General features: G+C 39.9%; 2 protein-coding genes across 4 annotated transcripts; both read right to left on the minus strand.

Annotated features, from left to right (window-relative positions):
* Positions 1-8,269: 8,269 nt before the first annotated feature.
* Positions 8,270-37,623, minus strand: LOC108673864. The gene is made up of 3 exons (XM_018161743.1): positions 36,726-37,623; positions 15,882-18,275; positions 8,270-8,759 (listed from the first exon to the last, which is right to left on the minus strand). Exons 2-3 carry the CDS (start codon positions 18,255-18,257, stop codon positions 8,712-8,714), a joined length of 2,424 nt encoding a protein of 807 aa, XP_018017232.1. The 5' UTR covers positions 18,258-18,275; positions 36,726-37,623; the 3' UTR covers positions 8,270-8,711.
* A 2,632-nt stretch (positions 37,624-40,255) lies between these two features.
* On the minus strand, positions 40,256-54,405 carry LOC108673865 (solute carrier family 15 member 2). 3 transcript variants are annotated; one of them, XM_018161747.2, is made up of 15 exons: positions 54,101-54,405; positions 50,554-50,627; positions 50,130-50,208; positions 49,373-49,514; positions 48,983-49,078; positions 48,035-48,178; positions 47,495-47,622; positions 44,721-44,803; positions 44,191-44,367; positions 43,712-43,789; positions 43,066-43,236; positions 42,443-42,562; positions 41,947-42,054; positions 41,411-41,578; positions 40,256-41,149 (listed from the first exon to the last, which is right to left on the minus strand). In XM_018161747.2, exons 1-15 carry the CDS (start codon positions 54,144-54,146, stop codon positions 41,000-41,002), a joined length of 1,764 nt encoding a protein of 587 aa, XP_018017236.1. In that variant the 5' UTR covers positions 54,147-54,405; the 3' UTR covers positions 40,256-40,999. The 3 variants fall into 3 exon arrangements, with proteins under 3 accessions (XP_018017236.1, XP_018017235.1, XP_018017234.1); XM_018161746.2 differs by lacking the exon at positions 54,101-54,405 and adding an exon at positions 51,845-52,189 and having other exon boundaries at positions 50,130-50,205; XM_018161745.2 differs by lacking the exon at positions 54,101-54,405 and adding an exon at positions 51,845-52,188.
* Between the last annotated feature and the right edge of the window lie 17,684 nt (positions 54,406-72,089).

Genomic DNA, 72,089 nt, shown 5'->3' on the forward strand with positions numbered 1-72,089 from the left:
GACACACAAGTTGGGTTATGCGCGCTGTTGGGCCGCTTCAACAGAAAAGCCGGTTTCCTTATAAATGTTGTCGTCCACTATAAATAACATTAATTAGTTAATTAATAACAAAAACAATCAACGTCACATATTTTATATCAAGGTCTCGATATGCATGCCCAAAGCCGTTTTTTTATTCAGGATATTTGGATTTTATTTAATCAAGTCGAAAATCTAACAACAAGAAAACTCTCTTTAGGTTGAAGTTATTCTCTTCTTACTTGACTCAACAACTCAACTTTTCGTTGTATAAACAACAGAAACGATTATTGTGAGGTAAATTTTGATTTATAATGGTAATAGTCTGTGAGGCTGTTTCTGTTGACTAAATATTTATTTTTCTGTGCTAAGTATTATTATTAACCAGATGCGTTTGTTGATATATGAGAATGTATGGATGTGTTCCTGAGCTCAGTGTTCTACTCATCTCAATCAGGTCTGACACCGCTAATCACTTCAATTGCATGATTAGGATTTATACAAATAATAATGTGTTCCTTAATTGAAAATGTGTTCCTTAATTGGCAATGTGTTCCTTAATTGGTAATGTGTTCCTTCCTCAATTGACCATGTGTTCTTTAAATTACTTGATATTTAAATGTATGCACGTTACACTAACACATACTCCCATTGTGTGTTCCAAACTCCGATGTGTTGCTGTATGCGTGCGATTGACGCCGAAGTCTCAGAACTAAAAATTAAACTGTTCACCTCGGTCAGCGCTTGAATTTCTTCAGGAACCGATTTAACGATGCCGTTGATGAATACGATTATGTTTTTACAATAAATTCAATTAACTTTGTACATTGGATGCAATTTTATGACAAAAATTTTATATCAGGCATACAATTTATTAAACATACATATTATTAACGACGAGCGTTTGTAGCAACTTGTTAAACCAAAAAATTATATTGGTTTCAATCACTTCTGATATATTATTACAAAATATTCTGGCAAGACGTACAGCCGTGGCTCATGTCATGAGAAGTTATGTGGCGCTGTTGCCAAATGAACGTGAACGGCCGACTAAACCCGGCTCAAACTCCCCATAACACTCACAATGTGGCACCGCAAACCTCATATATATTTTCTGAACCACTTCTCCGTAAATAGTGAACGGAATAATATCAAAATAATCATAGTTCGCGATAATGAATGAGTGTGAGGCAGAAATGTATATGTGTAGATATTAACAATTAATTATTTTGGGAAGATTGCATGTAAAATAGTGAATGTGTTGTTGTATGGTGATTAACAATAGATTAAATTTAAATGAGACAGGAGAAAATAAAATTATAATGGTGACTGAATGAAATGTACGAAATACCGAAAAAATGTAACTCAGTACTCACTGCAGTGAGTGACAGAGAGCGCATTTTCTCGTCGACGAAAACATGAAGTCGCGGACGGACAGACAAACGGACAGACGGACGGACAGACGGACATGGCGAGCACAATCGTGAATTTTTTATGAATGAGAAAATGCGCTAAAAACTGTTCATTGAATAATTAAAAATGCTAAAGAGCTAATGACCTACCGTACAAACCACCATTGCACCTGGGATCGGACGATGTTGGGATCGGTGATAATTTTGTGAAGAAAACAGGAAGTTTGCTTGTATACACAGGCTGTGCGACGTTTATTTGTATACACAGGCTGTGTGACGTATTTTTTTCTTGTTAATGAAGTCGCCGGAAGAGATTTTTGCTAGCGAATTTATCCGATGATTTACTAATGAAATCGTTCCTCATGATATTCGAAATCATTGATGTTAAAATATTTTTCTTCCAGTAACATTGAACGTCAGTACCAGGTACAGCATTTTGCATTAAATTACTTTTATGTAACTTTCAGCTTATGAACGAGTCTATCAAAACCACGTTCTTTATAATACTTGCAATCGTTCCCAAAATAATTAATTGTTAATATTTACACATAAATTCTTGCCTCATACTCATTTATTACCACGAACTATAATTACTACGATAATATCCCGTTTACTAATTACGAAGAAGAAATATATGGCGGATCATGGGAAAAGCCCGGCAACGACGTGCAAATAAATGTGTGGGTGGCTGGTGGGTGCCAGGTTTAGTCCGCCGTTCTGCCCGTTCACGTTCATTTAGCAACAGCGCTACATAACTTTCCTGGTACCAGGTTTAGTCGGCCGTTCAGAAAGTTCACGTTCACTTGACAACAGCGCTACATAACTTCCCTGGGACCAGGTTTAGTCGGCCGTTCAGAAAGTTCACGTTCACTTGACAACAGCGCCACATAACTTCCCTGGTACCTGGAGTCGGCCGTTCAGAAAGTTCACGTTCATTTAGCAACAGCGCTACATAACTTCCCTGGTACCAGGTTTAGTCGGCCGTTCAGAACGTTCACGTTCACTTGACAACAGCGCCACATAACTTCCCCTGACATGAGCCATGACCGTACATCTTGCCCTAATATTTTGTAATTTCTCAGAAATATTGATTTAAATTAATATATTTTCTTGGTTTAATGAGTTGCTATGAACAGTCTACGTTAATAATATGTATGTTTAATCAATTGTATCTCTATCGTTGACGTGTATACCACGAATCGTTGACGCTCCGCGTATGAACGCCTTCAAAAACAGACTAGAGTCACTAGACGAAGCCATGCAAGGAGCAAATGTTTAGTCTTGAAATGCCTAGCACCTTACGCAGGGCAATAAGTCCAGCAGTTATCTCAATCAATCGTCAGTTAAAACATAACATAGTGATGTCGGCGCTGAAGTGTAGGCCTGATGTGGCCTGTCGCCAATTCTTTTCCTTTTCGTGACTTGTTCATAGAAGATCTAAAATCGTGTCATTTGACCGGATCTTTTCAGGACTGGCGATAGTTTGAAATAGCTACTAGACTTCAACCGGGTTCGATATGGTGCTAGGCATTTTAAGTCTGAACATATATTTTTCCATAGATGTATCTAGTCCGCTCTTGAAGGCGTTCATACTCGGAGAGCCAACGATGTAATCGGGAAGGCTGTTCCACATGTCGGTGATTCGAAGCGAGAAGAAATGTCGCATGGAGAAGTAGCGGCGCCGTTTTTTAGCTTATAGCCGTGGCCCCTGGTGCTGGTTCTTGTTTCAAATTCTAGTAATCCTTCGGGGACCTTTTATAAACCATGAGTATACTTGTATACTTCATTGAGGTACATGGAAAGATCGGGTTCAGAAGGCCGGATCACTTGTGGAATCAAGTCACGAAAAATAAAAAAAATCAGGCAATGGGTCTATTTCTTCAGTGCCAACACTTCTATTCAGTTCAATTCTATTCTATCTCTGGTATAAAGTTTTTGCCATAAACGTGCAACCAATGTACAAAATTAGTTGAATATTGTAAAAAACATTTTCGTATTTATCAACAACGCTAAATCGGTTGACGAAATTCAAGAGCTGACCGAGGCGAACAATTTAACTTTTAGTCCTGAAACTTCGGCGTCAAGCTCACGTATATACATACATACAGCAACGCATCGGAGTAATTAAGGAACATATGGTCAATTAAGGAACGCATTGCCAATTAAGGAACACATTGCCAATTAAGGAACACATTGCCAATTAAGGAACGCATTGCCAATTAAGGAACACATTGCCAATTAAGGAAAGCATTGCCAACTAAGGAACACCTTATTATTTGTATAAATTCTGATCATACAATTGAATAGATTAGCGGTGTCAGACCTGATTGAGATGAGTAGAACACTGAGCTCAGGAACACATCCATACATTCTCAGATATCAACAAAACGCATCTGGTTAATAATAATATTTCGCATAGTTAATAAATATTTAGTCAATAGAAACAGCCTTACAGACTATACCCATTATAAATGGGTACCTCACTTACCTCACTATAATCGTTGCTGTTGGTGATACAACGAAAAGCTTCGTTGTTATTGAGTCAAGTAAGAAGGGATCGCGCGATACACATTGCACAAATACAGGATCGTTGCATAAAGAAGGGATCAATACATTACACAAAGACAAGATGGACGCATAAAGAAGGGATCGATACATAAAGAAGGGATCTATACATTACACACAAAAAAGACAACATCGATGCATGAAGAAGGGAATACATTAATTAGTAGAATCAGAACATATGAGTTTGCAGAGCAGGCAGCGTGTGGCTGGAACACCTAAAGTAAACAAACCTCCCGTTATTATGACACAGAAATGGCTTCAAGGGATCGATTTTATGGCAAAAAAACTTTTACATTTTTAATAATGTCTATTTAAAAAAATTTCACATTATAAAATTTAATTGTCAACAAAATATATAATGTTTCTATTTTAATAATAATGATTGACAACAATATTAATATAATCTTTCTCTGTTAACAGCTGATCCTGCAAAAACGGAGGATATAGAAACTATTTATAATCTTCGTATAATATAATGTGTCGTGAATTAAAACGAAAATACTGAAAAAGATAAAATTTCATCATTAAATAGTTGTTTGTTAGACTTGAAAAAGGAATATTGTTGATGAATTCGTCGAAACGTCGTCGTCGTCGTCGTTCGGAGGAGTAAAAAAAATATTTTGGAAGCTTGAGAGGAAAGCATCAGTCAGAACAGAGCTCGCAGTGTCAACAGCGCCTCATAACTTCGGTCCACCGATAGCGCAAGACCGACTTTCCAGTCTCAGACGATGGATGATTCTTTAAAATTCATTTCATTGGTTCTCTAAGATAAATATTCAAACTCCAATGGTATAATGACAATTCATCACAATCTGCTGCTACTTTCGAGCAATTAATTTAATTTGTTTTGTTAATTTAACTCTAATTAAGTGGAAATTAGAAACCATTCAGAGTTTCAAGCCAACAATTTTTTTGTGTTGTGTTGCATCATGACAGAAATAAAATTAGTGCAAAGTCGTGTACGTATCTAATTTTTCAGAAAAATGGGTTTTTTATACAATAAAATAACTATGTATTCATGCCATGAGGTGAAAAACCAGCCGTTATTGCAAGCACTCATCATTAGAAAATACAGTAGTTATCCCATTTATATTTCTTCCATTCAACACAAAAAACTATTCCAGGGAAAGCTCAGCTATACGAGTGATTGGTGTTTGATAAAATCATAGAAGCATCAACTTTCCAAGTACCGAATGTTAGATCAATTTAGAACACAGATCTTGAATAAAATTTGAAATATATGATATATTGATAATTAAGCAATATAGTGGTATTATTGCAGATTAACTACATCCAAAAAAAAAGGGTGTTTTTTTTTTAATTATATGTTTTTTGGGGTGTAGATTACGAATCTGAAATCCATTTTTGGCGGTCGGCATCGGAAAACCGATTTTTTTCGCGACTTACTAACATGGGGGTTACGTAACTTACGTTACCCACTCACCTTTATTTACTAACATGGGGGTTACGTAACTTACGTTACCCACTCACCTTTATATAAAGGGTCGGATTGTTCATCGAAATTTTACAAAAAGCTCTTAGGTTGGGTTAAGTCAGCCAAGTTCCTTTTTTTAGATAGCATTTTGATCTAAAAGGAACCTGGGCGAACCAACCCAACCTGCGAGTTGGCGTTAGGTTGTGATCTCTCGATGTGGCAATGTATCTCCAGATTTATGGACAAAGAAGACGAAAATGTTACCCGTTGCAGTGCAACGGGTAAGTTTCATTCAAGATGTCGTGCGCTACGTGTGATCGGTATTATTGCAAAAAATCGGTTTTCCGATGCCGTCCGCCAAAAATGGATATCAGATTCGTAATCTACACCTCAAAAAACATATAATTAAAAAAAAAACACCCTTTTTTTTGGATGTAGTTAATCTGCAATAATACCAATATAGTTTGATGAAAATCTATAGAATATGGTAAAGGAGTATTGTTGGGTAAATAATACAACGCAAAGAGCTAGTGCGTTGTGCCTAGAGGACCGAACGGAACGGCAACAAATGATAACCTAGCATCAAGTTTATCTAAAACCGTAAGCCTCAATTAATAAATAAATTTAGGGTTCATATGATAAACTCAACGACAAAAATTGTTCGGTCATGATTGAATCGATATAATTTGTAATCAACCGCTAAAAAGACTTGTATTTAAGGAGGTATTCATTGCTGCCAATCGTTGTTGGTTGGTCGCAGGTATGAAGTGCTGTTGCCAGTGGTGTTTTATGTGACATCGATCTCTTGTCAATTTATGCTAAATTACTTTTTTATTAGAGCAATCGATAATTTTCTGTTGATTATAATAAACTTTGTACTTATATTTTTGCTCTATAAAGCTTTACAAGATTCTTTTGTTGTGCTGTAAATGAACGATAATGTTCGATTTCGAAACAATGTTCCTCCTTGACAAAAAGAACTGCTGACCACTGCTGGAAAACAGGATCGGTCGTGTGTTTATGTCGCTGTGTCTTCCTGTAATGGTGTGAATATAAATCAAAAATCATGTGGTGGGTGAAATGAAAATCATGTGATGTGTGAAAAATCATGATTTTCATCAAAATCATGTGTGGTGAGAAATCAAAATCATTTTGTGATGTGCATCTAGATTTTCATGAATAAGTTGATGCGTTGGTAGGTTAAAAATTATTTCAATAATAACAAGAACATAAAATCTAAAACCTCAATCGGTATTGAAGAAAAGAAATTTTCAAATATATACAAAACGGCAAGCAATAGATACTTTTCTGTACAAAGGATTTAGTGAAATCTTATTTGAAATTGAAAGACGTTAAGAACTTTATTTTGAACGTTGACAATATGATAGTGCAGAAGTGCTCATGCTGGTCCGTTTGGACCGCGGCCGTAGTTGTCTCCGACTCCGACATGCAGGCGTCCGTTTGGCCATGAGTTACTAAATCGCTTTAGCAGGAATAATTTGCTGTTATTTTTCCCTGTTAAGAATAAAAACAATGTGTAGAATCTTTGTTAATTTTCCATTTTTCAACAACGGAGCATATAATTGAGGCCTAGATATATAGCTTTTAATTAATTAAAAGGCCTTAGGATGTAAGGGGTAGCAGTTATGTGCTTGTAGGTTCATATCATTGATTATTTCAAGTGGGTCTTCATGGATCTCGCATTTTCATGGATGCAAGAATTGGAGAAACGCAGAATGATGTTCATTGTGCCGAAATGGATAGCATGAAACTGCATTGCTGTCGTACAATATCTCAGAACGTCACCAGGTCAAGTAAACTCACCAAATATATATAGAAAATATATTCATTCCTGAAACATGTGCTAAGAGCTCATAATTGTGAGATTTGTTGACGATTAATATACACGAATTGACACTCAGAGAAATGCATGGAGAGAGATTTGTTGCATAAAATGAAGTATTAAGGCATAAGTGCAGGCACTAATGATAACGTCATCTATCCATCACACTTAGAAGTTATTGTGTGTAGGACTGGGGTAAGCGGAGCGAGCTATTGCTCAAGGTGCAATAAGATTGTAATGAGGAAGGTCATGCAACAGAAAAATTAATAATTCTTTATTATGACAAATTATTTTTTGTGAGGTTTTGCTCTTAATATATAAAAATATCCTTGGTAACAGCGTAAAATCGTAATGTTTGTAATGTGAAGGAAGTACTAAAATGTCAAGATTCTCTGGCTGGGTTCGACTGATCGGAGATTATTTTGTAAAATAATACTCTCATGTGAAAAATCAAAAGTTTTCTGAAATTACTATTTTGTTTTCTTGTTTGTTTGACAAGAAAAATGCGTTTACTACAGCAAAGTATTCGCACAACAAACAGTGATGTTTTACGTCGCGTTTTTACACTTGATACCATAAAAAAAATTCAAGAACCGCTCAAAGCGCCAGCTTTTGCAAAATGACCGTCACATCAGAGAGCGACAACCTCAGTAGGACGTCATTGCCGAGGATTCAGAATTTCAAGCGTAACTGGAAATCACATAACATACCGTAATCATAACAAGAAAATTACGATCACAATCGAGAGTAATTATCGCCGTAATTACCATCATAATTATAGCCGTAATTAACGCCAATTATCACACTTGTGATAAGAAGTCAAAAAGAAGTACTTAGATGGTTTGAGTGAGTGTTTATCCTTTTTAATATAACTAGCTATACGTTGATTATAATTAATCATCGTATTGCTATTTTATATATTTTTTATAATAGTCGATTATTTTACATTAAATTCATTCAGAATTGGAAATTTGTTTGAATTTTTTGAAGTATCTTGAATTGAGGAAAATTTGAAAGCTCACGACTCAGTATATTTTGATATTACGAATTGTGGTTTCACATCAACGGTTTACAGTAGATCCATTTCTTGCTATCTTCGCCTTCGCCAAAGATCAAAATTATTCAAAGATGTAAAGGTCTCTTTTTTGACAGAAATTAATAGCTCATCATGCATCAGATACTTGGCATAGCGTCCTATGGGAGGGCATCAATGCGACTTTTCCTCGAGTCGCAAAAGGTGGAACTCGAACTTTGGTTAAGTTTTGAGCCTCACGGATGAGGTGAGGCATCTCAAATGGATGTAGAAGAACATGATGGGCTGGTCGGCCGACGACTAGCCATCGATGTGTCACCGAAGCATAGCCATCGATGTGCCACTGACGATTAGCCATCGATATGTGCCACCTACAATTACATAGAGAGAAGCGAGGCCGCACCCTCAGAAATAACGTAGTCCTTGAGTGTCACACTTCACCACCACGCGTTCCTGAAAAGTACGATTATTTTAGAACAAAAGAAAATGTAATTTATAAAAAAGAACAGGCATTTTAGAACATGGGGGTTACAGCATAGTCGATTTAGCAGCCCTCGGATGTCATTAATACGACGATTAATGAAAACTGAATGAAAAGGCAATTGATACTTTGGTTAAAGCAAATTGAAACAAAAAATTTACTATAAACGTGAAAGTTTATTTTTTAAATAAGCCAGTTAACGAAGAGAATTTAAGGTGCCCGGAAAAGGAGATCAGCCCACAAAGTTTATCAATAATTACTCTGCATCAGTCAGCTATATGATACTGTACAGATTAACGTTCATAAAATGCATAAGGTAAGGTTAATAATAATAAGGTTAAGTAAAGAAAGGTTTAATAATAATTATGCTGAGGCTAGTCGGGAAATGCCTGGAGAAAACTCATTGACATGAAAAAAGTTTCCGGCTTACGGGTGCAACTGAGTGCTCTTTAGAAGCAAGGCTGCCTGGCAGGAACGAGGAACGAATAACAGGATGCCTTATGTTGTACTTTGTTAACGGCGCAGTGATGCATGCTAGCGGCAGAGTTACAGTGATGCTGTATTAACGGTGCAGTGGTGCATGCTAGCGGCAGGGTTACATGCAGTGTTGCTGTATTAACGGTGCAGTGGTGCATGCTAGCGGCAGGGCTACGATGTTACATTGTGGTGACGGTGCAGTGGTGAATGCTAGCTGCAGAGTTACAGTGTTACATTGTGTTAACGGTGCACTGGTGCATGCTAGCGGCAAGGTTACAGTGTTGCCGTATTAACGGTGCAGTGGTGCATGCTAGCGGCAGGGTTACATGCAGTGTTGCTGTATTAACGGTGCAGTGGTGCATGCTAGCGGCAGGGTTACAGTGTCGCTGTATTAACGGTGCAGTGGTGCATGCTAGCATACAGTGTTGCTGTGTTAACGGTGCAGTGGTGCATGCTAGCAGCAGAGTTACAGTGTTGCTGTGTTAACGGTGCAGTGGTGCATGCTAGCAGCAGGGCTACGATGTTACATTGTGGTAACGGTGCAGTGATGCATGCTAACAGCAGGGTTACAGTGTTGCTGTATTAACGGTGCAGTGGTGAATGCTAGCTGCAGAGTTACAGTGTTGCTGTGTTAACGATGCAGTCTAACAGCAGTGCTGGTGCTGTAGTGCAATCCGTGCAGTGGTGCATGCAAGCAGCTGAGCTAGCGTTGATGTGCAAACGCGCAACGTTGAAGAGTAAGCAAGATGTATGGCTACACGGAGCGTTTCTTCGACACGTCCGCATCAATCAGGCTTGTAAAAAGCAGTCCGTCAAGTAGGGGGCTTTGAATTCCTGCTTCAATTGTTTGAGATTGCTTTGTTTTACAGTAGAAACAACATAAAATGTATTTGTATAGTTCTGTAATTAAATGTACGAGGTTTACTGGCTTCATTGATGGCGTAGAGTATCGCAATGGCGGTTTACGTTTCTAATAGCTTGTTCTGTCATAAATTTAAGGTGTAAATGATCTTTCGATTACCGGATAACTCAAGCGAGTATATGCGCATTCATGAGTATTTTAATGAAATAAACAGCATGTTGCCGTAAATAGCTTCAGAGGAGAAATGAAGACATTTTGATAAGGAGAAATGTCACGAACAGTGTATTCAAAATACAAAAAAAACTTTCACTGCAAAAACTGGACTCGATCGCTTAATTAATTGCGTCGCCACGGCAGGGCCAAGAACAATGTTGACATTCATGTTTTCGCCTGAATAATGATGCTTTTGAACTCAAAATAGCCTGAGCGGATGCCTTGGTGTGAAAATTTGAGTTGTCATGCACACATTCGCTCGTGTCTTTAATGTTGCAAGTTATGCATACATGTGCGACACGCGCGCCCCCTCCTGACCTTTGCCGTTATACAGGCTCTGCCACCGAGCAAGGTGACAGATAAGAGGCAGGATGCTGTAAAATCCGAGCGTTGTCATAGGTCTAAAGTTATATCGTACGTTTTTAATTTAGACAAACCACGAAAATAGAGTGCATGGAACAAAAATGATTGTATTACAATTTACGACCGTTATATAGTTTCATTCTCCAAAATCTTCATGAAAAATGCACAGTGCGAGTGACAAATTATAATGTATCACAGAATAGTAAATTCTGTGATATTCGGCAGAATAGTAAATTCATTCTCGACAAAGTAAGACCTAGCTAACTAGTTTCCCGAGAGGAACGTAAATTTATGATCATATTCAAGTCCTTACAAGAATCAAGCTTTTCGATTGTTCAATTCTTTATAGAACCATTTGAGTCCTAATATTCTTCTAAGCAATTTCGACTAACCAAGTTCTTGACACCATATAATTTCTTTCTGTTATTCGAGAAATAAGGACTTTTAAGTTTTTATCGCCAAACAATTATATACGACTACTTCAGTCGTAAAAATTCATGGAAAATCCGGCACCAGAACTGGTCACGCTTTATGCTTCAGAATGTGCATATTTGCATATCACCATTTATGCTTCAGAATTTACAGAATTTATCCCGAATTTTCAGCTATACGACGGAGTTAGACGGTCGTACGAATTTTAGGAAAGCCAGTCCGAAGAAACCTAAATAAATTAAGCGTCAAGCGAAGTATTATAGTACTTTTTGTAGGAAGAATTCATGCATGCTCCTTGTGTAGCGTAAATGTGAGTTCCAAAATAAATATTTCAGCGAGACATGGGGTGGTCATACATACCAAGATCACAATCAGGCATGAGGAGAACATCGTGTGCCATTTGATGTAAGTTGTGCGACATGAAACCTACATAGTGTGACGAATCACAGGCATAGTAAACCATATTCTATATAATACGCCCGCATTTGATGTGACGCATAACAAGCCATCTGACAAACATTGCATGCCATTTGATGTATAGCGCATGTCAGTTAAAGTTCATTAGACCCTGTAATTTAACGTACAACACATGGCATGTGGCGTAGACCGCATATGCCATGTGGCATGAAAGCGGCTCGTGGCTACGCGAAAGTTTCGCAGCGGTAATCGCTTCCTGGCGGAGAAAGAAGTTATTTTCTTTGCGGTTGAAGATGGCGCAGAGGGAGCATGAACCTCTGAGGCTGGCAATGAAAACTTAGGTCTCTACATTAATTTTTTTTTCGTTCTTTTAGTGGAATAAATAAACGAACATAAAAGGCAAGATCTTGAATTGATTAAATTTTAATTAAAAATCAATATAATATGTTCCGGTTAGTACATATATGCAGCAGTATTAGTTGAGCAGCCTTTATTTGATTGTTAAACTAAATTTTTTTAATAATTCAGTTCGCAGAACGGAAAAAGAATAGAGTTACTTTAATTACAGTGAAATCTTTTCATTTTCTTATATTTATATTTCCAGTTCGGAACCGCGTAATCATTGCAAGATATGACTTATGACGTAATAATTACTCAGAGGTTATCATGATCCAAGAGATTCAGTGGTATAAAAAGAGCGCAATTCAGGGACAAAATGTGGACGTGAGGATAATAGGCATTACAAATAAGCTTTATCACAACTGCCTTGCCTTGGCAGAACTGCTGTTGGCCCTGAATAAGATTTTAAAGCTCAAGAACAGATTGTCTGCTGCTTCCATAGCCACGTACGTGATATTCTCCAAAGTACTAAACAAAGTTACTTATTGGATGATTGTGTGACTAGGAAACTATTTGTTCAATGAAATAAACTAGCACAAATGTTCCATGGATCTGCTGGGTGAATTTATTACAGTAGTGTAAAATTCGGGGGGAAAATAAAATGATATCTTCTATTAAAATGTAAATGGAAGACACTTGGTGCCAGTCTTCAAATTAAAAAGTCTTCAAATTGAAAATTAATTATTATGACCTTATTTTCTATGTCCTCCAAGTAAGACTTTGTGCGACAAAGCCTGCGCAGTTAGTGTGGCATTCATTTTAGCTCAGCTTACTTAAAACTTTATGTACTTTATTATTAAAGGAATTGTCTACAACTGTTGTGATTATTTACTGTTAAAGCTAATATTTAAGAGCAATGGTGGGTCACAGTTATTCCAATATAAAAATGAATACAAAGCCTCAAATTGTTTCAAGGAAACCGACTTGTATGAGAGCCTGAAGGGTGACAGCAGTACATATATAACCTCCTAGTTAGTATGATACGATGCTTCGCTTTTTTCGTTTAGACTGTGCTGAGGATGAAAATTGAGCACTAGAGTTCAAACATTGTAAAACTTTACAAGGTTTCAGAGTACTCGTCAGCTGGGCTATATGGGCCTAATATTGTTGAAGTGTATTATAAGTAGTTATTACAATACAAGTTCAGAGTGTACATGTATAGGAAGGAATCGTAGGTTGAGCTAGATAAAATTGTGAAATTATTTCTAAATTATTATTTTCAAACTAAAATTATGGAATAATTTTAGAAGGATCAATTTTAAGTTCTAATTTACTTGTCGGCGATGCTCTTTAAGACCCGAGTGTAATTGTAGGTTTTGCATGCATAAAGTATTAATGTGTTTGTAGGCAGTGTAATATTATTTAGCTGCGCATTTTCAAGTCAGTGCAGCATACGGTAATTATGTGCAATAGATTACTTGTATATGAAGCAATGATTCACTGTACTAAAATGTATGCTGTGTTGTGTACAATATAAAAGCGTGCATTTAGATGAAAATATTAAAAAGGAAATAGCTAACTTGCATGCAATGCAATATGATGTTACTTTCACGTTATCATAGTCTGGGCTTACACTTCCTTGTCACGCGCACGGGAGAGTGACAAGAAGCGCTGCCGCAGAACACGCGAACTTCCCTCTAGTAATGACGCCATTTAATCCTGAGCTTCATGCGTGGCTGAGATTGACGCCTATCCAGTGAATATATTCTATTATTACTAAAGTTATTCGTACTTCCATGGATCTGTGCTCTCAATCAAAGATCCGATGATTGTAAGTATTACATATGCTTAGTCTATATGCTCGATCAGTATAGACGTTAATGACTTAATACAAATTTAGCTGACTAAACCTTATTCGTATTGCTTGATGTGGCATAGATCGAATTCAATGAAGATTTGTTTTGGGCTAAACGTAATTCACGGTGAATATTGGTGATTTTTAAACGTTTACTGGAGATTTCCCCGGATTCGCTAAGGTATTAAGGTGATAGACAGATGTTCTACGATTTTCTTTACTATTATGAGGAATATGACATCAGATTTTCGACGAGTTGTCACATTGCATTAATTATCTGAATCCTGCGCCAATGTAGGACGAGTTATGCGCATTATTGCGTGGGGCTAATGCTTCGAGCGAAGTGCGTGTAAACATCAATTTCGCAAGAGCCAGTTACGTCTTGTCGCTGCACTCAACTCGCCCGCCTTTAATAAAAACTAATTGAAAAACTGTAAATAATAGGAAATTAAGACATTTTTTTAATTAAGATTCTCGTTTATATTCACTCTCCTCATAACAAGATTCTCGTTTATTTCGGAGGTTGGCGACATAGAATACGGTGGTGACTCATGAGTCATTGTTGGGAGCTACAACCGATGTAAGAAGACATCATTCTGTGAATTAATCCATGGAACTGATAACATTTTGTCTGCAATATATTGCAGAAAAGACAACAATGTATGATATGGTGCTATTATTGTAATTTAACTGCACGGACCATCGAATAAGAAATCCAAAAATAAATGAGATGTCTATATTTAAAATTATTAAAGTTAAATGGCCAGCCGTTCTTTTTTTAAACTACGAACTTCATTGCTAAATAATAAAAATGCCAAAATTCGGGCAGGAAATTATCATAGACAAATTTGTTCCTGTGAAACTCCGCCTTACGACATTATTCGTGCAGAAACTTGCTTTGTAGAACGGTTCGTTCGTAAGCGATCCTATTTCTTCCATTAAAACTAGTGAAAAAACTGTGATCCGTAGCGGGTCTTCCAGAAGTAACTTTTTTTACGTTTTAGTTTTAGGTGTTAATTAAATAAGGCATCTTTCTGACCCAATATAGTGAAAATCGTACTTCTATTTCGGCTGTTCTCCTCGGCCAAGTCGAAGTAAAAAACTCGCGTCAATGATAAATCGGTCTTTCATGATGACCAATTTATCATCGATATAACTCGACACTTTTTAGGACGATCCACTGTTTTTTAGCATTGCCTGAGGTCATACACTGAAACACGGCTGCACATAAGTGGAGCACATTTTTTCCGATCTGAAGGTTCGTAAATCGGTTTGGTAGTAAGGGCTGGGTTCCACAGTACATCACACGTTTTTTTTGCAAATTGAAATTCGTTATCCATGTGTCATGATTTTTTTTCGATGTATATAAGCTGTTTCTTTTGTTAATTCATTTGAGCTCACCATTGAATAGCTGTAGCTATTCAATATTATTCAAAACCTTACGGTACTCGAGCTCGGGGATTATGTTAATTCAGTCTTAGAAAGCAGTAGAGCCTTGTGGTGTCAAGAAAAGCTGTCGTCAAGAGAGCTATGATGTTAAGTTTATGTTATTCTTCTCAAGAACGAATTTCTGCATGAAGGGCTTCTCAAAATTGCAGTGAACAAGATAAAGATGACTACCCTCTAAATGTTTTAAACTATGTTAAACGTACCGCTCACAACATAAAGCCAATAATTCCTTATCCTGATCCAGGCATGCCACAGACTTTCTTGACAGTAGACATGTTGTCCATTAAAGGCGCTACATTCTTAACTCACAATATTTGACAGAAGTTATCGCCAGTGTTTCAGTTACGCCGAATATATCAATTTCGACACCATATTTTAAATGGATTGCACACCTATTGCAACCGCTTGAGTAATTTATGAGATCGAGTAACAATGTGGCACAAACTGGGAACCGCTGTGCTGGCATAGACAAGCCAAAGGAGCTCATGCAGAAGAAATAGTTAAAGCTGATAGCACGAAATTAAATGTCAACTCACCTTAAACATTCTGGAATATTTTCCAGCTCAAAATCATCTGCGATAGATATTATTTTATTTGGCGTTTATTTGCTTTAGAATTCTTTGTAAACTTTGAATTTTTCCGTTTAATTAGACTAATGATAAAGATATTTTATATAACTACTCTCACCGTGGCAGGATAAGCGGAGCCGTTGCTGGCGACGGTAGCTGCAGACGAGCAACACGAAGCAGAAGTTGCAGATGTTGGAGCAGATTGAGCCTTCTTCTCTTGAGCAACTTTGCCAGGGTCCAAAGTTGGCACGTGACTTTTACAAAAAATACGGTAGTCTTTCAAGGTCACAGGATTTCTGTAGAAAGTTTTAAGGTTGAGCTTTACACCACACTGGCAGCACCGAAAACAGGATACGTGGAAGAGCATCTCCTTCGATGGCTGTAGCCTTTCTTGTGGGTACACTGGCTCGTGGCATCTGAGACAAGGAGGGTGCAGTGAACTGGATACCTTTTTTTCATACGGGGTTTCCTTGAATTCGTTCACCTTGAGTTCGGCCAGTCGAGCGAGTATGGCTCTATCGCTGGCACTCACGGACGTATTAAGGTTCACAATTTCTCTCTGCTCGATGCTGTTACTGCGAATGAGAAACGAAAATCTTTTGGTAGGCTGATGAGTTGCAGCAGATGTTACAGAACAAATCGATGTTTTGTTTTTATCTGAAATCAATGAGTCAGATTTTGTTTTAACACAAGTCAAATTACGTTCATTTTCAAAATTCGCATCCTTTTTGGTCTCGTTTTCCGAGTATTGTTGTCTTGCTGAGAAATGTCTTCTTTCAACTCCGCCAACTGGGCAAATAAGTGCAGCCATTTGCTCGTGTGCATCAACGTCCTCACACGTAGACCCACTCTCGACAACTGACGCAGCGCAGGCATCGGCACCAGCAGTCTGGCTCACATTCTTGCGCCTGTCGCAGCGCTTCTGCACGGAATAAAAATTACTAGGCGGCAGAAGGCACGAGTAAATGGTTTGTGTTGCGGTAGATGTCATGTTTACTGATGATCCCAACATGGTACTAGAGCGGCTGCTCAACGTTGACCCGTTCTTGTCCTCTATTGAACCACAAAGGCTCTCGTTTATGATTAGATTTACAGCTGGCGCACCTAAAATCACCGGCTGATAAGTGGGTGACGTGACTGAAGAAGTGATGTTAGAGGAGTATGTTGCCTCGTTAGCCACCCACAGCTCTTCTTCCTCACGTTCTCGTTGATCTTTTGAAGGAACATAGTCAAATACCACGCTGCGGTTACTTCCTTGACGGCTAAAATTATTTATGTCTAAGCCATTCATTGAATCCTCAGGAGATAATCCTTCCGCCTCTCTCATACCAAGAGCTTGATTGAATGAATTTAATTGTCTGAATAGTTGTAGGTACTCGTGGAATCTAAAATTTCTCTCGTCCTCTCTTCTGGCAGCGTCATCCGCTTCCGAAATGCGCCTCGATGACATCGTCGATTGCGAGTACTCGGATGGCGGCGAGCGATCAGAATTGTTGTCACTACCCAGTTCAGTGACGGTGTAAGCGCTGGAGAACATTGATGAAGAGGGCGTTACAGGAGAAGCATTTTCCGCGCTACGAAGCTCCTCGTCAGGCGGCCGAACTCTCCATTGTAACAAGAGGGCCGGTGATGTTAAAGGTTTCTCTTCGTGCTGCAGAGAATTGATCCGAGCTTTCGATACACCTTCGGACATGAGTTCAGATAACTGATCTGTTTTTTCGCTGGATTGGGGTTCGTAATACGACAATGTCAGGCTGCTCGGTCCTGACTCAATGGCTTCGATCATCTCCACAACGTCAACTGATTTAAGCGGGGAGCCCAGTTCTTCCACAGTCCCAATATACACAACTGTGGGTGAGTGCCTTGAGATCGCTTCTTCCGCCTTTTCTGGAATTGCATATGATGAATTGCCAGGTGTAACCATCAATACTTCTCCCGAAACACCAACATTTTGGTCAGCTATGGCTCCTTTGTTGACTGTCACGTTATTTCTATGGATGCGGATTGATTCTCGTCTGCGTAAGATAATTTTGGCGATCTGCTCAGTCACGATGTCTTCATTGTTTTTCCAATCCGAGCCTGTTGCTATAGATCTTTTACTCTGCACAAATTTATCATCAGAATTCCTGTTACTCTTCTCGTTAGTGTTTTCATCGTTTACTTCACACTCTATTTTCGACATGTGTTTGTTCTTTATTGTGGTATTTGAACAATGCCTTCTTTTCAGTTTCGAATAGTCTGGAAACCCATGACCGTTAAGCGGATTTATCTCATCCGATTCGTGAGCACTTCGCAGAATAACGCACCCCTGATTTTTTAAATATTTTTCTAATTCGATGTTGTCAAGCCGAACTGGTACATCGTATTGATCACTTTTGTAAAACCAGTCATCGTCGTCGTTGCCGTAGTTGCTAAGGTTGACGTCACTACGGCATATGTGGACAACCGTGACGTTGCCAAAGCAAGGAGAACGACCAAGACCGCTAGCAACCATAGCGAAAACCGTTTCCTCCTGCACAAAAGTTAAAAAAAAATAGGATACATAAGCAGAAGTGTGTTTTTGTTAAGCAAATTTAAGTTATTTGGTTAAATACCTATATATATTCGACAAATCGAAAGAACTATAAACGAATTTAGATAATTTTAGTTCCTGGATTAAACAGCGCTGATTATTTAACAATAAAATTTTGAGATGGAAGTGACAGCTACAGGTAAGAGCATACATTAAAGGCATTAGAATTTTATTAGTCCGCACATTCGTTCCCCATTCTTCGACTTCTATTCCCGTTTAACAGATTCGGCAAACGAGGACGACTCGGAGACGGAGGACGACGAAGGCGGCGCATCAGCATGACCGGGGACTAGGAAGTCCCGAACTCATCATAAGGTCATTAGGTCAAGGGATCATAACTTGGCGATGCAGTGGCAGCAGTCTATGGATAGCTACTTGCTGTGCGTTGCTATCGCCCCACAGTTCGACGAGTTATTTCTAATTATGGGAAAATTCATTTTGCAGGAAAGAATAATTTAGGCATGGATCCGTAAAATTTATATCGTCAACGTTTTCGCAATCATTAAGACTGGAATTTAGTCTTGAGGCTGATAGCCAATGAAAATTATTCTTATTATTCTGTGGTATAAAATGGATACAAAAACTTTAAAGATCCATCTAGCGATAGATCACAACTATATTTTTGTGTGAATAGTGAGTCATAATACTTCAGACGAGAAGAGAAAAATTATTCAATAAGTCAATAATTCAAATAAGTGAATAATAAGAAATTCATACGTTTTATACAAACCGCTTTCGTATGAAGAGGATTATATTAAGCCATAAAATAGTCGTATCTAAATTACGAAAACTATTGTCCTCTTGATGCAGTTGTCAAAGCATTCTCATACGTATTTTATAGTTTAATTGCAATCATTATTTAACATTGTAAAAAGTCCCGATGAAGAGCAGTCCCAATTTGGTTATTTACTTACCTCCTTCTAAGAATGATTTGGCGATTTTTGATAAAGCTACAGTACCATTTATAAGCAATTCATTTCATGTACGAATGTTCGATCCTCTGGTGCAATATCTCAGTTAACGTTTATCTCAAGAAAAACCGTTCGTACAACCGTTAGTTTTCGTGCCAATAAAACTACTGAAATAAACGGTTCGTCACATTTTAGTGGTTGGTTTACTCTATTTTTGGTTCCTGGCTTATTAGAACAGAATAGAAGTTTCGGCACTGAAGAAATAGGCCCATGGCCTGTTGCAGATTCTTGAATTTTTCGTGACTTGATTCAAAAGGAATCTTTTCAAGAATCTATGAATAATTTCAACGCGCAACTTATTATGTTATGTATGTTATAAAATAAATCAAAATTAATGAAAATTGTATAGTTTTTACACCAATCTGTAATTGTATTTTCAATGTACACAGGTTTGAAGTTAGTCTCTTCTCGAAGAAATATTTTCTGTTTGAGTTTTCTACGCTAAGAGAAAAAACGTGTTGTAGCATAGACAATAATAATAAAAATCCTGTTTTCCGAAGGCAGTATTTTCCGTGTTGTATTAAATTAGTTTATTACAAAAAATTGTAACACTTTGATTGAAATATAAATAAATAATAGTTATTGAAACGTTCCAGGTCAATTGTTCACTCATTCAATGACTAAACGATCCCAAAACGGGGCAAAATCCACAATGTAGTCCAACGGAGTCTATGAGACAATTTTAAAAACTCAAAAAATCATGAAAACAGCGTTCCCTAGCAGAAGAAATTGCTGCATTCGGTCCATGGTATGTAGTATGTACTAGTAATAAATTCTAAATTACGGAGTTGTATATAGGTTGAAAATTTCATTCATAAAATGAGGCTGAAAATTTCATTCATTCATGAAATTAAATTATGAAAGCTAATACCAAATCATGACAGAAATCTCTGATTTATAAATAAAAATTTTTAACATAGTGTTCATGTCATTTCGGGCATTCGGTTAACTATCTAAGTCAAGAAACAAGTTTAATATAAAAAAACATGAAACAGATCACTAATACGAATCGATATGACTATATTTTGACATTTGAAATGACATGATCAAAATTTACGACACACATGACAGGCAGTCATTTGGATTCAAACATCAACAGTATGGCAACAATCAAAATTTTCTAATTTTATCTAGGCCGTAAAAAGGCACGCAATCTTGATTTAATATTTTAATGTTATGAGTGTAAAATTTTCACTAGCAGAAAGTAAATTTCTTTAATTTTAGATCATAATAAGGGATAAAATATTATTTATAATTATTACTTCACTCTGTACATCCAATGAATGTCTAAATCTAAAAACTACATGCAAAAGCGATTCATTCAAAATTAACGGAAAGAGTACGAAAATTCCCGGCTAATTTCTCTGAGTAATGATTAATGACACGGAATCCATCTTTTGACATATGTAAATTATTATTGTAAGAAGTGAAGATGGTGACAGTGAATACGACTGAGATTACAACCATCAACTTGCGCGACTGCCACGCCTCAGCACGCGTCTGCATAGCAATCAAAACCTAGCTTCGTATTCGTAAAAAAGTACGTGATAGCTGACGAGCATTAAGAACATTCACAGCCAGCGCATTACGCATGCGTCGAATTCCGCATGCTGTGGTTAATAAGAAAGTATTTAAGTATTTCTCGTGAAGCGAAGAAATGAGTAAGCCAGCCAGATTCAGTGGAAGTGACGAGAGCTCGGGTGGCTTCAGTTGCGACACTCCCTTGAAAACTAGAACGAGTAGATTAGGTGAGCTCTGAAGCACATGCCTGTTGTCTACAGGAAGGACATGCCTGGCTCATGAAACCTAGTGAGCAATGCTTTCCACACCTGCATTTGTGAGGTCTTTTCGACGACGGGTATATCGCTACTCACTTAACGCTCGCTTCTAGCGTCATGTGTCATTGTTACTCACTTGATCGATATTTAACGAGTAAAGATTTAATTCATGAACTCTTTTTATGAATTTTTCAAAGTGCAGCTAATTTTAGTCGTTATTTTAAATGAGAGGTAGACTGCAAACATTAAGTTTCGAATTGAAAATCAATAAATAATACAATAAACTTAACGAACCCTTTTTTTTATTTTTGAAGCATCTAAGATGAGGGCACCAATTTTTTTCAGCCTATTTAAACTGAAGTCCAAGCCTACTTACTGTTGTATAGAGAGCATATTTGGAACAAATAGGAATTCATAGTAATCGAAAGGTAATCATTGATATCAGGACAGTCATTTGTAGGAATGACAAGACTGGAGGCTCTAGCCTCTCCCTCCCTCTCTCTCCTTAACCAAAGTAACATTTAGTAGTGGACTTTCTACAGCGTGCAGACTTACCGCGGCGTTCGCACTCACTGGCCACGACACCAAAACCTCTCACTTTGAGGTGACCGCAACGTGGCCATTGCTCCATCATTCGACCACTCGCAGGTATGCACAAGCGAACCCTCCAACATTTTACCTGTCTATACTACAAAATATACCTTGACAGAGTCGGCAGTCGGTCATCTATCATCTTCGTTTTGTTTTATACGTTGATGCTCCGCACGTAAAGAGGGTAATGTTCTAATTTACAAGAGAACGGAGTATAAATTAAAGTATTAAAATTATGGGGTAATTGTGCACCAATTACCTTTCCATCAATTCTCAATGAAGTTAAAAATTTTTATCGCGCTCACGTAAACATTTAGAAATTATAACCAATAGCGCACGTTGCTAGCTCCACAGCATAGAATAATAAGTCTTACATAGCTTCCACCATACATATCCTTTCTCAAGCGCTCAGTATGATACCTAACCTGAAGAAGCTTGCGCTCTGATTCCCGTCAGATAAGAACGACGTTTTGTTCGTTCCACGGCGCGTGTCTATCTCTGCCGTCGCCGTTTCTGGTGCAGAACAAGTAAGGGGCACTCACGTATTCTGTCTTCGGTTCATCGGGATGAAACCTGAGAATTTTGTTTGGTACAAGGCGATCACGGATGGTTGTATAGACCGGATGGTTGTATAGACCGGATGGTTGTATAGACCGGATGGTTGTATAGACCGGATGGTTGTATAGGCCTGATGGTTGTATAGACCAGATGGTTGTATAGGCCGGATAGGATTCCGGACCGCAAAAATCTGGTATTGATTTCTAATTAGACGAGTAAATCTAAAAAGAAATAAAAATTAGAACGCTTGTTCACGATGTGATGCCGACATTATCTGAATTGAGAGCATCTTTTTTCAATGAAACAAGGTTCACTAATAATTAAGTATGGACTAATTAATCTAACAATTGTTGATCGCAAGACCCAGTCTCATTAGCTTACTCTCCCTTTTTTCGGTGCCGCACGTCAACTTTGCAAATAGTATGAAAAGATAACGGTTTTATTTCCACATTTTCTTAAAATACAGCTCAAATTTCCCTTTGATTCGATAAAGAGGGAATGATGTATACAGGAGTTTGATGGCATGACATCAGACGTCTTTTTTTAAATACCAGCGTATTACGACAGCAACAATGAGGATAAATGCATTTTTAACTACTACAGTGAAAGCGACTACTTGCATGAAACTGCTTCCTCGTAGCTTTCTCCGCGTAATAATGGATGCGTTTGCGCAAGTGCTATGACAATTTGACGGCTTGTGACTTGACATTGTTTTACAAATAACTCGGTATAATATAAATCGATCGAAATTATTAATGTGTTAATCTTGCAATAATTACAGACGTAGTTTCAATGTTCGATCTCTTTCCTGGAAAAGAAAACAGCTAATGAAAAATGGTGAATCGTTCATAATTATGAAAGAGTTAATTTTAATATTGAGAGGCGATATTACAGATGACCATGTGACCACCAAGAGTGGGGCGACGAGTTGGGGGTTCGAAACCCGTAATCATTTGTAAAAATTCTTTTCAAAATCGACGAAAACTGCCGGCTTAGCTAAGGATCGTCAACAGAATAACACCGAATAATGGGAAGCTGAAACCACAAAATGATAACATTTTGTGGTTTCAGTTTCAGTTTCACGGGCGTTGAGGAAGAAAAGGCCGCTGTTGTGATGATAATGATAGATTATTGATTAATGGATTAATGATCACGAATGGCATTCAATGAGATGATGAGTGAACTTGACCGATTCGCAGGCGGACGGCAGGCAATTAAGCGAACTCCACCTATACATATTGATATAATTTCGCTCCTTACGTATACGTGGTCGAGTCCATATTAAATATTCCGTAACATTATAAGAGACTTCCTAAAGTAATAGACTAAAACCCATTGTTTTCTTATTTTATAAGATTATCGTCCAGTAATTTTTAATCAAAATGCACCTTTTATTCTAACGTAATTTTATTCGTGAGTGACATTTCGTACGCTATTATTATTCTCAAACGTCTTTCAAATTGCGGACGATAATAAAAAATTAACAAAAATAAGTGATTTGTAGCTTTGTTATAGACAAAAAAAACTTTAGGTCGAGTGCACATCCATACACGAAATTGAACTTCTGTATTCATCTTTTCAATGAGTCACTGTAGGTATATTAAACATCTTCACATGCGCAGTAAATTTGCTTGGGGTTGATTGAATGGCCAGCAAGAGGCCGTTCTCACGCAAGAATCGTTCCATGCAATTGCTGAATAGTCGTCGTTCAATCATAATATACACTGACTGTAAGCAACAATGTCAACTATACTCATGAAAGCAAGAAAGTCACTTTGGAAAACGCGTTCGAGAGAAAGTGTCTCGATGGAATGTTTCTCGTGAGAGAATGCGTCAACCTCGACTGAGGCTTGTGCTAATGTAGCCAAAGAGACATTATAAGTCAGCCCATACGACCGAGACGGAATTGATGAAGTCTCCGAGTTTCACGGGTGTTGAGAAAGAAAAAAACCGCTGTTGTGACAATAATGATAGATTATTGATCAATGATCACGAATGGCATTCAATGAGCCGATGAGTGAACTTGACCGGTTCTCAGGCGGACGGCAGGCAATTGAGCGAACTCCACCTACTTAAAAGATGATATTTCATCACTTCCAACTCAGTCTATCGAAGATAAGATTGTTACGTAAAGCTAAATTTATTCGCTACAAAAATGATTGTGAATCACAATAAATAATAGTTCCATGTAATTATAAATCATTATTAAATACTATGTATTTATAAATTACATGGTATTTTTTGAAAACTATTTTTAGGATGAGCAAGCTTGTTCATAATATAATGCACATGACTCCAGTACTGTAGCTAGATTGGCTTGAAACCTGCAAAGAAGGTAGCAATCACAAAAATATTCGAAAAATGCAACTGCAGAACGACAGCTACGAGTATTCAATTCTAATGTCAGAGACAGAACGGAAATTTAAAGCCAGCTGAACACTATACAATAAATACAATTTTTAAAAATACCTCCAAGTTTCCCAATGCGAAAATATGGCAAAGGGACACATTAATCACTACAAAATCCAGGGACCAGCCAGATGACAAAGACATATCAGATAGATTCTTAGCTCTCTGAGCTTGGCTCACATGCAGGGCCATCAAATCATCGTGGGCGCAAAATGACTTGCACTGATGGTTGCCGCCACGTACGACAACTTTAAAATGTTCTCTGTTACGTACAAACGTCCTCAGCTTGCTACAATCAGCTGTGCACGTATAATTTAAGCTGAAAGTTATGTTCCCGAAGAGGGACATACGGCGGAAGAGGGTTAACAGCTACTTGAAACCCAACTATACGCATCAGTAGATTAAAGCGTTGCGAGGTACATGATTGTTTGGGCACTTAAGACGAAAACCATGATATTCGGAGAGAAATAAATCAAGAAGTATATAATTACAACAATGAATCTCGGTGAGTGACTAACATATTTAGAAATAACGTCGTCATATTTGTGCATTTGTGGCAGTCACACCAATAAACTTGTTTCACGAGCCTCAGAAACGAAAAAAAAAACTCACAGACGAACGTTGAACACTTCGCCTGCTGCTGCTGATCGTAATGCTCGTAATACGAGATAGCGGGATCCATCATCGTTATTGAAGCAACTAGAACGATGACTTGCTAGTGTGCCGAAACACAAACCCATCAACATCATAACGGAAGCAAGCACATGGCATTTTATCGTCTAATATCTTGGCATATTAAGTTGAGGCTCTGGAGTACCAACCTTTCAATCTTTCGTTGATCGTGAAACCTTAGTAATCAACATTTATAAACTACGTGCGAATGTTAACACGAGCTCAAAACTCATATTCATCTTGTGTATCGTAAACGAAAACTGTATACTTTATACAATGATTGCAATATGAACTGGTCACTCAACAAACTGGACGGGAAAAAATCGTAAACAAAACACAGTGGTAGCCGGCTCGCGTGTACTGTGTGCTTACATGCACAAAGTTAACGGTCTATTTAGAATAAAATTATTACACGCAAAATCTGGAATGCAGTAATCACAGTGCATGAAGTGAATAGCTCCAAACAAACATTTTTACAGGAAGAGGAGGATGGTATGGAATAAACACAGGCCGCACAAGACTAGGGTATACAGAATGTACACTGCACACAGACAAGGCAACACGGCGTCTTCCGCCGCAACAATTGCTCGATGGTTTTGACCTCGGCCCGTTACGTTACCGGCGCGGGAGCAGCGTGCCCCCTTCTTCAAGCTAGTAATTCTGAGTTGTAAAATTATCATCATTACTTTTTTATCTATGAAAACTTCGTTCAAGTACTCAAAATTTGTAAGCATATATGCGTAAGCATGAATTTTATGGGTGCGAAAAAAATATTGACAGACAGAAAACGCTGTGCAATTTTTGGTGTTAAATGAGGTTACTATGAAAAAAGAAGAATGATAAGTCGAAGCGAGGCTAGAATAAACTTATTTGAAATGCTCGACAATAAAAAAATAATCATACTAGAAATAAACTTTTATATTTCGGAGTCTACAAAACGTTGCTCGACATATACGTCTTCGATGAAATAAATGACAAAACATTCCACCGAATCTCGATTATACGCAACTAATATAATATAAATATACAACAGAAACCGCCTAGTTGCAAATGCCTGTCGTGCGCTCTGGCCGGGTCCGTCGTCAAATGGGAGTCTCAGGCGACCGGGCCTTCAAATAATCGTGCCTATAGCCGACGTAAGCCTGCCCTTGTGCTTTTTAACCAGGAGAGTAAAGATGGTAAAAGTAAGTGGAGATACCATGCAACAGCAGTAAGAGGATGTCAACGGTAAATGTATTAAGAGGATAATTGGGAAACCAGCAAAGGTAAGATAATGTTGATATATTGATAATATATCAACATAAAAGTAAGATAGTCAAGGAATTAAAAGAATAAGAACTCGACAAAGAAAGTGTCAACAGAGTAAATAGGATATAAACAAGACAATGAGGATATAAATAAACAATATTGTAAGGATATCAGAAGGATGGGAAGGATACCGTCAGAGTAGTTATAATTACAGGATTGTGATGATGTCAACAGAAGACTATAAGGAAATCAACAGGATTGTTTAATGAATTATGAACATTAAACGAGAGAAAGAATGATCTCACTAAAGCTTCCATCACCAAAGGAGCCTTGTCAAAATTTCAGTCCACTTACCTTAGGCTTTCACTGAGCGGCCAACGATTATTACCTCTCATTTCAACAGAGAACTTAAACTGTGCATTTTAACTGAAAATTATACTGAAACGAGGAGGGTGGGCTTCGTCGATACAAGGAAGGCTGTGAAGTTGGAACAATTTACAAGGAGGGAAAGGCGCAACCGCTTGCCCAAAATATCAGGTTGGCAGCCAAGAGTCGTGAAATGGGAGCCTTGGAAGCCAGCTTACATAATCGACCGAGTTTTGAAACGTCCTGCGAAGTGCTAGCTTCGTTCGCCGCACTGACACTCACGCGGGAAAATTGCACGTGTGCAATGCACAGCTAATGTCAGCGATCGCGTGCACTTCCTTCCCCTTCAGCTGGAAGCTACAAGAAAGGAAGTAATGCTCTGGAGAAAGTGTGCGGCCTAAATGCGTACAAGCTGAGCACGGGACAGGGAGAGCTTTGAGTTGTGCAGCCCAGTTTCTTTACATAAATCAAGCGATTAATACATGGAAAGCAAATGCTCCTGACGAGACATGTTACGCTTGAACAATAATCACGATCATGTAATGCAAACCACCAACATATAACCTCAGAACTGAATCTTACAAAATCCTGTAGACGAAATAAGGAACGACACACACACCGCTGCAGCGTATAACTTTGCCATCACCACAGTACGTGAAGTTGCACTGAAAGCCACCATACTTAAGAGCATCATTTCAGAATCACGCCATATTGCAGCGTTTTATGATAACTATTATTAAATAATAAAGTTTATTAAAAGATCTACATAAATAGAAGAACGTTTAAAAGATATCGACGCAGAAGGGCGTGACGACATGGCGACGCACCTGTTAGACATGCGCGCTCGTCGAGACCATTTCATGCTTCGTTGACACCAGAAGACGCAACTCTGTCTCAACAAATTCTGCAACCAGAGTGAGATATTTTTTCCAAGGATTTCTCATGAGCATCCGTCTTCTTAAATGTTTTTTTTTCTACTATTAAAGCTTAGAGGTGAAACTTCAGAACTTTTTACTGCCGACGACACATTCATCACGAAACGGACGATCATACTCAAACGCTCAAAGAAAGTCTACTTTGCAGCGATATTTTGTTATCAACAGAAAGATCAAGACTGAAACGTTCCTGGAGGATTCTGGCGACTCGCGTCATGCGAAGTTTCTTTCGTACATTAAATTTCGGTTACAATTTTTCCATTTAAATATTTTGGGGGGAAAGCTCTACAAAATTTTGAATGGTCATAAATCTGTCCGAAGAAAGGTTTGATAGAATTAAGCGAACCGTTATTTCATGACCATTGAACGCTAACCTGAAAATTTGACAGTAACAATTTTGCATGAAAGCTGGAACTGCAGCTTTGAAGATGCCAAGATATTTCTGTGAAATTGTAGGATTGGGCCGTGTTTACTGAACCGAGCGGAGTTTATTGGGCCCGCAAAAATATCCCGAACTCCTCGAATATATGTAACCCTTTGGGATTTGAAGGATTATGTGTAAAATATTAATCACACGATTTGTACATGGAAAACTTGTCGTATAGGAATGTCACTCAAAATGATCGATTCTAAACTAACGATTTTCGAGTTGACCTGGTGATTGAAAACGGCAAGATTGGAGCAGAGTAACTTGTGCGACTCGAAACCCGCGGCTATAGTTGCGAAAATTTTTGTCGAAATCGGCGTAGTGCACAAGTAAGTAAGGAAAGTAAGATCGAAGCAGGGAGTTATGGTTTGGAGGCTTGCAGCTAGCTGCGAAATATAGATAGCCATACACATAATAAATAATACTAAAAAAGTATTTACAACATGAATATAATTATGGCCGTAAAGGCGTGAATTAATAATTTCGTTCCGAAACACAACTCTTTGAAGTCATGCACTAGGTACTTAATCACGCAGCTTATACTAGCCCCCCGTTTCAAATAACTGAGTGTTTTGCAAGTTTAACCAATCGTTTAAGAATTTTCTCGCCTGATCGCCCCTTTTAGTGTTCTTTTGATAACCTTTTAAGTGCTTTGGTACCAATATTAATAAATCCGTTGTTATTTACTCGGATATCTTCTTCTGTGGTCACAAAAAGGTTTCAAAACCCGACAGCCGGTGGGAATCGACCGCCGATATGGCGACCAAGCTGGCGAATTTGTAGCATAGATGTGGCCAGGTGGACACGACGCGGTTCACTGCCTTGCAACTATGCAGTGATGCAATGATGAGATGCCCTGCAGTGAGAGCCACCCGCCCTGAACACTAACAGCTTGAATTGCACTTCGAATAACTACCGTATAATTTGAAATAAAACAGCTGTTCCGATATTGCCAATGAAATCGTAGTATAAAATAATTAGATTTTTTAATTAGAACAACTGGATCATATGCATTGATTACCAGATGAGTGTTAATTACACTGGAATAAAAACCTGTAATAGCTCTTCCGACCTCTCTGCTCGAGGTTAGTCAATTTCACGACTTCATTAGTAAATTTTTTTACGGTGGCCAAGCTCCACAATAAGAGTTAATAATAAATTATTTTGGTGTTAGATGCTTTGATGTAACATTCGATTACGTAACTAATATCAAGCGTAACTCAATAATCATATCTATAATACTAACTTTAGAATGCCCATTCAATTGACCAGACTAAGCATGATATAGTATAGACGGTGAGAGAAAAAAATTAAATTCAATTCGAGACTTCTTACTTAAAATTAGTATTTTAAGTGAGAGACACAAAACCTGACGACTCTTTTCAAATTACAACTTAATCAACGCCATATGAAAATATTCACCAACAGGCCTCAGCAAGAGATGCACAGAGTATTGCCAGCAAAAAAATATGTCCCGCATAAGAGCAAATTTCAAATTTTCTATCTTCAAGATGGGGAACTAGAGTGGGTTGCATGATCGCCATCAAAATAGGGACGTTAGAAGGCCGCTTGGGCAACAGCCTGCGCTGCATTCATTGCTCTGATAGTTTCTCCCGGATTCTGAACCTCGCATCATTGGAGAAGAATCCTCTTGTAGTTCCTTGTCATTGTTTTGAGCAGGATGCTGGCCTCGCTTATTTGGCAGGGGCAGCATGAACGCAGTTATGAGGACACTCTTACTTAGTTGAGTGCAGCATGAACGCAGCTGAGAGGACACTGTTACATTGTTGAGTGCAGCATGAGTTCAGCTGTGAAAACTCTCTTACATAGTAGAGTGCAGCTAAGGAATGTGAGACCTCCAAAATTGTGACGAATTACAACGAAAGGAGGGGGAGACTGCAGGATTCCACCATACAACAACCGTGCCGCGGCCAGAGTACAGACTCTTCGTGAGGGATCATTGTCCGTGGCAGGACCGAGGCTATTTAACGCCTTACCAAAGGTGCTGAGAGGAGGGTAGTTTACCCTTCCACTTCCAAGAGACAACAGGATAAGTTTCTGAAGAAGATCCCGGATTGTCCAGTCATGGGAAACTGCCCTCAGCAAGTGACAAACAACAGTATCTTGCATCAGCTGGCCCAAAGGAAGGCAAATAGACGGAACATGCAGGTTCAGCGTTTCATCTGGGACCCGAGGGAATGGTGACCTGCCTAGCGGCGACTTGGAGACGGAGGTCGACGAAGGCGGAGCATCAGCTTGGCCATGGACTGAGGAGTCCTAAACTCATCATAAGATGAAATAAGGTCGTAAGGTCATCATTAAGGCGTGGGGACACCATTTTATACTAGAGTGCAACAGGAGCGCGCAGCTGTGAAGCCACTTAATTACACATAATATAGAGTGTCAGCTGTGAGTAATTTGTTAATGAGTAGTGTGCAGCATGCGTTTATCGTTCCAGATGACGGCAATGCATAGTTGTCAGTTTGTTTAAACAAATGACAACAACCGTGAATGTTACGATTAATTGGGTGCTGCAGTTCAACAGTATAATCAATTTCATAACTCTCAAGGTTGACATTATTTTGACATTATCAAATCGACGTTCCAGCCATTAAATGAACATTGGATAATAGAACAAAAAAATAGTAAAAATGATACTCCTTTGTATGGCAAAGACAAAAAAATTGTGTACGCTGGTAATTACACAAAAAGTTTGCAATGCTAGGCCAGGACGTCGTGGTCATGCATCGTGAACATGTTGTCCACTGCACAACGATGGCTGGCACATGCGAAAGTTACGAGTCAAGGATGGAGCTGAAATTCTACGACTTTTTCTTGGCATGAAAGAAGACGCAGTTGAACATCTCTGCATAAGTAATTTAACTGATTGTTAATATGGTCAGTGTAGCGCAACTAATTTGCAGGGTGCAATAGACAACTATTTACAAGTTGACCTATACAGCTGCTCACATCAAACTTATCCTATATAGTTGGTCAACTTTTCGCAATTAATAATCAAAATTTTGCTCATCAATCATCATCTCCAGTTCAATAAATTTCGATACTCTCTCTTATCCCTCACACAAAATTGAGAATTTTAGTTTAAATTTAGGATTTAAATTGGCAGGTTTATTTTATATGGTCATAAATTTTGCGTAACTGGCATATCGAAACGCACGCAGAATCACAAGGAATTTAAAAGCAAAGAAAACGCCAAGAAAATTCTCCATATCGATATTTAAAACGTTTCGGAGTCCAGCTCCATCATCAGTGAATTTTCTAAGCGTTTTCTTTGCTTTTAAATTCCTTGTGAACTTGCGATATAAGCAGACTGATAATATAAGAAACGCAGAATGTCCGGTAAAATTTCGATACGCCATTTTATTACTGGATTTTCCATATTTTCGATATTTTACTGGAATGTCCGGTAATTCCAGTAAAATATCACCATCAAATGCTGCTGCTAATTACTGAACACAAGCGAGGACGGTAGACCTCGCAACCAAACCTGCATTTGGTGGTATCCTTAAACGGCTTTCATTTAGCCCACAGCGCACAACTTTCTTGTTCGCAGTAATTTCTTGCTTGCTGCGTCAAACGATCAGAATTTGTTTCACGAAACTTGCGGTGGGTTGCAAGTATGGCTGAAATTTATTTTCAAGTTTAGAAATGAGTATATGGCGAACAGTTTCAGTTTTGAGCGAGAAAGTTGCGGTGCACCGGTGACAATGGGACAGATGGACGTCTTGGGACAACTGGCATTCCAAACGTTGGCCATGCTGTAGCGGTAGAAATAAGCCATACATTAATATTTGCTTTAAGGTTTCTGCCCGCAGGCCCTGCAGTTAGTCGATGATATTTAAAATGCTCTGAAATATTTCAAAGTGTGAAACACATAATTGAGCATTGGAGAGATTCTGGAGAAATTTCGCGTATACAGTCCAAATACTACCTACGCATTAATTAACATACAGCATTAAATGGTCAGACGATGAGCAATGATACTAGACGTGAATAGAAGCCTGGCGTTTAAAAGTCGGAAAGCAGGTAGAAGGCATAAAAAATTCAAGGATCCTCGAAATGACCATGATGGGATAGATATCCTTCACCCAATTAGTACACGTACGGATGCTTCCGGAGTAAGATGTGGTCATGTACATTTTAAAACTACACACAGCGTTCCAAGTGCAGCCCGCTACAATGGAACGCCCATGCAGTATGCGTAATCTCTGCTGGGATTTTTTTATAGTAAATTTTCAACCGTTAGATTTGCGTCTAGTATGCTACATCTCTCCTGATATAGTTGTTATCCTTAGCGACTACGACATCATCTTGCATGCATTCATCATAAAACCGCCAGTACACAATGGACTGGGACAACCGGTACTTCAGTAGCCAGGGAAAACCGGTACCTCAGTCGCCTGTGACAACCGATACCTCAGTCGCCTGTGACAACCGGTACCTCAGTCGCCTGTGATAACCGGTACCTCAGTCGCCTGGGACAACCGGTACCTCAGTCGCTTGGAACAACCGGTGCCTCAGTCGCCTGTGACAACCGGTTCCTCAGTCGCCTGGGACAACCGGTACCTCAGTCGCCTGGGACAACCGGTACCTCAGTCGCCTGGGACAACCGGTACCTCAGTCGCCTGTGACAACCGGTACCTCAGTCGCCTGTGATAACCGGTACCTCAGTCGCCTGGGACAACCGGTACCTCAGTCGCCTGTGACAACCGGTACCTCAGTCGCCTGGGACAACCGGTACCTCAGTCGCCTGGGACAACCGGTACCTTAGTCGCCTGTGACAACCGGTACCTCAGTCGCCTGTGACAACCGGTACCTCAGTCGCCTGGAACAACAGGTACCTCAGTCGCCTGTGACGACCAGTACATAAGTCGCCCGCGACAATTGGCACTTAAGCAGACGCGATGTTTATTGCCGGTTACCTGTCACCTAGAAATTTTTTACTATACGTTATATAGTAGCTCATTATCGAGGTATGCATGCATCGACGGGAAGCTTTCGTAAGAAAATCAGATGAGTATGGAGAACGGATGCGCGTTCTTCAATTAGGCACACTTTAATAATTTATGAGCAGTGAAACAAACCAAAAACAGCGACGCTCATCAAGACAACGGAGGCTACAAGAAGGTTCCGCTTTGAGGCTACGCCACGCACGGTGCGCGGTGACATACTTATGACGCCGTGACTTTCCCATGGGAAAACTTCGTTATTTCTTGAGACATAATTATGCAAGTTTTATCGCAATTAAGGAATCGGTGAGCTTCCTACACGGACATGCATTACATAGAGAACGTTTGATGAGGTTGGCAGCATTTCCTACACGTGATAACGGTAAGAAGAGCAAATATTGGATTTAGTATATTTTTAATATTAAAAGTTTTCTATCATCGTAAACTTCACATGTAGACGCACACAACAAAAACTTTACAATAGATGGAAGCTGCTAGAGATAATAATTATTTTAACATGAGGGAGAACGATAAATAAGATGCTTGTATATTTTAACGCGAAAGAGAGAGCAAGATAAGCAGCACGTCAAACGTTGTTCTCTCTTTATTTACTGCGCGAAAGAAAGGTAAACAAATCTACATTTATTTTACAATGATAGAACAAGATTTACAAATGAGTCAGCATTTCATTCCATACAAGCCAGCAAATTAAGAGTCCGCATTTTCAACATAAAGCTAGAAGGCATACTCGTACTACTATGTGGTGAATAACTCTTCGGAAGATGAATAATATTCAAATTATGGTTATTTGAATTCACTTTCAAGGAAGGTTTAATCTTACTTTGACGGCAGAAGCTCTCGACCGGATGAGCATGATCGCTCGTCAGGCTCGCTATCTGCCATGCTGTAGCTCCAAGAGATACTAAGCCCTCATGACGGCGGCTTGCAGTGATAGAACTAATTAGTGAAAACTCGTCATGCATAAGTCGTCGCACCTCATGCCATCACACAGGAGCTTTTCCATCTTCCTCACGCAACAGACTTGTCGAAGATTTTCAATGCAAGTGGAAGTGGCAATTCTCGAGATGTTCTCTGCTATGACAGCTTGCAAATTTGTTGTCGCCATTCCTAAATAATCAGTTGAGATAGAGGCAAAAATAAGAAACGTTACATTTTAGAATTAAAGTAGGGCTGATTGAGAACACCAGTTTCAAGTAGGCCCAATAATGAAAAAATGTTATTTTGCACAAAGTAAATTAACGAAAAGAGCTCAAAATGCAATGTATTCGTAAGCTGAGCATGTGTAATGATGAACCGTTCTTAGCACATATAAACACCTTTAGAAGAATCCTAAAATATCCATTTCAGAATTGAGATATTGATTTGAACTTGAATTTAAACGCAGATTGAATGAGACTTGAGAAGAACTTTTCACGGTGACGCTAATAAATCAACTGTGATTGAATAGGGGACTAGGAAAAATTTGCAGGTGAGCTCAACGTAACAATTGAGATGATATAGGGACAGATGGCGCGACAGTTGTTCAGAGCGAAGAATAAATGAGCACCGCAGCCAGCTTAATGGTCCCTAATGTATGTAGAGAAGACAGTCGGCCAGCGATAACACACCCCAAGTTCATCATAGTAAATATCTGCAAGGCACATCCGCAAGGTCGGGGTTCATTAATTGGGAGAGCCTCTCAGATCTGCGTCGTCGTGATAACAAAATTTCAAACCTCTAGCAGGGGCAAACTGCAGATGATGATTGTCGGCGTCGCGTGGTTTCCTCCACTTCGGGCTGAGAGCCGACAATGTTGCGGATTGGAGTGCGTCCTTCAAATTAAATCAAATTGCGGATGCTACGACGATAGGCGAGATTGCCAACGTTCAAGGACTGCGTGGATACATGCTGCTTCATTATCATCAATCAAATATTTTTTAATGGCGAATCTGTTTCATCCCTTCAGTTAACGCACGCATTTATTTTAGGTTTTCAAAGCTCATGACGATATTACGAGGTCAAAACATTTAGGCGAATTCAACATGTAAAGTTGTGATTCAATTAACTTACGTTAATAATGTTTCAATTGAGATTGGTTAGATATCAATATTGGTTACAGTGTCTAGAAAGATTTCTTTGGTTAAAACACTTCAAAAATGGAATCACAACTTAGTAATTATGTATTTAACTTTTTTGACATATCAGATTTTTTAGCAAATTAGAAACATTTAACCCTGCGCTACGTTAAAAACCTTCTGGTAACATACTCTTGACATTTGAATTATTAAAAAACAAACCTCACAACGCATATTTTCCTTCAATCGAAATAGAATCGCCCATCCAACGCTTTTCCCATTCAACGTGTGCCCCTCCAACGCATCCAAGTAATTGTGAAGGAATGGATTACTGTAGTCAATACGACGATGAAACGCGGATATTGATTATGAAACACATGATTATTGGGACTGACGAGTCAGCAGGCGCAAGACAAACTTGCAATTGGCAAATTAGCGTCAATTCTGTCATCTTCCGCCCATGGTGATCTGAGGAGCGCGTGACACGCTTTTACAGAGAGAACGAGTGCGTGACGCTTTTTTTTATTTCGTGATGTCTTCCATTCGTGCGCACTGCGCATTCCGTTGTTCATCGGAATGTACATTCGCATCGTCCATCATCGCAGTGTTTTTGCATCTTAAATTTTGCATTTGCATTTGAATATTATGGATCATTGCTGTGTTGCCGAATCAGGGTTCTCTGTGCACCAAACCATCGCAGGGCTGATCACTGAGCGTGTACAGTGATCATCGTTATGATGAAACCTTAACAAATGACGCGTGTTATGTTCTGAATATTATTTCATAGATATGATACACGTATTTTCAGAAAACAGAAAGAGTAATCTTCTGGGATCATAACCAAGTGCAGTTTGTAACGCGTATAACGTGATTAAATAAATATAACGTACATTGATTATACTGTTTAAAATCATATCTGTATCATTTTCGCAGCCTATTTTAAATTATTTAATAATATTATCAATTTCACCTTTTAAGAGAAGAACTTCAACTACAAACTCCTGCAATTGAAACAATTAGGTAAACATTTGCAAGGAAATAGAAACTCTACATTCAAACGAGGTTAGTATGCAGTGAGAGCCAGCAGCGAGTGTTTCATCGAGCACGCCTCGTGTTGGCCTAACCTTCAATTGCGAGTATCACGCATTCACGCTTATATATACATACGAGTATAAATAAATATACCTAATGGGCGTGCATTAACACCATTGAAAATATTGATGTGTTTAAGGTGCTCTAAACGAAAGCTTGGCGGTAACAGGAACGTTGCTTATTTTCACGAGGTGATTTAACACCAGGTCGAACAGCTCGTCAGAGGACGATGCAGGAAGCCTTTATCTAAGAAAGTAGAGACAGAGAAAACGATATTTGAAAAAATTTAATGTCTCACCTTCTTTAAGATAAAAACATTGTCGATACTCGATGCACACTTCCTCCGTTTCTATGCTCCGCACGTCCAGAAGAACGAGAAAACCGTCGTATTGTTGTCGTCCGAAAAGTCAGCACGTTCGACAGCTCACAAGTTTTTCAGTGAAAAGAAAAATCAGATTGTACAAGAACACAGCTATCTCGTTCAGATTTCCGAGACAACCAAATACCTACACTTGCATGCTCACGTAATGGATGAAGGCATGATGCGATGAAGGTATTTGTGCGCAATATTATAATTCAATTAGGATTGACATTCTTTTAGGATTCTTTAGGATTCATTCTTTTAGGATTGACATAAAGTCGGATGACATTCTTTTCAATGCATAAGGTAGAGGGTTAGTGCCTGGAGACATCCCTTCGAGAAGAATGACTCTATAATATCTAATTTTAATTTGACACTTTTTATTTGCAATATCTTGGAGACACGATTCAATAATATGAAGACGAGAATACTATTTCAGGGTCTACTGCAACGTTTGCAAGTGTGTCAAAAATACCTCGTTCCCAAATGGAATCTGATCGCTTAAACTCCTGACACATTATTTCCAATGAAACTCATTAACTAAGAAATTTGTCAAGCAAAGCTGAAAAACTCCTTCGTTCCTAAAATTATCACGGTTATCATGTTGAGTTCAATTTTTTTGCGAAAAAAAAATCTCGACAAAAATAGTAATATTGGAATAATTCAATTAGGAGCCATTGAATTAAGCTTGAAAGCCACACGAGATTTTCACCATTTAGCCGTATAACTCAATGTTTGTGTATATCACTCAATGTTTATCTCGTGTCAATCGGTTAGGTTAGTGCGGGAACAACACATATGAGCCGTCACCGGTCAGATTAACAACAACCTAATCAACGTGGCGACCGCCGAGCCACTACGGAGCAGCGCGCTGCACACCCGACGACTGCAGGCAAGGAATGACGACGCTCGTCGCTTTCTTAGCAGTTAGGTCAGCTACTAGGGTCTGTGTAAAATTAAACAGCCCCTTGACGCTCGATGGCATTGCACAAACCAAAATATTGCGCAATAATATTGAGCTTCTACAAGCTGCTGTAGATACGACTTCCAATCTGCCCAAAGGGGAATAATCTTCAAAGTTGTCCAATGCTTTGGAATATTTGGCCCAGTTTTGATTTATTCTGATAAAATCCGCACGAATATGATATTAACTCGGCCGAACGGCGCTACCGCACTATTGGACGTGAATAGACGGCAGTTTATCAGTTGGCAAAGGCAGGGGCAGAGAAATACACGGAGTTCTAAAAAACATTATTTTAGATTCGAGAAATAAATATTCAGTTAAATGCAACACACAAGAACGAAAGTCTGTTTATATTATTTATAATGTAAAAATATTGTTTTCACTTATCTAATCGTTCGGTTTCATATGGGTAGGGCGACAGCAGTTAAAGCAGTTACACTGCGAGCACCAAATTGCCGACAGTTAATATAGACAAGGTGATTATTATTGTTACATTCCCGCAGTCACAAAACTCGATCATCGACTGTATTCGAGAGCACTTTTTTTATAAAATGCATCTAAATATAATTTGGGGGACTCTTAGTTAGACGCTGAAACATAAGGCACGACCTACGGTAAACTAAGACACGACATCCATCAAAACACTTGATCGACTAACGGCAACCCTTGTGGCCATTGGCCAAGTCAGTCCATACGAATAGCATTGACGTTCGTTCATAGATCAGTAAACAAAGGGATAAACTATTTCAAGATGCAGCCCATGCATGCGTCCGGCTAATAGAAGGCAGCCGCGCATGACAATCACTAACAACTTCTCTTCTTGCTGCGCTTCTCCGCTTTCTCTTCACTTTTAATTCCACTGATGCGTTCAAAAATCGAAAGCAGTTTCTGCACTTGGCATTAGAACGCTAAACGCTTCAGGTGCTTCAGCTGGGCAAAACGGAATCAATTCGTCGTGAAATAACATAGTTTAATTAAGCATAAATTTATCGCTGCTCGGTCGGTGAAGAATGGGTATCATGTATACTATACAGAGTTAGTAAAATATGAGCTGGCATACTTATCCTATCTTTCTTAAATTACCTTTCCGTATATTAAGACAACTATGGGAGGAGTGTTGTCTGCCACGCGAGCTGACAACCGCCGGCGAGTTGTAATGCTAGGACTGGATGCGGCAGGCAAAACGACAATTTAAACTTGCATGGCGGGATATACTCCAGAGTTCACCGTTCCCACTTTAGGATTCAACCTCGAGTACATCGAAGTAGGTCCCTTGACCCTGTAGGTGTGGGACGTGGGTGGTCAGACACGTTTTCGTGATATCTGGATTTAGTATTTAGATGACACGACGCACGCAGTCATCTTTGTCGTGGATTCGTCCGATCGCGAGCGATTTCCAGAAGCTAAGTAGGAACTCTGGAAGCTCATCGAGAACAATAGCCTTCAGAAAACGCCACTGTTGATTTTGGCGAACAAACAGGATCTTCCGAACGCCGCCACGCCTTTTGAGATGGCTGAGTGGCTTGGAATGATGGACGCAAAGTGTCGAATGATTTACAACCTGCAAGTGGTTCCAGTCGTGGCCAAAACTGGACAAGGCGTCAAAGACGTAAAAAACTGGCTTCAGGCAGTGCTGAGATCATAGTGAAGAATGCTGTTTGGTGAAACAATCTCAATTTGAAATTATTCATGAAAATTACATTAACATTTTGAATTACAATGTTCAAAAGATCTGATCATGATGTAATCAGGAGAAATAAGAAATTTGAGGAGTTTAGTCTGATGTACAGAGCTGTAAATAAAGCTGGAGGTCACTAAAGTTACGATCAAGAGCGGAAGGGACATCATTAGTATTATAGGACACTTCGTGATTGGGTCGTCATGTGAGGAACCAAATGTCAAGTGAAGAAACCTGATCCTTTTGATTCTGGATATTTATGTATTTATGTGGCCGGAGCGTAACAATGATTACGGAAACAAAGTTCGATAAACGATAGCAATGACGTCCAACTTGCAAGTTTCAGAGATACTAAAATAAGCCGAAAGCTAAAAGCGATTACTGTAACTTGGTCTAGACCCCCAAATTCTGCATTTGTATAAATAAAACGAAATAAATGACTAGACTCCGTTTACTCCTTAACGCGTAACGAGCTAATGACAAGTCACCGAATGTCCGCAAGGTGTTTTAATCTAATTACTGCATTGCCGTCATAATAGGAAAAATACTTATTATAGTAAAACGTTTACTAAAAATTTATGAGTTTCCTTCCTTTACGAACACGCCGTCAACTTTAATACTAGACAGATGCATCTAATGCATTTCAATACAAGTAACGCTGGCCAAATAATTTCTTAATGAACATCAAGGCAATAAATAATAAAGCAGTGCAAATAACAAAAATACCCTGATAGGTCGAGATTAAAAGCAGTAAGTAAATAAATTATCCTAGTAAAACTAAGTGAAAAAATAAATTGTTGAAAATAAAATATCACAAGAAGTGCTGATACCAGAAATAATCTTAATTATTTATTAATAATCTGATTATTTTAGGAATAACTGTCCTTGCGATATTCAAATTTCTAAGGAACGATCAAGTACTATAACACAAGTGAGCCTTTTATCAATCCATTCACATTTGTTTTCATTCCAGCTTTGATGAAATCTGGAAAAATATTGTAAAGAGTGAAGACATTTTCAAGTAAAATCGATTATTTGATTATCTGGGTATGCCAATCTTCTAGACGACAGCGGAAAATTCATCAATGAAAATACCATTTACGAAACTGTGACGCACACACAGCTTGTATTCAAATGATAGAATAAGAACCATAGTCACATGCACAGCTCAAACACGTTCACAACATCAACATGTATACAGCTGAATACTGCACTGTTCTAACCAAGCTAGAAAATAACGATCCGACCAGCGTTTCGGTGGCATGTCGCAGTATTTTTGGGATGTCAACATATGAAACACGAACCATAACAGTCTAATTTCACAGGACGGCCGGTCATTAGAACGCCGGTCAACCCGTTTTTTTTCAAACAGTGTGAGCAGTTAAGAGCCTCATCATGCGCCGTTCAGAGCCTCATCATGCGCCGTTGAGAGCCTCATCATGCGCCGTTGAGAGCCTCATCATGCGCCGTTGAGAGCCTCATCATGCGCAGTTAAGAGCCTCATCATGCGCCGTTAAGAGCCTCATCATGCGCCGTTGAGAGCCTCATCATGCGCCGTTGAGAGCCTCATCATGCGCCGTTGAGAGCCTCGTATTGCGGTCTGACGGGAGGCGGTCTCGTTGAGTCATAGACGCTCGTCTCTTCGTCGTCCAGCGCGTAACTCGTCGGGTCGTCATCGGGCAGGACCACAGAGTCATGGTCGAGTGGCTGGAACGGCGTCTGTTCCAATATAAAAACAATGAATTATCATAGAGAATGAATTAAAGATCTTCAGATAAAATGGATTGTTATTACGATAAAAAATTGCTGATGGGTCGGTCGCAATTACAGTAGATATGTTCGAATAAGAGACTTCTATAAGCGACTATCTTTCGATAGTTTTGACGCCATTAACATTAGCATTTTGACGCTTGTAAAGAAAAACTCCACTTAACTTTGACATTCTTACGTTTATTTTCAGTCTTTGTAATCGTTTAATACCGATAGTCTAGGTCCATGGAGAGCTAGAGTCTCATCATCGCTCTCCGAGGATGGCTGCGCGGTGCCGGCGTGCGGTACGGGGCGGTAAGGCGAGTAGAAGTGCGCCAGTACAGCAAAAATGATCATGTCGAGCAGCATGAGGCACGAGAAGAGTGTGAACTCATACGTCTGCAATGATGGAACAAATCACATTTGTTAACCTGTAATATTATCCATGTCAATTCATAATTCCGCGTTATGGTACATCAAATATTGAGCTGCACAATCTGTAAAGGTATCCCATACATCTACGTTTACCGTACATCGAGTCGAATCATAGAAAACCTACAATCGAATAAAATCGACGGTACATGAATGACTCGATACTTAAGTTTGTGAAGATTCTAAAACAATTGCGAACTAAGTGTATTATTATTTATTATTAGGTGCATGAAGAATCTAAAATTGGGAACTACACGGTACACAATGTTCATTGCACATCCAGGCATCTCATTAAGAATCTACAGGCAAGAGAGTAACAGCAGCGGACGTGTCACCTGAGAAGAGAGCTTAGCGGAGTGGGCAACCCAGACGACCATGAGGTCACCCACAGCTGTGGTGAGCAGCCACGCCGCCTGCACCACACTCCTCATGCTCACGGGCGCCTGGGAGAACATCGTGCATGTACAATTCATAATAAAAGAAAATTATTAACGTAATGGTGATAACTACATTATTGTACACAAAAGCTTGTAAAATAATTTCACTGAACTCGGTAAATTTCAGTTCTCAACTCGACAATGAGGCATTAAACGGGAAAAATTTGGTCAAAAATACACGAGAATGCCGAAACTTATTAGATCGGGGATTGACCAGTTAATCTCTATGGTGACTAGAAATACAATAATACAATTACATAAAGCTCAAAACGACATTTCGAAATCTCATTACGCCATCCGCAGCGAAAAAGAACTACAGCAAACGAAAATAGAAACGAATAGACTGGTTCAAAATATGAATAAACAAACGCTTGTTTTGGGTTGGGTTTTGTACCTCAGTGAAGGAGAACTGCAGCCCCGACACCGAGAAGAAAACCTCCCCCAGCGTGATGAGGACGTACTGAGGGACCTGCCACAACACATTGATGCGTTCCAGCCCCATTGAGTCGTTGTACTGTAGAAAACCTCGCTCATTACACGTTCAATGGTGACACAATCAATCATATTGTCTATATTTGGCTGAGTAGCTTCAAGCTTGGTTGTCATTACACACAGCGAATAAAAAGGACACACAGCGAATAAAAAGGCTCCATAAAATTTTTGAAAGTACATGGCATCAGCATCTAAGCCGAGAGCTGGGTCGTGTGAGTCGTCGCGGAAAAAAGCGACCCCTTCACCATAATTCCACATTCTTTTTTCACATAGTTTTACCTACACGAATTCACATAAACAACCTATTCTTATTTACTGCATTTTCATTCTCCGTCCAACATCTGTCGCTGCGTTTCGCCATTACCTCTCCATGAAATCCTGTCTAACATCGTACAATTTATTTGAATCGATACTATTTTCATTATCCCATCAGCCTCAGGATATACCCATTCAAGCATGTCTTCTTATTTTGATATTTCTTTCTGTCTTGATGAATATTTTAGACCAAACCAGACTAAGCTATACCTCCATCTTGGCCTGCAATATGGCCGCAACAGCGAAGGCGCACGCGGCAATAACGCCCCCGGCCACGACGCGCTGCAAGGGCTTCCTGAGCCATCCCGCCTTAGCCAGCAGGTCGTAGCCGTACTTCTCCATCAGCGGCACCAGTAGCATGATCAGCAGCGGGTTGATCACCTGTTCAAATGTCACGATTAAAAAAAATGCCCAAATAATTGCACCGAACGCACCGATCATGAACGTTAGTGTTGTAAACAAAGTTTGATTCATATCAAATCTTTTCAACAGTCCTCAACGTTTTTCTATGATACAAAAAATACTTAGCTTAACTGTTAACTGAGTAATACAAAAGTAAAATTCAAAAGAAATCTACGTAATATTTACAGCTTTACATTTCAATATTTAAATTTCAATTCTTCACCATTAGATGAATTAGTTGTTGATGAAGTTAAGCCTATATGTAATTGGACGAGTTACGTCTAGAATTTGGGGTTGTTATCATACCTTACGATTATAGCTATATATCTCATGACATTCCGCTCTAGGCGATATTAAACTCTTCAGGAGAAGTATTTATTGCGGGACTAGATATTACTAGAAGCAGTTCATAAAATAGGCGTTTTCTTTAATGATCTATTTCAAGACGACGCACCTGCATCTGGTCCGGCTGAATGGTAATAGCGCCGACCTTGCCGTCCATCTTGGCAGCTTGGAACACCCAACGCGAGCCCTAAACACGAAAAATCAAGCACTATTCTAAGTTACGAGTAGAAGATTGGAAGATTATATGATCTTTAATTTGAAGACCGAGAAAACAGTGAGTTGACACTGAGTGGTTAAAGGCCTTTAAAGGCATTAAACGAAAGAGGCTCAGCATATTTCCATCAAATATGAGTTAGGCTAAGAATTGCTAAGAAAAATACGGTATGTGTAACGGCAATCCATCTGCTGATCTGTGACGCAATTACAGCCAGTCTATCACATTTCAGACGCTGTTGTACAGAGAAGTTCTGATCTTTAGAGCAGTTTTTCCATAGCATCTGATTTAAGATAAATTATAAGCAGCTCATTTCAGCAACACACAATCATTATAAAGAAAGACCTTACGGAACGAGACACGAGGCAAGAGACCTGTTGGTTGTAGAGCGCCCAGAAGAGGGGTAATGGCAGGTAAAGCACCAGAATGGATGTGAAGACCCTCACATCTTCTACTATGGCGTCACCGTGCCGCCCTCTGGCGTGGTCCAGCCAGTGCATCCGTGATGGAACCTTGCCCGTCAATGCCTTCAACTTCCCGCTCGCTCCAAGCTGTGTGCAACGATGGAATTATTTCATATCAAGAACATTTGCTGGTCAGCTAATGATCCCACAAACGTAGGAATATAATTCCTGACAATCGGACAAGAGACAAACTGCTATTATGCGGATAAGCTACCGTGAAAAATATAGACTGTGATAGAAAATTCTGTCATGCCTCATTTGCACTTGTATTAGGATAAAATTGCGAAAGGAAAAGTATACGAGTTATAAAAATTGAATGTGCGAACATGGATCTAGTGACACTAAAAATTAGTGTTCGTTTTCTGAAAATTGCGAAAGGATGAAAGAAGACTTCTGGTACCGAATGCGTATTTCATGACACGGGTTAGAAGAAGTAGTACCCAGATGCATGACGCCGTTGTGGTCAAGATGGTGCCTGATGCAGGAACCTTCTTGTACAAAGGTGTTCCCGAGAGGAACACCACTGCACAAAAAATATTATGGTGAGACAACAAATATATATAAGGAAAAGGTTTTGTAAAGAAGTGTTTAGAACTTTGACAGGTATTTCATCATTGCCAACTTTTTCGCTTAATCTAGCTCTCAGGTTAAGTCTATTTTAGCACATCAAATTAGAGTAGAGATGTACATATTTAATGTTGTGATGGCCATGTGAAACATGTTTTCGAGTCATTAGCAATCCTCTAAAGCACACTCAAGAGTCAAGTCATTCTGGCTTTTCGAACAGCTGCCGGGAGACGGAGTTTTACTACACGACGGCCTTTTCGCTACTATGTAATACATGCCCAGCGATTACGTGGCGGCAGCGGTGCCACTAGAAATGCGGGAAAAGATCAAGACGTTGCTCAGGGTGGCCAGGAAGAAAACGGTGAAACGGATACGATAGTAGAAGGCGAAAATGTGCGATAAAAATAGTGAGAGGTCATTGTAGGGTGTCTATTGCTATGGCCAGCATATCGGAATATAGGTAACGTGCAACTTGTAGGGAATATGGTTCTTGATCGCGATGGCAACACTGGCGTGTTGGGCGTTGTCTTTATTAGTTGTGCGCGCATGGTAGTTTAAGATTTTTATAGGAGTGTTTTTGGTAGGGGAGTGGTCGTTCAGCAGAATGATATCAAGGGTCGATGTTGTTGTAGATGTTGGCGAGCGCGAATTTATTCTTGGTGCAAGCTTGCACGTTGTGTGGGATAATTTTTATTGAACGCTGTGATGTCATGTTGGAGGAGGATGTTTTACACTGTACGCCTTTGTTTTCTTGAAAATTGATGTTGTGGTGTAGGTACTGAAAAGTTCGATCAGAATAGGTTTTGCAAGTCCAGGTGCGGTGATGGTTGGGTCATGATAATTTTCTTCGCTTTCCATATTATAGGGTTTCGGTTATCGTCATAAGATTGTTGTTGTTGTTGTTGGAGGTAGAGTTTCTCTAGAGTTTCTTCGCAGTCTGCTTCCTGTTGAGTTAGATTTAGTGAGGATTTTCTAAGGTCATCATCATATAAGAGGTCGTTTCTGATTATGAAATCGGTGATGTCTTCTTGTGGTTGATTTTTGTCGTGCTTGTAAAAAAAGTTGAAGATTTTTCACGAATCTCGGTCGAGGAATGTAGCGTCGATGTCATAATTAGCTTTTCAAAATTTGGAGAGTATTGAGCCGAACCCCTCCTGTCTGGCGGTGCGGGCTATGTGTGCTTCTAGGATGATTGCCGTAAGTTTGTATATGGTAGGTATGGAATTAATGAGGGTAATATTTTGTTAGGGTATGTTCGTTTGTTTGATTGCGTGTTTGGCGATTTCGACATACGTGTTTTGGCTTTTTTGTAATTGTTAGTCCTGCATGCTTTTCTATTAGTCTAGAATTATTTTTTAGCCCATTTTCTCATTTATGGAAAAAATGCGCTATTGTGCTCGTCATGTCTGTCCGTTTGTCTGTCCGTCCGTCTGTCTGTCCTTGACTTTACGTTTGCGTCGACGAGAAAAATGCGCTTTCTGTCACTCACTGCAGTGAGTACTGATCTAATTTTTTTCCTGTAGGTGAAGTTGGCGGCAAGTGTTCTATGGTCGAAGTCGCAATTCAAACATTTTTGAGGATGTGGGGGCATTGCGAGCAGATGAGGTAATGGGCTGCGCATTCTGAGCTGGATGGTGTGATGGCGGTGCAAATAGGTGGGTAGGATGGTCCTCGAATTCTAACATTTGTAGCGTATCAGAATGTTGGTATATTTCTCTTGCTCACACTGGCTGTGGGTGAAACGGGTGTTGAACATGGCAAAACATTTGTTTAAGATTCCTTGAGCGATTGTTGAGTCAGTTGTTATCATTTTGATGACATGGGTGTAATCCTTGATTATAATTATTTCGTGCATGTGGATCCAGTTTTGTAGTCGCGTTATTTTGTACTTGATCAAGTCGAGGTTCGTCTGCCTGTATCTGTGTCGAGCTGTCTTACAAATATTGTGCGTTCGGACCTTTTAGATCTCAAGAGGAATGATTGGTGCTAAGTTAATTTTCTTGAATGCATCAATTGCTTTTTTGAATGTCAGTCGGTCTTTTGCTGAGATGTCGTCAGTAGCGGCGTATAAAGCTGTGGTGGTATCAGTTTATTATTGTAGCGTTTATGTCTTTAAATGTGGTCTGAAAGACTTGTGAGCGGTCAATATAGTGAGTCTAGGGTCAATGTTTTCGAGTTGAATCATATCGGTGGGTGATCTTAAGCGAGTGAGTTTAGTTGATGATGTCGGAGAGGCATAGTTGGGATGAGATTAAGATGAATATGGATGATTTTCAGTCTTTGTGGGTAGTCTTGGTCGTGAGGGACAAGGTTCAGAGCCCTGAGCTCCTGGGGCAAGCCCCGAAAGTCCGGGATGGGGCCCCTCCTCATTCAGGAGGGCAAGGTCTAGGGTGAGTGGGGTGCAATGGCAAATATATGCACGAAAAAAGAGAGAAACAAAGGCAATTAAGACAAGTCACAATGTCCTAGTGGACGGAATTTACCTCAACAGGAGGTTGGATCCGATCTTTGGGCACAAGGTATGTTACGCAAGCACTGCTCAACAAAGTGATCATGAGGTAACAACCAGAGGATACCGTACCTATTGCAATGCAAATATTCAATGTACAAAAACAACTGACAAGACAAAACGACTTCTAGGACGTACTGAGAGCGACGCCCATGAGAATAGCCGGGAACCCGAATGCGGCGAAGTAGCATTGGTCATTGAAGCAGGTTGTGTGTTCCCGCAGGAGAGGCGAGATCACAGTTGATAGAAGCGACCCAAGGTTGATGCTGCGTAAGAACGACGAGCATTAATAAAAACATTTCGCAAGACCAGCTCAGGACCAGAATTAATAAAAAACGATTATGCGATGAATCGTCAACGCTTTGCCGATATTTAATGACAAAATTTAAGCTGAGGCTCTAAAATAACAAGCCCTACGCCATCGTTGAAGTTTGACAAAAAAAAATAATAGCACATAAAGACAAGAAAAAAATAGGAAGAAAATTTAAAATTTATATCGAAAATAATAATATTTGGACAAGCCACGGAAACATGCAATGTAGACATAAACGAATATGATGGCAAGAACACAACACAACATACAATGCCTAGTGAATGCTTATTGAAAACGGAAAAATATTCACGAAATAAAGATAATTACATGAAAGTATAGCCTTGATATTACTGTTCATTTCACACCTGAAATAGAATATAGAGAAAAAGGCGGCGAGTTCTCTAGCTTGTTGTGGGAGAACGAACTGATCCCCACCAAACGCTGAGACGCAAGGCTTGATGCCTCCTGTGCCGATGGCAATGAGCACCAGACCGAACATTGCCGTCCCGCTGATAGCGTGAAACTTAGGTAAGTGATGCAGCCCAAGGTGATAATTATTGTTATTTACATTCCGATAAAAATCATCATAAATTTCAACATGTTCGTTTTCCAATCGAAATTCCTTCATCGGGCAGTTATGGTAATTTCTTTTCATCTAAAATAATTTTTTTGTTAATTAACATGACTTGGACAACTATTTCAACTAAATAATTTCCTCAAATCCAATGTTCCTCAATTGCGATACGAAAAATAATATTAGTAGGTATGCTAACAGATAGTGGGTTATGAAAGATTTGATGTTAGTTACTTCTTACTTCACTAAAATGGTTATTGTCACACAAAATACTATCGGCCAGTGATTTGCTACGGTTGCCATACGCCACACACTAGGTCCCAACCGTCCACCGTTGAATTTCAACAGGGCACTTACTTCATGTACTAATATTAGCGCATCAAATAAGATAAAAGCATCGACTGTTTTAATATATTAAAGGCTAATATGATTTTAGTCTGTTGTACGAGACGACTGTACGGGACCTCAAAGTGGTACCACTCGATTACAAATATCACTGCACTAATTCATGGTTTAACTACACTGTTTCAATCATGGTATTAATACCATCAAATAAGATAAATGAATCGACTGCTATAATACGTTAGAGGCTAATATGGTTTTAGTCTGTGGTACGAGACGACTGTACGGGACCTCAAAGTGGTACTCGATCACAAATATCACTGCACTAATTTATGGTTTAACTACACTTTTACAATAATGGTACTTTTGCGATTACTGGTACCTGGAATGTACTCACACTTGCCGCGGTAGTGTCGGAGCAATGGGCGTGAAGGCAGACAAGGAAAGGGTGAGGTTGCCAAAAAGATACACCACCGAGAGGTACAGGATTGTTCTGATGTTGAACAAAATATGAGTGGTGTATAAATGAGCTATAATAGAAATTCTTTTACATAGAGAAGGTATAACTACATTTGCTACGAGTCATCGCGCGTTTTAGACATCAACACTCTCTGGAAAAGAAACAATATTGGGCGTTTCGAAGGTTACATTATACATACAGCGTTAGGACAACCACGAAAATAACGTTGAAATTAGTCGGCTAAGGGCAACATAATACGCAAACACAAAAGGAAAGTATATCAATAAATAATCAATTGCAGAGATGAACGAGAAGGAAACACAATACCTGTATCTGCCGAGAGCAAGGTCGGCAATGAGGGAACCCATGATAGGGGTGAAGTAGCATAGCATCGACCACGCATGGTAGATGACTGTAGCCTCATCCTCGGAAAACAGCAGCCGGAACTTCAGGTAGAAAGTCAGGATTGCTGGAAATAATATATATAATCAGTTTACAAAGTGAGACAAACTGCTTGTGATTTTTGAGTAAAAAGTGATTGAAATTAAATAAGAATAAAATTTTTAGAATTTGCAGGAAATTCTAGTTGCAATTAAGGCTTCGCAAACAATTAAAATGAGGCCTGCTACTTGTTCCACAATAAATTCTACACTTGAAAAAAATTACTTCCTTACAAGAAAAGCATTTCATGTTTGTTTGACTTTGACATTTTATTGACAACATTAAAGGCTTTTCATTTTTCACAGGCCTAAACAGACATTGAACGATCCAGGATAGCGGCTTCTTCATCTGCTTCACACAGAGAAATTTGGCCGGTCATTACACGCATGCAATTTTCACATTAATTTTTTTGCTGCATTTAAACATATTCATTCCACTTTAGTTTCTCGAGGAAGTCCATGCCTGAGGCGCTAGGGATTTTATTGTAAAGCTGTGCCCCATCAGCGTTGTACAATCTTTGCAGACAGGCTGTCCTTTAAGTGCTCGTGATTTCTGGTATAGCTATTAAGGCATCGAAAAAAAAGAAAGCTTGTTAGTATTTAGAACGGTTAATTAAAACCTATTCATTTGGGCGGGTACTAACCTTTCATGCCATAGTATGAGAAGCGCTCACAAGCCTCCGTCACCACGATGTAGAACACAGACTTCGGGTACGGGATCTTCTGCGCATCAAAGTACGTATTTAATGTTGAACGTATCATCTACATCCTATGTATTTTATTGGGGTGCATACGGTAACAACGCTTTGGCGCGTACGGTAACATGCGGTCATTTAAACTTCAAATTCCTGGCAAATTTCACAAAAAAATATAATAGCAATAACGGAATGAAATACATGCGTACGACAGCAAGCAACACGAAATTTAATTTGACATGATTCTTCTTTAAAGACGTGGCAATATCAAGTGAAAACAAGATGGATTTTAATAAATGATTTTGTTATAACGCGGAAAGGTTTCTGATTGAATACAATAGAATGAGTTTATCATGCCTAGCGCAGCACGCACCTCCTCCTGGCTCGGCACAGCCGGGGAGATGGAGCCGAACTCGTCCACGCCATTGCTCTCGATGAGACGCGTGTCTGCAGAGCCGGGGGATGGTAGATTAGGGCACGGTTAAGACTTTACGGTGTACTGTAGGTTATAGACGACACGTTCAAGCACAGGGAGACGTTAGAACGAAAATTATGGCGCTAACGGGGAATTCGTACAATTAGGGAAATTGGTCGTTCGGGGAACTAGGATGATAGTTCAAGCAAAACCCATTTCTTTTTCGCAATTTGTCTCAATTGTCGCAATTGTCACTGGAATTTAATTTAATATTTTAAATTCCCCAGAAAAGCCATCGGTAATTGTATCGTAGCACCCGACACCATATAACACTGTAAACGTGGTTGCATTAGTAATGCATTTAGAAGAATCAGATTTGCACATTTTATTTGCACAATTTCAACAAAAACGATAAAACAGTTGATAAAGGTGCAATGAGATGGTAATATTAGGCAATTTGCAATTTTTGGGAAAATTTTTATGTGAACCAAATTTTAGGAAAATAAACAGGAAAACACAGTAACTACAAGTTAAAGCTTAAAGCAGAGCTGTTCGCACATATACATAATAAAAATAAAATATTTCAACCAAAGCAAAGATGAGACAACACTCGGCAACAAGAAATTTTCAATACACACCGACACTCATCACAAGAAACATATCCAGCTCCATGGCCGAAATGAAGGCAGTTCTTTAAGGATCATATAGCAACTCGAGTACACGATACAGATAAAGAAGACAGAAGAAAACGAAACTTCCAGATAGAACAGTAGCGACTGATCAATCCACAATTCTTTGCACCTGCATGGTAATGTTTGCTTTACAAGCTCAGGAATAATATTTACTGAAATCATAGCAACATGATTCTCGTTTACACCCAGTAGATCCTGCTAGTCCCGGTAAAATACCGTACTCACAACTATAATTCCCCCACTACACCCGGTACCTGCCAGTCCCGGTACAATACCGTACTCACAACACAGAATTCCCCACTACACCCGGTACCTGCCAGTCCCGGTACAATACCGTACTCACAACTGCCCCACTACACCCGGTACCTGCCAGTCCCGGTACAATACCGTACTCACAACTGCCCCACTACACCCGGTACCTGCCAGTCCCGGTACAATACCGTACTCACAACTCCCCCACTACACCCGGTACCTGCCAGTCCCGGTACAATAGCGTACTTACAACCTATAATTCCCCACTACACCCGGTACCTGCCAGTCCCGGTACAATACCGTACTCTCAGCATTTGCGTCTTCGGGCCAATCATCCGCCCAGCCATCGTCTTCAGCGAGCAGTTCCGATTTTGGCGGCACATCTATAAGACAACGGTCATGTCTACCAACACCGCTAGTCAAGAGATCTGCAGCGCTCCTTTGGTGTTCATCCTCATCCAAGGAAGGCATAACTATAAAATTATTTCGATACGCCTATCTCAATTTCATGGTGTTTTTCTACGCTTTCATATTGATTTTGATCAAAGTAATTTTTGAATGCCACGGAAAATGTGGAGCCAGGAACGCCGTCCTTGCGGGTTTTGTAGCTATTTCTACTGTTGATTGTGATTCTGGAACAATTTAAAAAGATGTCCAGTCTTTTTTTTTATTCCTGTTGATCTAATAACATCATTTGGTATTAAATATCATTTGTACAGCCCATTCCCAATCAAACTATTAATTAGGATCGAAATAGTAGCAACAAAATTACAATCACGAGAGTAGTTTATTGTATCAGCAACCATTCACTTACGTCGACTGTATCTATAAATTGGATCCATCACATCGCCTATATGAGAGAAATGTGGAAATAAACTGGACAATAAGAGTTTAATCGCTTACCTATATTAAAAGAATTTTTATGTTGCAAGTCATCTCTTGGCTAAAAAATATAGCACTTCTAGGATGTTGTATAGCTTTGCGCGAAAATCAGTTTACTTGATGTCAGTCACGCCGCCAGAGTATGTGACTATTTATCGAAACATACAAGGCGAAATTTTGGGAACAGATGTTCACGCAGCTGCCGTCATCCAGTGATGACCAAGGGGAACGTTGCAGCTGTACTTTTTAGCGAGCTCCTGTCGAATCAACAGTGTTGACATCTGCTGCACACACATATGCGCACACAGTGCCTATTTTCCCCCTTAACCTTTCTCACAAACGGGGCTGCGAAAGTTAATATAAGTTAATAGAATAGTTAAAAATAATTTAAATCCAAATCATTTCAATGAACAAACACCTAAAGATAGTCCAAATATTACTCGTCTGACTAACTCAAAATAGACTACGGTCGGCGGATATTTATAGCAGAAGCAGAATTTAATTTTTATAAGCAACATAAAACACGAGCCACAATATCACTCGCGCACGTTCTGTATAAGTATTAAAAAAATTCACTCTGAAAAGCAGTCCATGAAGCAGAATAAGTTAGGTCGTATACTATTGTTCACGTGTGAAGCGGTGCAGGTAAGCGCAATTGAGTAGCGTTCAAGATAATCAAAGCAACCCGACGGCACGACTATATAGGTACTCTTTCGGCTAATAATTGGTTTATTCTTTAACTTTCAAGTGATTTTAAACCAATTTGTCTAATCAATTAGTGCATTCCGTTAATGATCCCGTTATTTTATATTAAAAAATTACATAGTGGTAAATAACTTCACAATTTAAAAGATGTAAATACGAGTTAGGTTTTCATTGCTTAATGGATGTTGGACTGCTGGTTGCAAGATGGTCGTTTCCGGTGATCCCGACGACGGCTCTTAATGACTCTGTCTATGACCACGCAAGCGTTCGGTTATTTCGTACTGCAAATCTTAGAAAAAAATGAGCTATAGTTAAATATCACATGTGGTTTCTATCAAGTGAGTTTGAGTGATCCTAAAGCAAAAATCCAGAAATAATATTTGAGTGCAAAACAATTGAGAATCACAAAGCAAAATAACGATTATATCACAGATCTTACGTTACTCCGCGCACTTATGCTTTTAGGACGGTGCATTGCAAAGAAGTTGAGATTCAGATATATAAGAAAATAAAGACTGCTGATACGAGAGACTAGCCGTGATATTCTTTAGAGATGAAATCCATGAATGGATTCAAAGAATAATATAAAGACAAAACCTGTAGCTAGTTGTAAGTTAATAAACTATAAAGAGAGATAAAAAAACTTTTGGTCGGAGCGCTCGGTAGCCGGTAGTTTGCCTACTTTCAATGGCGTCAAGTGACGTAACTTTGTATGGTCATTTATGGCTCGTCATTCATATTTTTGAACAAGCATATGTGATATTGATAGAGTCTTTAGTAGAGTGCGTCGAACCGAAGACTGTCGTGCAAGCGTGCACAGGGTAACAGCAGCGACACGAGCAGACGCGTGAGGTGCATTGAAATCTGATGCAGCGACTTAGTTATAGGTTATAGTTATACCGTTATATAATAACACGAATCCAAAAAAAAAACTCGTAAAAGCGGAAACCTGATGACTCTTATCAGTTACTCACGGCTTGTTGGGCCTTTAGATTTGTTTTTAGCGATTGCACCTCCCATTTAGTCTAGGCAATAGTCCAACACTGCACGTTTTAGAATGGAAAGCTTTCACATTCTTACAAAGCAAGAAAAAGATTTTTAAAGAGTTCTACCTAAATATGACACATTTTTACAATATTTTAACAAAAAAAGGTTTAACTGAAGTACACGTGGCACTTGAAGTTGTAACGGATGCACAGGTGTTATGGCGGATAGACGTCACTTGCACTACGTGCAGAGAAGTCTGCAGGCAGACTGCAGCACATACATCCCACACGGCTTCTCAATTCACACTGAGTGACTGAGCCTGAGCTCAGTGAGCTGACAGCTGAGTGCCTGACCAGTGAGTGAAGGGTTGCCAGAAGGAGCCAAGAGAAAAAGGCTAAATTTGCTCACAAAAAAGGCCAAAATATGCCCCATTTGAAATTGATAAAAAATGTTAGATTTACGGTACTCTAACCATTTGCAGTGCATGCATTTACTCTCAAGGCTTTCAGACAGCAAAAAATACACCAATTTCATCACGTGTACGAGCTGAATTACCGTCAATGCTACATAAGCCGCCAGGCGCCAGCCTACAGCGATTTGCACGTTACTCGCCGACCGTAAATAAAACCCTATAATACATGATATTTAGGATTCGATTGCCACCTAACAACTATAAAGCTTTTCGTTCGCGTTAGTGAGTTTTAGCTTAGTTTTGCTAACAAAATAGATAGTGAAGTGGCAGGCAACATAAGTGAGGTAGCGAAGTTTTTGAACTAATATAAGGTTGACACGCGGCGATGACGATTTTTCCCCTTTCTGCGCATCTCTAGAGTGACGTCACTGTGGGAACAAAATGTAAATAGTGCAGATCAACACATTGTTTTTATGTCATCATTGAGAGCATTTAAAAAATTTTACCTCGTCAAAATGGCCCAAAATAATTATTTATTGCATGCAGCTCGTCTTATTTTTAGTAAAATCGGTGTTACGAATCAGTTTGACGTCGCGAGATGACGTCACAAGATCCAAGGTGACGTCACAGTTGGAATAACAAATGACATACGCAAGGCGCAGCTGCGCGTGGGTCAACTTTGTTTTAGTTCAACCATGGTTTTTGGCATTGATGGTAGAATATTTATATTCGGAAGATGAAAATAAATTTGAACTCATTTCTGCGGTATAAAGATGATGTGGTCCTTGCAACACTATGGTAATATTAAAAGTCAATCCTATAAATTTATCACAACTTTTGAATGCGCAGAAAGAAATATATCGCCTATCATAGCTTGGAGGGGAGTTGTTATTATTATTTATTCAAAGTGAAATTTTGTAGTGACTCACACCAGAAGGCTGAATGTATCGAGAAACACTGCAGTAGCCTCAAAAATTAATGCTGAATTTACTACACTTTAGAAGTGAAAACTATACTCGATTATCCGCGCTCTCAGCTCTGCCATCCATGGTTATTAATACGAGTCGGCAACTGGATATAGTCCCATGGTTCAACCAGTGTTGCCCGGATTGGGCGGCACTCGCCAGTGTTGCCACCTAAATCGAAGTGTTGACATAGTTACGTCTCGAAATTTGAGTGTACACGACTAGAACATAACTGAATTTTAGGAGGACAAAATTATTAAAAAGTACATTTTTTATAAAAAAAGGCCCCAAAATGCCAAAAAGCCCAAATTAATTTGGTCAGGCCAATGCATTTTAAAAAAGGCCACGTTTGCGAAATTTGGCCTTAAAAAGGCCCATCAGGCAACACCGACTGTCTGCCTGACTCTGACTGCACTCTCACTCAGCAGGTTTGCCAGATGGAGCCGAGAGAAAAAGGCTAATTGCTGCTGTTGTTGCTGCTGTTGTTGTTGCTGTTGTTGTTGTTGCTGCTGCTGTTGTTGCTGTTGTTGTTGATGCTGTTGCTGCTGTTGCTGCTGATGTTGTTGCTGCTGTTGTTGTTGCTGTTGCTGCTGTTGCTGTTGCTGCTGTTGTTGTTGCTGTTGTTGCTGCTTTGCTGTTGCTGCTGTTGTTGCTGTTGTTGTTGCTACTGTTGCAGCTGGTCCCGTTGCTGCTGTTGCTGCTGTTGTAGTTGCTGCGGTTGCTGCTGTTGCTGCTGTTGTTGTTGCTGCTGTTGCTGCTTTGCTGTTGCTGCTGTTGTTGTAGCTGTTGTTGCTGCTGTTGTTGTTGCTGTTGTTGTTGTTGCTGTTTTTTCTGCTGTTGCTGTTGCTGCTGTTGTTGTTGCTGCGGTTGCAGCTGTTGCTGCTGTTGTTGATGCTGTTGCTGCTGTTGTTGTAGCTGCTGTTGCTGCTTTGCTGTTGCTGATGTTGTTGTTGCTGTTGTTGCTGCTGTTGTTGCTGTTGTTGCTGCTGTTGATCAGACTTGTATCTTATTTAGGAGGAGAGTTATTGGTTGCCTTCATTGTTAAGAACCCTCATAGGGATTAACGCGCCTGGCGGCCGCTCCACCGGCCTCTTAAATACTTTATAACGTCAACTCTTCTAGAGTACTGAATATGGGCAAGTCATCATAGGCATTATAGGCATGTCACTCAAGTGAAGGATTTGTTTGGTGACCCGTCTCAGCGCAACGTCCTCAACCTCAGAAGTCACAGTTGTCATTTGTTTACAATCGTATAATTCGTATCAGTCAACCGAGTCAAGCATCAAAGAGAAGTTCTAACTAGCCTACTAGGAGCTGTTGGCCTGTTCCTGAAGGAACTCACACCAAAAACAACTTCGTTATATCACTTATATCATGTTATATGTTCTGTCACTGTCTTCACTGGTAAGACGTGTTGAATTAATGGCGGACCCTGTTTGATATTAATTAAATTAATAATAATTTAAATTAAATTATTAAGTTGAATTCCGCCATATTAATTAATATGGCGGACCCTGTGTTCAGATGAAGACTGAGAATGACGACGCAGGAGAGCAGTATCTTTGCCAAGATGAAATGATGCTATTTGACGACATATCAAGATAGAATCTGAAGAAGAATAAAAAAGAAGAATCTGTGATGGCTACGGCAGAAGAGTAAATTTTATATAGCATCGAAATGAACTCGGCCCCTTATAGGGCCACAATTATTTTATGAAATAATAATCATGTTTCATTAATGCACCTCGCTCGATATAGCATCTTCATGAACGTGTGTCAGCCTTGGAGAAGAACGCCGGCAGGATGCAGTTGGACCAGCAGCAGGGACTGTCTAAATTAAGTCTACTGACTCGTATTTTATGTTTATCTGTTAGTTATGATTTATCTTACAGTAAGTATGTGTAATACAAATAGCGTACTGTTATTAACCCTCAACCGCCTGACATGAGTAACTGGAGCAATATTGCAACAAGCTTACTTTCCTTGGCTTCTTGCTTTAACCGCTCATTAGTTGGATAAAAGGATTTCGGTTTAGATATTCGATTCTTGGAATTCCGTCATGAACCTCGTTCATGCGACCACTTCAAAAACCACATCGCATCGGTCTATAAGAAGCTGCCGCACAGATTCCAGTATTGCGAGAAAACGTACAAGTGGCCACAAGATTTAAGGCGCCATCAAACCAAATACGGAAGCGCACTGCAAGAAATAAGAGTTGCGGATGTCGCTCCAACGCGAACGTGAGCTTAGTTCGGGGCTCCTGTTCGAGAATGAAAAACTTCATAAAGCGTATGCAAGTTCGGCAGCTTAGACAAAGAAAATAAAGACGAACCTCGGTAATCTAGCGACGAGGTGCTACGCAAGCGGTACGGGAAAAAATCCGAAAAGTTACAGCAGTCGCTCCAACGTGAACGTGCGCGTAGTTCGGGGCTCGAGCTTGAGACTGAAAACCTCATCAAGCTTTGGGTCTACTCTAAAGTGGTATGTTCCCGATGTGATGCTTGAACTGAATCTGAAGTAGCATCTAGCTTACTACTTTATTCACCAGGCTAAAATCATTTTCAAAAATCTACAAAGCCGTTGAATTTTTTCGTGTTGAGATTGGATTGGATCAAAATCGATTTTTTACCCTTGACAAGTTATTTCGTCAAGATCTTATGGAGTCGGATCAACCAGAGAAATTTTATTCGTTGCGATCACCGGGATTGTGAACCGAGGTCGGTTGATCACTCATATCAAAACCCAAATTTAAGAGGCCCGTTCAACGCGCTCAGCCGCGGTAGTCGTCTATGGGGATTCTTAACTATGAATTCGACAGATAACTCCCCTCATAAATAAGATAAAAATCTGAAATTTGGAATGCTATCCTGGTTAATTATTTTCAATCTGTGGACATTAAGATAAATTATGTAAACTTTGTATTACCAGTGTTATCGCTAACGAAAATTTTGAACCATGAGGATCATAAAACGAGCGAATTTTCTAACATTTTCGCGATACCAGTTTGTTTAACTCGTCATTCTTCATTGATCGCTATACCAAGCATTTCTGAATAATTTTTCTGGTGGTAGTTATATTCGTTTTTAACAACAGGTCCGTGAATTTTCCGTAGATTTAATAGAGATTTGCCCCTCCGTTGTCATACTTGGCAGGAAAGGCAGGCCTGTCCTCTGGTAATAAATCTTCTGTGGGTCCGCGGTAAACATCCTCCCTCTCCCCCCCCCCACACACACTTTGCAGTCCACTTAGCGTACCGCTACTGATGATGACCATGACCGTACCGCTACTCATGATGACCATGACCGTACCGCTACTACATCATCCCTTCATCCATCATCCCCTCATCCATCATCCCTTCATTCATCATCACCTCATCCATCATCCCTTCATTCATCATCCCTTCATCCATCATCCCCTCATCCATCATCCCTTCATCCATCATAATTTAAATAAATTAGAATAATGTAATAACAAATTAATTAATAGAATTTGAAATGTTTTACATTTGAAGAACTGTTAGCTGAATTTTAAACATATAGAATAATAAATAACATGTTTGGTTAAAAATAATGCCAGATTTATTGAGGACTTCTTTTGAGTTTAATCTCTCAAGCTTTCTGAATAATAATTTAATAATAAATAATTAATTGAGATATTATTAATTAAATTAGAATTTAATAATAGCAATATTTGAAACAGTCCGCATGATAAAAAATCGTGTTGTGTGATTTATTTAATAAAGAACACAAAGGTTTCTCTATCATCATTATAAATTATAATTAGTAGTAGTAGTAGCTGCAATTTCTTGCACTGACATCATCACTCTTTACATGGGACTAGGATCCTACAGTTAGTGTTCGTTAGTCATTTTGACTCACAATTTTAGTAGTCATTGTGACTTACAATTTAGTTAGTCATTATGACTACAGTTAGTATTCGTTAGTCATTATGCCTCACAGTTTACTCACCCTTCATTTATGTGAGGTGGGATAATCAATTGCGGTGAATTATGGGTCATATGAACCAAGACTTCCACTTTGTGATATATAAAAATCCTAAAAATTGTTTGTTCAAAAATTTCTGTCGGTGTCGTTTACAGTAGTTTTCCATTGAACATCACGAGCGTTATCGTTTTCTTTCTTTATGAACGTTTTCCTTCTTTTCAGCAAAAATTAGACCGTAAACTAGCCTATGTCATTTTTCACATTCGAAAACATTGATACAAATTCACAAACTGCGTCCATAATACATTGTAATAGTATTACGTATGTATCTCAGAATTTATCCATCATTAACCAACTTTATATGCTGTAATTTTACGTCAAATACCGAAATATACGGTTAACTTACGGATCAATTACAGGCATATCAGTTAATTAATATACCAGCAAACTAACTTCAATTTACAGTGGCTCGCTAAAGTATTGGATACATTGCAATTTTCTTCAAATCTCAAGTTGAAGTGCGAGATTTTTTTATAATATTTTGTCAGTATATTGCTAATGGTGACAGAAACAATATATGGAAAGGATATTGAAAAGTATGCATTGTTTAGATTTTATTCAATAAATAGAAAAATTCACCCACGCAAAACGGCAAAAGTATGTGGTACATGTTCAAAAATAAACAAAAATAACTTTCTTGAAGTACTCAAAATTCGCTTTTCACTTCAGACGTTCCACTAACCTCATAACGTTATCTAATTGTCCAATCAGAGCAGTTTGCTATTGTTTACGAGATTTTGTGTTCCTGTGAAGATATTATTCAGCTTAATCCTTAGAATCTAATTTTAAATGGCTAAAACTCGAGAGTTGGAGACAGATTTGCGTCAAAAGATCATAGATTGTCTCAAGAAACGGAAGGGATATCGAATAATATCCAAGGAGCCTGATCTAATAATATCTACAGTCGTCACTTCGCCAACTGCTGGTTTGGCAATAACTTCTGATATGATAAAGAACTTTAATATTATTCATCAAGAACTTATTATTGATGAAGAACTCTTTGTTCTTCATGTATTAAAGTATATAATATATAAAAGCAGGGCATAAGAAGGGCTGAAACCGTCTGGAGCGTACTCATAGGACGTTTTTAGGCGAATAAATTAGTGATATTTAGACTGGTGCATATTTCTGGAGGACAGAAAGCGACTCATCTTTTCACTTGAATGAAGCCAACTCTATATGACCTTTATATTGTATTGTATTCTGATTGAGGTGCCAGTGATTTCGACGGAAGAGACAATGCGCGCTCTTCAGGAAGTCAATAATAATTATTATTTCTTTATTTGGTGGTATGCACTTCGAATTTGCTGAGGAAGTACTGATTAACAGAAAAAATGTCATTATTAATGTTCATTTAATTTAGTGTGCGGCCAGTTCACTGTCGTCGACCTCGCAGGCAGCGAGCGATCCAAGAAGACAAGCACGACGGGGCAGCGTTTGAAGGAAAAAGAAATATAGGAAAGAAATATAGGCCTATCCAGGCCTATTCTTTAATGCCGAAGATACTATACTACTATACTATACTAAGGAAGGGGAGGATAAAAATCTGGGCCCGTCTTGTCTACGTACTGTCGTCAGCGCCTGAGACGCCGGACCGGTCAGTCAGGCGTCTAAAAAAATAAATAAAAAAATGAGCAATATCCTCCGAGTTGACGAAAAGTTTTCTTTTTTCGTAACATTTCGTGTTAATATTTTTAATAAACGTGACATTTCTTGTAGCTAAGAGGTGGCAGCTCAGAGCAGGCAACTGGCGGGACTCCATGGTTGAACTATTTAAGGTTGACCCACGAGAAGTTCCGTCTTTCAGTTCAGCTTTCTTGTTACGTCACGTAGATCGAGAAACGTAAACAAACCCGTCATTCCCATGACGGATTGGTTGACTGGTTTGATCGCAGTTCGGTGATTGGTTAATTCCCGTGACGTCACTGAGATCAGTGACGTCACAGGCGAACTACGAACTACATCCGCAAAAATGGGCTTTTGATGGGTCAACCTTATACTAGTTCAACCATGGCGGGACTCCAGCTGTGTCGCCTGAAATGTCTCGTCCCACAAGGAAACATCGGATAGGGTCTTCTCCCCCTCCCCCAGCACCCTGCCTGGCATGGTGAAGTCAAATCCATGAACAAAGTGTAGAAATATTTCTTAACGGCTTATTTGTTATTTTTTTCCCTTATGGGGAGACTTCTCTACTTGTCTGAAGTCCTATGTGATTTAAATTTTTAACGACTTTTTGACCATTCTTTCAGTTACTATAATAAAGAATGTAACTCAGTACTCACTGCAGTGAGTGACAGAGAGCGCATTTTCTCGTCGACGAACACTTGAGGTCACGGACGGACGGACAGACGGACGGACAGACAGACAGACAGACGGACATGGCGAGCATAATAGTGCATTTTTTCCATAAATGAGAAAATGCGCTAAAAAGCGCGTTCACCCCAAGGCGTTGCGCTCACATTGAACAGAAACTAGAAACAAACTATCCCACCTGATGCTGTCTTCGATTAAAAGGACCCCGTCATGTCGGCCACTTTTGCGGGGTATTGAATCTCGAGCATTTAAGAGTAAACGATGGCTAATTTTCCTTTCCTATATCCAGTTGATATGCATATATGGAAAACTATTTTTATAATTCAATCTCCTTAATTATATTGATAATTGAAATTTCTTTGAATAAAGTTTATATGTTCTTATATGCAGATTCCGGGCAGATGCAAGGTCATTTCCGACGGTTCGGCACTAATCACCTTAACCCAGAATAGGATATACTTATCGAACCCGGTGGAAGTCTAGTAGCTACTTCAAACTATCGTCAGTCATGAAAAGATCCGGTCAAATGACACGATTTTAGATCTTCTGTGAACAAGGCACGAAAAGGAAAAGAATCGGCGACAGGCCACATCAGGCCTACACTTCAGCGATTTATTCGTTCACCAATCAATCGCTTTCCCTTCCCTCCCCATGAGTTCCTTGCCACCATAACTGTGCTGCCAGACCCCATGCCTTGCTGCCGAGAAAATTTTACACCGAGTTTGGCCGGTACGCTCGGAGAAGACTTCGCCTGTCTTTGATGCAGGCTCTTAACACCTCAGGAACAGTTGCTAAAAAGCATCGAGAAGCCAAAAACACCTAACAGCAAGAACGGAACCGCTCTGTTCCGTTCACGACATCAACTAGAGGTGTATAGAAAGCGTGGCTATGTACACTATAATTGCCAAGTGCCGGCAGAAAGTAGCGGCGTTTCTACACCGTTCCACGCCTCTAGTCTTCATTAGTTCGACATCTGATACCGGCAGATTGGTAGCCTAAAGCACGTGACACCTCTCACGCTAGGTCACCTTGACCATTGCTTTAGCCCCAGCGCATCTTACCGGAAACCTTTCGAGCAAGGGTAGTCTACTGATTGAAGCTTGCGGGCTAGCAATTAACAATTTCTTCTTGCTCGTAGATTGATCTTTGCCCATCTACGCCGATGACTAGCGTGTTGTTCGTTGCACTTCCTCACTATTGCCATCGCCCGAATAGAACCTGTCGGACGCTTCGCCGCTATCACACAGCGTTTCATGTACGGCAACAACTTCAGCACTGAAACTTGAGCTTTCGTGAAAATATAGCTTTCAGCTATATCAACTCCTCAATGAGCACACGTCAGTAGCGTTGGCTTGTGGTTGCTAACGCGCACGTATGTGAAGGTGACATGCGTTGGAATGTATTGCTGTATTATTGTATGCTGTATGTATTGCTCATTTCACTGTGCCAGAAGCTGAAAACTGGATAGACGGCAAAGCGGTCGCACGGTAGCGTTTTGTAGTCTTAAAAGTTTGCAATTAGTAAATCTTTCGTGGCTATAACAAGACTGATTGATAGTTCCTATCACAAATTCAGGATTCGTGAACTGATCATAACTGCAGTCTGCAGGACCACCAAAAATTTAAACGGAACTTGTACCACATGTATCACCATGCACCCTCAGGATAGGTCAACTAGCCTCCAAGACCTACAACTGGCAGGCACATATTGCTATTTGATTTCGTAACTTAGGAGTGGAAAGTTTTGATGCTATAGAGCAACCACATGACTACGTGGGGGCCACTGCGCTGGTTGAGAGCAGGGAAGTTGCGAGGTTGCGATCATGCGATGACTAGTCCAGACGCAACGCTCGCGAGAAAATAAATATAGTCAATTGCGACTCGTATTGACCTCCAGTAAGCGCCACCAATTCCTCCTACAGTATTACAACTCAATTACAGTAACCACTCGGCTATCGAAAGGGTTTAGCTCGATGGCTGAAGGAACAGGCGAACGAACAGGCACGGAGCCAGCAGTGGATTCAGTACTACATACTGAGTACTGTGGCCCATTGGTCTTTGACGTGGCGTGTGGGAAGAACTCTTTCACTTCCAGTCTTTAATGATAATTTTGAAATAAAACGGAAAATAAATATAATGCTGATTCGCATTCTCATTTTCAGGAGCTTTTTCAAATTATCATCATTTTTATCTGGAATAGATAGATTGGGCGATGAAGTTTCCAGAATGTGTTTTCCCCCTTATGCCGCAATGGACTAACTGAACAAAAAAATATGCTTTAGTTTTTTCATTAATTTAACTTTTGATGAATTTCGGGCATAGATTTTTCATCCTCACCTGCTGTGCCACAAATGATTTGAGTTACTAGTTTTAGTGTGCACATTTAGCGTGAATCTAACATCTTGTCCGATACTTTACTTCACTTTTCTCTGAAGAATCTTCGCCAGTTCGTTGCCTGACCTCATAGCAGCAACTCTCAAGGTGCTGTTGAAGATTCGTGCCAGATTCATTTTTAACGCATCTTTCTGCACTTCGAGTCAGATGGTGTGGACTAGCCTTTTGAAGAATCTTTGGCCCCGGTTCACCTTTAGAACCATGGATGAAAGCCACCCATGGAAGCTTAGCTTGAGCTCGGTCGCGACTTTAGACGCATACGTGGGCACGTGGGGACGCAGTATAGACCCCTACATAGCCCTTGCCCACAATTCAATATCTATTCATTTCCGCTCGTAATCACGCTAGAGGGCATATTAGCCTGTGTGATTAAGTGCCTAAAGCCATAGGTGTCATTTCCTTTCTTGGATATGAATCAATCAGCCAGATAACATCAAGCCACCGAAGCAACAGTCGTGGGCAAATAGCCAAACTGTTGAGTGCCTGCATTAAACACAGCCTGGCGTATTCGCGGCTTTTGAAAATAAGCGCCCGACATAACAGCGCCGTTAAGTCACAACCACTGCTTCATGGCGCTCTACTCCACAGGCAAAAGCGCAAACCGCCGTCCCTATAACGCCATGCACCGGCTCTCCCCCTTCGCAGCCAGTAGAAGGCTTTTCTCGTTGCCCGATCAGTAATGCGCCTCGCGCGATGGAGGGACCTAACCTAACCAAACCTAACCTGGCGCACAACTGATCAGCAATTGAAGAAAGCCTTATGGCTGCGAAGGGGGAGAGCCGGGGCATGGCGTTATAGGGACGGCGGTTTGCGCTTCTGCCCGTGGAGTGCGGCGGGATTACGCCAGTCCTGCAAATAGCAAAGCAGGTTTACGGTGATCCGGCGTGGTCTGCGGCCAGTAAGGCTTACGGCGTGTGTAAGAAGTGATAGTATGAGGTAAAATTTTGTGGAGTAGGACCTGTTGACAATTGACTATTTGATTCAGCAGGCTGTGGAGTGAAGTAGGTGTTGCTTAAAGTTGGCGTGGGGAGATGACTCAGTTACCTACAGCTTTTTGGGTGTGAGCTGAGTTTAGTTATTGCATTATAGAGTAGGCGTTGGCGCCAGGGCTTGTTTACGAGCTAAATTTGTGGTGTAGGGCTGCGCTCCCGGCACGTGCTGGAGTGGATTTCGTCTGCGCTACGACTTACCTTGGTAGCACACCTGACTCTTTGGATGCGACCACTACCTTGGCCCCGGCAATTTACCTCTGCGCGGACGTGGACCAGCTCCAAGAATCGGCACTTCACCTGAGCGGACGTGGACCAGCTCCAAGAATCGGCACTTCACCAGCGATTCACCGAAGGATTTTTTAGCACATCAGGTACGTCACCCTTTCTTCGTAGGCACGGAGCAAGCGGAGATGAGGTGGTAAATCCTGTTCCTTTTCACTTGAAACCCGAATAAATAATAAAGCCCGTAATTATCCATACTTTAATATTTATTGGTAATTATAAGACTTCATTTATGATTATCCAATAATCAAGATTACATCTTAATCGGAACGTGTGGCAACAAGTGGCACCAGCTTGACATACTTTTGCTACGATTGCAAACTTTGTCATTAACGACCTTTTATTGCATCGAGCGGTTTTTCGTCTACTTTCAGAGCTGAACTTTGTGCCTTGACTGACCACCCTTTCCTTTTATTCAGAAATTGCGGGTTGGGCAGAAGCGGAAGCGAGTTGCGGCTCCTTTGCTGCCTCTTCACGCTTATTAAAGAGGAGCCGCTACCGAAATTAGGCAGCACCAAACTATCTCGTGGAATTGATGGCCATTTATACCATCTTGAAACTTTTCAAATAAAGGAAATAATTCTTTAGCCTCCAATCCATTCTTGTTTTGCTTGCCTATATACAATATTCATTTATCAGCTCGTCCCTCAAAGTTTTGTCCTCTAACCCTCTTGGAGCTTCCTCGGTATATGACCATATTTGGTAATGCCGTCTTTCTCGCACGTTCATGGGCTGACGGCTAACGCTGGTGACCATATTGCAAACGTTGGGCAAATTCCAAGTAAAATGATTTATACGAGCTGTGAAATAATCTTTACATTTTAAAAATCAACGACGTGTATTCTAATGAAAATTTTGTTATTTTAGTCCCATACACATAAGTTCTGCGAAAATGCCTTAGAATTATTCCATACAGTATATTTTCATCCACTTTGCTTTATACTAAATTTAACAATGGATTGAACGGTTCCTTCTCAATCCTAACAGTTTTAGGTCAAAGCAATAGATATATTTCGTTTCTCTGTTTTATATATTCCGTACTTGTTCTTTTTTTTCATAAATAAGAAAATGCGCTAAAAATCAAGGATCATCACTCTCGTGCTTGTAATTGCACTAAGCACTTTTGTTGAATGTTAACAATTAGATTCGGGTTAGTTCATCGAGCATTAAACTTGCGGGTCCAAAATTGGCGGGAAACCTCTAATCTACCGCTCTGAATGTAATCTATATTATTCACGCCTACGCTGGAGGAAGTTAATACTTCAGGGCCAGTACTTTCAAAAAAAGTTAAGAGATCGTAAGTCCATCAGCCAATCATTGACGGCCTTTCAAGCAAAATTCGCCAATCATAGACAAGAAAATAGAGCGTAAGTATTTACATTCACTTGGCGAATTTTGAAAGTATGGCCCCAGATGTGGAACTTAATGCAGTAAATTTGCAGTAAGTCAGAAAATGCCAGATTTAGGCAAATATACCAGATCTAAAATATACCTTCTGAAAATACCAGATTTGTGAAATCTGGTATAGAAATATACCATCTGGCAACGCTACCGCAAACTACGAGCGGAGCCAATGACTCGAACAAAGGCCAGTCCACACGCTCCGTTTTACTTTTAATGGTTTGCCTGCGCAGTTCAAAACGTTGCAGTTTTGGGCGATATTTGAGTTGCTGTTGGCATTCACTGTTGCGTTAACTGGCAGTCAGTCTAGCTTTATTTCATTAACGCAGGTTTTGAAGGTTTTTGGCCACTATAAAGCTTATTATTTGCGAACAGTTGCGGTGCATCAATTAGTGTTGAATGTAGAAGGAAGTTGAAACATCGATGAACGTTGTGAACACATCTATGTAGAACACGACATCTATATAGTCGAGCCTCTTCTGCTTCTTTTGAGCTTATTCTTCTTGCTGGTAATACGTGTGCACGTCAGAGTTCGAATTGCTTGCCTTGGAAGAGTGATGCAGCGAAGAGGGGACAAGAATAAAAGTCAATGGGAGTTCATTGAACCGAGCGCGGAGCAAATCAATACATAAGCTCTAGACAAGAAGATTTATAACTTTCATATTCGTCAAAAACGAAAATATATCTGCAAGTTTGCCTAGATTTTGATCCGATTAATCCTCTTCTTTACGCCGAATTAGAAGTGGCAAGAAGATTATTCTACTGTGGGACGACACCAGCTGACTAAGCAGAGCGATCACAACAAAACTAAACGAGAAGGAATTACGATCCCAAATAGGTATGGTACTCGATTGTGTCACCGGTCGCAAGACTGCGCATGGGACGACTGACAATAGGCGATAGAGTGGCACGAAGAAAATGTGGGCTGTGATTTTTGTGTATCAGGCGTCCCGTGTCGTACACGTGGAGGCTTGACAGTCTCTTGACAGCGCATCTTTTAGTAATGCTTTGCTAGGCATTTCAAAGCTGAACATATATTTTTCCAGGCCTTTATCTAGTCTGTTCATGAACGCGTTCATACTTGGAGCGCCAACGATGTCATTGGGGAGGCTGTTCCACATGTCGGTGATTCGAAGCGGGAAGAAATTTTGTCGCGTGGAGAAGTTGCAGCGCAGTTTTTTTAGTTTATAGCCGTGGCCCCTGGTGTTGGTTCTTGTTTCAAATTCTAGTAATCCTTCGGGGACCTTGTATAAACCATGAGTATACTTGTATACTTCAATGAGGTCCCCACGCAGATGTTGATAACTGAGGCTTGGAATCTTCATAATCTTCAATCTTTCTTCATAAGACTTGCCCTTCAAGCCTGGAATTATCATTGTTGCACGTCTTTGAATATTCTCCATTAAATTTCTGTTCTTTTCAAATCTCGGTGACCACACAACGTTTCCAAACTAGATTCGGGCGCACGACAGCAACAAACAACTGCTTCATCGCTTCTGCATCTAGGAACTCGTATGAGCGTCTGATTAGTCCAAGAAGTTTGTTGGATGTGTTAGCTTGCGTTTCAACATGCTTAGAAAATTTCAGCTCCTTGTCGACATAAACTCCGAGATCATTTTCCACACTAAACTTTCCAATCATTACTCTTTCGTTGCAACCATGTCTTCTCATACTGTAATCTTGCTGTTCATTGTTCTTCCCGAGGTGAAGTACTTTACACACTTGTCAGCATTAAACCGTAGCTGCCACGTATCAGCCCAGTTAATTAACTAAACTGTCAAGATCATATTGTAATTGCGCTTTATTTGATGCATCCTTCACGGAATTATAAACTTTTTTGTCGTCGGCATACATGGAGCACACGCTGGACACTGTTTCTGGCAAATCGTTTATAAAAGCAACGAACAAAATAGGCCCAAGAACGCTTCCTTGTGGCACGCCACTGCACACTGATGCCCAGTCTGACATTACTGAATTGTTGAATGCGATCACTTTAATGCGATCACTTATATTTTAATTTATTCTTAAAGAAGGGAATGTGCTTCTTGCTGAACGAAATTATGCAATTTCGTTCAAGCTCATTTCTATGGATAAATGAACTAAATTTATTTGATTTCACATAGCTTATGGTCATGATGAACCGGGGCGACAGAGCAAGACAAGTGGGCTGCACCCGCACAAACAGCCGCAGCTCCCGCTCCCACACCGTGTTCAGGATCGTGAGTGTCATTTATTTCAGGTTAAGGGGTTGAGGTTGAGGATGTGAGGTTGAGGATGAGGTTGAGGATGAGGTTGGGGATGTGAGGTTGAAGATGTGAGGTAGAGGGGTTGAGGTTGAGGATGTGAGGTTGAAGATGTGAGATTGAGGGGTTGAGGTTGAAGATGTGAGGTTGAGGGGTTGAGGTTGAGGATGAGAGGTTGAAGATGTGAGGTTGAGGTTGAAGATGTAAGGCTGAGGGGTTGAGGTTGAAGATGTGAGGTTGAGGATGTGAGGTTGGGGGGGGGGGGGNNNNGGGGGGGGGGGGTAGGGGTTGAGGTTAAGTGGTTGAGGATGTGAGGTTGAGGGGATAGAAGTTGAGGATGTGAGGTTAAGGGGTTGAGGTTGAGGAATTGAGGTTGAGGGGGTAGAGGTTGAGGATGTGAGGTTGAGGTGTTGAGGATGTGAGGTGAGGGGTTGAGGTTGAAGATGTGAGGTTGAGGGGTTGAGGTTGAGGCATTGAGGTGGAAGTTCGGTTGTGGTTGAAGTTCAGTTGAGGTTGAAGTTTAGTTGAGGTTGAAGTTCAGTTGAGGTTGAAGTTCAGTTGAGGTTGAAGTTCAGTTGAGGTTGAAGTTCAGATGAGGTAGAAGTTCAGTTGAGGTTGAAGTTCAGGTTGAGGTTGATTTGTTGAGATTGAGGCTGAGGCGTTACTCCAATGAGGATTACTCCAAATTTTGCTACTCCAATGAGGCGTTCCTACACGCCGCCAAAATGAGGCGGCTCTACGGGAAAAATTTCCATTGTATCCGTAAGTAACTCACTGTTACAAATTTCGCGCAAAGTGGTGACAAAATTGACCAAAATTTGTGCATTTTCACATAAAATTAGATATGAACATGAACCATCTACCCGTAAATCTACGAAACGCAAACAAGAATGCTTCAGCGGATGCATCCTCTGCAAGTTCCAAATGTATCGCATGTGTCATCATGCAGGTGAAGAGACAGACATGCACCATAGACACGTGTCCTATATCTTTAACGTACATAGCTCATTTATAATCAACCCCAACCATGCTGAAAGGATTAGCCTCAACGATGCGGTAATGAGGACAAGGGGTGAAAACAGGTCGCTTAATGGTTCGAGCATGGTAACGCTTACAAATAACACATGTTCTACGGACGCTCATTACACTCCATCACTTGGTATCCAATACTTTACTCTAATAGAGCTCAATACATGGTGTACTCCAGTATGAAAACATCGGAAATGGTATGATGAAATCAACAATTTTGTAAAATGACATTAGCAAGGAGGGTAGGAGCAAGAGAAACTCCGCTGTATTCGTGCTGTATGTGCAGATAGTGGAGTCGCAGAAGGCGGAAGATTGGGGCAGCAGCCATCGTTCGTACCTAAATCTAGTGGATCTGGCAGGTTTTGAGGACCCCACAGAAGCTGGTACCACTGGCGCCTGCCTCAATGAAGGCGGCTCCATTAACAAGAGCCTCTTCAGCTCAGTGTCATCGTCATCTCACAGCTCATCATCTCGTCACAGCTCGTCATCTCACAGCTCACTGTTGGACAGTAAGTCATCGCTGCAGCAATATTATTTTACAATGGTATTGGACAAGTTCACAAGTTGCAAGTGATTTAAGGGGAGCGTCTTGGTCAAAAAAAAAACTTTTTTATTTACGGACGGATCACTTCGAAATTTCTTGCACGTATGTAAAACAGAATTCTAAGACTTTTTTGTTCGTGTGAATTTTTCGAAAAAAGTGAAAGAAAACGTGAAATTCTTAGAAAACGGCCAAAAAAGGGGGTACTGTAGAAATCTCGGCGGGCTTAGGATTTTCAAGCTACAACATCGAGACACATATCATTCGATGCGTATAGACCATATCTACAAATTGTTTGAGGCGTTTTTTGAAATTCCAATTTTTTTGTGTGTGGGAGCATTTTTCGGAAATTTTTCGAATTTACCCCTTTCCACCTTCGAGATCACTATGTTATGGAAAGGATCACTATGTTTCTATTTTGCAAAATAGAATCCAAACTATAACGAAATTGGAAAAACGCCTACAACAATTTGTAGATCTTTTCTTTGCAAATCTAATGGTTTATGTCTCATTGCTGTAGCTGCGAAACAGTAGGAAAAAATAGGTTTCTAGTGACAATAAGTGTGAATGTTCAGTAGAGCCCGACAAAGTCCCGGGCGCCTCGAAATCGGCATTCATAACTGCAAGGAATGAGACTAGACGATACTGGAGCTTAATTTCTATCAAGGATGGTACGAGTGACGGCGCAATAACCACCCCGTACGACTGCCGCAAGGTTACTGGAGCTGAGTGTCTGTAGACTAGCGATTTATAGTGCACTGCGGGAATTATTCCCCCATCTTAAATGTGAAAGAACTCCCCCAGCCCCATCCCTTTCGGGATCTGTCGTGAACGCATAAATCAACGTACAGAGATGGTTTTGATACCGTTGGATAGGACAGAATGTCATTTTTAAGATGGGACTAAAAACAGGAAAGGCCAAAATTGTCGATTTTGGACCAAGACGCTCCCCTTAAACTTTAGACGATGGATGCATCTAATAGCTTCATTTCGTACGTTTTCAGATCCTTTATCAACTTCCGAGACACAAAATTAACGCACATCCTTCAGCATTCCCTGAAGGGTGACGGAAGGACTTCAATTATTTGTACTGCCAGCCCTGCTTCTGTTGAGCATACACAGAAAGCGCTCGGGTAGTCATCTCTTAATAGTTTCAAATTTAGTTCCTAGTTTTTCCTGCTGTTCAGGCTGACTCTATTATGTGCCTGTCATTAAAAATAAACCCAAAAATTTTCCAATAAATGAATTTTTTATGCCATTTCCTATGCGCGTGGCAGGTTTGCTTCTCGCGCTATGAAAATAAAACCCAGGAGTATGCAGCAGCACGCGCCCATGCATGAGGAGTGATCAGAAGCTGAAGCAGGAGCTCGCGCTGGAGCGCGAGCGCCACTTCAACAAAGTT

Source organism: Hyalella azteca, unplaced genomic scaffold (genome assembly GCF_000764305.2).
Source record: "Hyalella azteca isolate HAZT.00-mixed unplaced genomic scaffold, Hazt_2.0.2 contig16486, whole genome shotgun sequence".
NCBI classification, from domain to species: Eukaryota; Metazoa; Arthropoda; class Malacostraca; order Amphipoda; family Hyalellidae; genus Hyalella; species Hyalella azteca.

Excerpts from the sequence above, each read along its gene's own strand:
- LOC108673864 (XM_018161743.1), bottom strand. The coding sequence starts at position 18,257 with ATGGTTGCTAGCGGTCTTGGTCGTTCTCCTTGCTTTGGCAACGTCACG. Across the intron at positions 8,760-15,881 it reads GCTCCGCTTATCCTGCCACG|GAACGCGTGGTGGTGAAGTG; the intron begins GTGAGAGTAGTT and ends CGTACTTTTCAG.
- LOC108673865 (XM_018161745.2), bottom strand. The coding sequence starts at position 52,010 with ATGCCTTCCTTGGATGAGGATGAACACCAAAGGAGCGCTGCAGATCTC. Across the intron at positions 44,804-47,494 it reads TCTCATGGGCGTCGCTCTCA|TGGTGTTCCTCTCGGGAACA; the intron begins GTACGTCCTAGA and ends TTTTTTGTGCAG. Across the intron at positions 41,579-41,946 it reads CCGCTAAGCTCTCTTCTCAG|ACGTATGAGTTCACACTCTT; the intron begins GTGACACGTCCG and ends CCATCATTGCAG.